This window comes from Ostrea edulis, chromosome 9, assembly GCF_947568905.1.
Source record: "Ostrea edulis chromosome 9, xbOstEdul1.1, whole genome shotgun sequence".
Taxonomy (NCBI): domain Eukaryota; kingdom Metazoa; phylum Mollusca; class Bivalvia; order Ostreida; family Ostreidae; genus Ostrea; species Ostrea edulis.
The window spans coordinates 7,773,046-7,845,134 of NC_079172.1; the positions used below are offsets into that span (position 1 = coordinate 7,773,046).

The window sequence follows — 72,089 nt, forward strand, 5'->3', positions numbered from 1 at the left end:
GTCAAACCCCTATTGGCAGTTCTTCTCTTCGTAAAATCCTCATGTCAACCAACACCCCACCTCCAGCCGAGTCTTCTCTACAAAAAACAAGCAACACCATTATGCAAGTAATCACCTTAAACAAGTCTGATATGAAAAAAAGATGTAAGAAATTAGTTGATATTAATAAATTGAGGGGGGCCAAAAGTCCAAAAACCATAGGAATTCAGTGCGACGGGATGTATAATAACGCCCTATATTCTGGGGTAGGGGAAACCCCCTTCCAGCCAGCTATTCAAAACCACCATCTAAATATGCTAAATGAAATGGAATTTACATGTAAAATACATATAATTACATAAAATGCACCAGGGCATGTGTGACTTGCTGCACACCCCCTGCAACTGGCAGTGAATTCTCTCCTGGTTGATAGAGTGGGACTCCACTACCAAATGCTGGGGGTTCACACACAGCTTGGTATGGCAGAGGTGGCTACTTTCTACATTGTCACGTGGAAACTGACTCCGAGTCAGTTTCCACTCTGCCATAAGGGCAACTCTGTGGGCCTTTTCCACCTTTCTTCCCTCCTCTGGCCAGTAGACAGTTTGTAGCCCATAGCCAGAGGGGGAAATCCTACCCCTCCAAATGATGCAGGTGCCCCCTTGGGGGCCCCGTACACTTTTACGATTTACTTTTTCTTTCAAATTATCAAAAAATGCATCCATTTTATTGTAAAAATGACAAATGGCGCTAAAAATGCACTACTTTCTTACACTTACCTCATAAACTGGTTCTCGCTACCTCAGTATAGGACAAACACCACCAAATGTTTTCCCATAGACTTCCATACAAATTCCAATCACTGTCAATTATTTATTAAGCCAATTTTCAAAAAATCAGTCACTATTCAGCAAAGTTCATCATCTCCCCTTCAAAATTCCACCAAAAAATATATGGCTTGCCGTTGCGTTTTTCCTTCAAATTTTGGCCTGTTTACAACTAGTGTAGATCCGCACTGAATGAAATTGTCCATCCAAATATCACCTTTCCACTCAGATCTTCCCTTATAACTTCTGTATCTTTCTACATATTCTGTTATGTCACCTGTCATTTTTATCACTTATATTTCACTATTAAATTCCATCACAAAGATTTTCTGTTAATGACCAATCAGATCTCCTGTCAACTTTTCTTCTCCGCACAACTTTGGGTGTCCACAATGGCGGCGCCCTGTAGCTAGGCAATTCTGGTGTTTTTCCATATGTGCAGGTCTGTTTTTACAATTGGAGATCATCGATGACTCCCATCCATTATACAGACAGCAATGGAAATAATCATTATTATTATAGTAGATATTCAATTGTCTTTGGATTTTATGGCAAACTTTTAAGGTGCCGCCTTATTTTTCTATTTTATTATGTTTGTATTTAACTAGATTTATAAAAATGAGGGAGAACCCAATGTCATTCTTGTTTAGGTTGTCTGATACTCGGGAATCTCCCTATTATAGGGGTTGTAAATAAGTTTTCAACTTCTTCAATCGTCATTAATAAATGGCAATTTTCAACCAACAATATGTATTCTATTGTTAATTGTCAAGAAAATAACAAAACTGAGGGATATGAGAAAACCGGTTTCTTCGAATAGTATTTTATATTCTGATAAAAATGGAGAGCATAAATAGTAGATCTGCTGTCTTTTCGGGCTTTGAAAAACTACATGAACTCCTAAACAGTTATTTTTCATCTATCACCACTTTCAATTATAGAAACCAAGAGCTACCAAACACACATGCAAGAAAACAATTTTTTACCCAAACATAAACATACATGTACATGTACAAGAGCCCGGGATTACTTATATCATATATTTTGCACTCGTCACAAAATGCTACAATTCTGTAAAGACACATTGTTTTGAATTCGCTTTATTTACATATGTATTTTTATTTATTTCGCTTTTTTACATATTATTCAACAAATAGCTATCATTAAAACCCTTTCCAGAGTTTTGGAAATTAATTCAGGATATTTCATTATTTCACAAAAGAAGCGTTTGAAAAGATTTTGTCTGATAAGAACACTAAAACACATCAGCTAATACAGGTACACATTTCGTGTCAACGGGAATTCCAACAGACTTTTGGACGACTTGATTACAATACAAACTACATGTATGTAGATATTGCACAGGCACTCGTTTCTGTAAATAACTTACGACCTCTGTATACTAATAATAACATACAGAGGTCGTACATTTAAGTTATTTACAGACACAAGTGCCTGTGAGATATTGGCAGCGATGAACTCCAGCATCTTCTTGATATCAACTTTTGCAAAGAATCAGAGAATTCTTTAACAAAGTAAGTTTTAGCAATTGCAATTTTTAGGTATCAGCGTGCGACGTGCGTCATGCGTTAACAATTGAATATTTTTATTTTCTTCTTGATAACTACCATTCGAATTCTTTTCAAATTTGGTACAAAGCATCTTTAAGACAAGGGGAACATAAATTGTAAATTTCAGAATTCCTGGGGCCTAATGAGCGGGGCAAAAACTGCCAAAAATTTACCAATTTTCAAAAATCTTCACGGTCAGTTATTAAATGTGTGAAAAATAGAGTATTTTAACTTTTTGATAACCACCATCCAATTCCTTTCAAATTTGGTATGAAGCATCTTTGGGAAAGGTGTACATGAATTGTAAATTTTAGGACACCTGATCCCCATGGGCCATAGGGGGGGGGGGGGCAAAAACTTCTCAAAATTGACAATTTTTCAAAAATCTTCTTTACAACCGCACATGTCTAAAAAAAAAAAAAAAAACAACAAAAAAACTAAATGCACAGTAATGTTAAGCAAGAAGGCCTCTACCAAAATTGTAAACTTCATGATCCCCAGGGTATGGGTTTTGACCCCAGGGTGGGGCCAAACTTAGTATATAGCGTTTATGTGTAAAATACTTAAATGACATCTTCTTTAGTGCTATTGATACTAAATTGAAACTAAATGGACTTTTAGAAAGAGCAGATAGTTCCTTTCCAGAATTGTGATTTTGATGATCAAGGAGTAGGCGTTTTGGTATCAGGGTGAGGCCAAAATGGTCAATTTGTAAATGTGAGAACAATATATCAAATTTTTAACTTTGTCTTGATAACTACCATTCCAATATCATTACATGCACGAAAATACAACGATGTAATATGTGTTTTCCTAACAATGGTGTTTTCTTTTCAAGATGGGTTTTTAATAAACAAAGACATATCTTGGAATATGGCCTCCGCACCAGCGGTTATAAATGCCCAGTCTGATTAAAACTACCCTTTCTCCTTACACTCGTCAGGTAAAGTGAAAGGGGGTGAATGAATTCCAGGCCTGCGCGGATCGCTTAATTGATATCAAATATGTTCAGTTCTTAATCAACAATGGGGTGTTATATACTTGGTTTCGATGCCATACAATATGAATATTTTCTTTCGTGAAACGATAAATTATGGCATCAAATCATGAATTTTTCACATGGCAAAACCACAAACGACTTTTCGTGCTCGTTTTTTCTATTCGACCTATGTGGCTACTTCAACTTACATGTTCGTTTATACTGAAGACAGGGGCCTCCGTGGTCGAGTGGTTAGAGCATCGCGCTCAAAATCACACGGCCTCTCACCTCTGGTCGGCGCGGGTTCGAATCCCGCTCGCGCCGGTAAGTGAGAAAGTTTCCCAGTTTACTTTCGGAAGGTCGGTGGTCTCTTCCCATGTACATTGTATCTGGGTTCTCTCTTCCACCAATAAAAACTGGGCGCCACCAGATATAACTGAAAAATTGTTGAGTGTGGCGGAAAACACCAATCAATCAATCAATATACTGAAGGCAGGATCGTTTGGGTCATCATCAAATGTAACCTGCAACAGGAGTTCCAGGGCATCTTCATCTGACGATATCATGTATTAGGTCGTTTTCAAGATGCAAATACAAACACTAGCTGGGTTGTTTAACGTCCCTCTCGAGAATCTTTCACTCATATGGAGACGTCACCAAGATCTGTGAAGGGCTTCAAATTTAAGCCTATGCTCGGGGCTTACGGCTATTGAGTAGAAAGGGTTCTTTTGCGTGCAACATCTGCTGTGACACGGGCCATCTATTTTTAAGGTCATCTCCGAGGACCCGTAACACTTACACCCGATGCCGAGCGTTTGGCTATGAAACTGTCACTACCTGTTTTAACAACTTAGGTCTGTCTCGCCGAGATTCGAACCCCGACCTTCGGTATGCGGGACGAACGATCAACCCCAAAACCACCACAGCAGACACATTTTGTCGATTCGAGATATTCCTGTGAGCTCGAGATAAAATACACCACAGAGTTCTCCACATCTGCTTATTTTATTGAAAATGAATATTAATGGAAAACTAGTTTGGAAGTACTAGAAGACAATTCATTCTGTGTCATAGAACAATCTGTTTTAATTCCAAGGTCGGGAGCTCGTATTATTCATCTCTCAAATAATCAGCACTATGAGCTATTAGGGTGTCCGTGTTGTGGTCATAGTTTTGTAGATGTTAATATTTTGGTACGGTTTGGATCTTTCATGCAATTGAAGGTATATAAGTGGACTGCCTCATCAGGCATGTCCATTCTTTGGTCCAAAGTTCGGGTATTATTTTACGGATTTTTCTCGACATTATTTCACCGCATAGATAATTGTATATGCATATTTGTGTTGAAGGTAGCTTGTGTACATAGCTGTTTTAAATCTTGACGAACATTTTCAAAAGTATACCGGTAGGTATATACAATTATTTCAATGTCGGATATTATAAAATATTCCGCTGCAAGTATAACTATATGCGTATACCGATTATTTTAATTTACCTTTGGACATTCTTAATTTAAATATTAGCTATATGTTTAAATATGGCGATAATCATACTTGAGAATTATGCCATACAAGGCTATTCTGTCTCCTCTTATGTAAGTCTTATGCAATTTGCCTTCACTTTGGAGATATCTGTTGCAGTGCTTGTGTATTCGGTGGACATCTACATTACATTTAGTCTTAATCAAACACATCCTGAGAAATGAACTCTTTTTATTAAAATTAAAATCCAGAGGATTTTCTCCACATTTTTCTATGCTTGCTATCTCAAAACGTAGTATCCCTGAATGTTTTAACTATAAATATAAAGAATACATTCTTACTCAAGTTTCGAACAGCAGCTGAAAGGAAAGCAATTGCTTTGAAAATGTCTTTGTTGCTTCATGAAAAAAATCCATACACTAATTGTCATGTCCCCATTGCATATATATTTTAAAGAAAATTGTAATCATGTGGTCTAATTCTACAGACTCTGAGGTCGTTTTTGGCACATTGATTTTGACTACGGATTACTCCGTTTACCTGATCAAGATATAGGGCTCACGGCGCATGTGTTGATTGAGGAAGATGAAACGTAAAATATTCGTTCAATGAAAGGTGAAAATAACGAACTATTAATTTCATAACTCCTATAAGCAATACAAAATTGAGTTTCTCAAACACGGACCCCTGCATATACCAGAGGTGTGATCAGGTGCCTAGGAGGAGTAACCATCCCCTGTCAACCCGTCACACCCGCCATGCACCCAGGACTATATCTTGATCAGGCATACGGAGTTATCCGTAGTCAAAATCAGTGTATATCTTACAATATTTCTTAGGCTCCTTGTAAAGTATTTCAAGATTAGATAGATGCTTATGCCTTCTCGGTGTAAATGTAACTTTATGTTTTTTCATCTATATAAATACCTAGTGCAATATTTTGGTCCATGCTCATGCATAGTGTGTAGATGGAATCCTCAGATGAACGAGTTAAGACAACGAGCTTAGCTGCAGAACTGTAGCTCTCTGAAAGAAATATAAGGATAGATCAGAGAGCTGCAGATCCACCCCTTATGAAAAACCTTGGATTTACGGCGCACAAAAATGGGCATAATTGAGGCCTTATATTGCTAGATTCTTGCATCGCCGTCTCATGAATTTCATTTAAAAATCCCTAGCGTATTTTCCTACTATACTTGTGTCCAAACATACCTTCAAATATTCATTAAAGTCACATACAACCCTAAAACTCACAGCTTTCAATGATTTCGTTCATTGACGTAGCCATGCTAGGTATCCAGTCAATTCCAATCTCGGTTCACTTCCATACTTACACAATGACGCCGAGATGTGAACTAATATCCCCACAAATATTTTAGTTAAATATTATTCAAATAGGTAAACTAACGGCAACGCGGCAGCTTTCATTAGTCTAGTACGGTAGCTCCCTGACCTATATTTAATCAGAATGCTGCAGGTCTGCAACTTCAACGAACAGTGATCAATTTAATCAATTCTATAAAAAATACAAAATGAAGAGATCAAACACGTACCCTTGGGTATACTAGATTTGGAATCAGATGCCGAGGAAGAGAAAGCATACCCTGTTGACCAAATTCTCGAAAGCATTGAAACTCCTAACATAGTTTCATGCATCCTTCCATTGTTAAAATTATATTCATTTATTTATTCGGTATAGCAGCTGAGATTGGTCCATGTTCGCTATTTTCACCTTTTCATTATCTGTGAATGAGAGGATATCAAACAGCTTAACTTGTCTGAGAAAGATCAGAACAGTAGAATGCCGACAGAATCTTAAAATGCAATGCTACAAGGTACCAATAGATCTTATCAAATGTTTGTAACTGAAGAAAGTTGATAGAAAAATACTAATTACAGTATATGTGAGTTACAGACAACATTCTGTGGACATGTTGATACTGATAAAATCTGTATGTCCATTTTACTAATATATCCTCTTGACCTCATCTTTTTTTCTAAACAAAACTATCACTACTCGAAGTAGTGGAAATAGAGCGTGTTACGGGATGCCCTACTCCAATACCTGTGTTTGAACATTGTTAAAACAAGATAAATCCCATTTAGGAGTTAATACTTCTTTTCTTTCTTGTGGACTACAGAGGATCTGTCTTAGTTTAAACAACAATTAGGAATGCTCTAGATCCTCTAATTAAGTCGTCAAATTTCACACCTTTATTCACACGTATCGGTACTTTGATTCTTTTAAAACATACACGATACTTCATCAATACAAACACAACTTCCATCATTTTGAATACAAATCAGTTTTTGTAAACATTATTTATATTCAATTAATTTTTGTCATACCTACATGTATATTGTTAACAAAATCATGAATGTACATTGATTTTCTAGTTACAATCTATACCGATTAATTTCTAAATAAACTCTACGTTATCGTGATCAGGCGCGTAGCTACGTTTACGTCAAAACGCCCGGGCGTACACATAAAAAAAAAACAACCTATTAAATGCTACAAACATAGGTGAAAAATAAGTGTATATTGAATTGCTGTTATAAAATTTAGAAATTCATTTCAAAATTAAGGATTATCTCCCTCGTGCATAGCTCTTATCCTTGGACGAATTTGGCTCCACTATTTTGGCACGCTGTTTGAAATGTTTGAAATCCGAAATAACTATGAAGTTTTAGAGCTAAATATAGCCAAAAACAGCGTGCCAAAAAAAAAAAGGTGGAGCCAAATTCGTCTAAGGATAAGAGCTATGCATGAGAGAGATAATCCTTGATTTTGAAATGAATTTCTAGATTTTATAACAGCAATTAAATATACATCCGTATTTTCAAGCTAGTAACGAAGTACTTAGCTACGGGGCTGTAGAGACCCTCGGGGACTAACAATATCCCTTTATCACCTGCATATGGTGTTTATATATCTCAACTGATTCGATATGCAAGAACTTCAGCTGCTCATACCTTTTTATCCAACTGATTAACATATCAATATTTTCGGTTAGGCCAGTAGCTATGGATACCCTCTTTAAATCGTAGTAAAAAATCTAGAATCTAATTACATTCAGTAATGTTTTGACGATTTTTGTTGAAAACTATATCAAAAAAAGATATTTTTTAGAGGCGCTGAGGAAATTCGGACTGGATTTAGGGTATTTTGTTTTTGATACGTGGGAAATATTTCACATCATAGTGTCTGCACATAGACTGTTAGTATGATGACCATTAATACATTCATATTACTACCTGTTCATTTGTTGTACATATCTTTGGATCTACAACTGCCAAATTTTAGCTTTGTGTATTTTTTCAACATTGTTAGGGGTTGTTTCCATGGAAACGAACCCAATAACATATATATACAAATTATCATTTTTAAAACAGGAGAGGCCTCATTTCCATGATGAAATGATTTTAAGAAGAATCTAATTACTTTCATCTCAGCATCATATCCCCTTAATACCGAATATTAGGTCGTTCTTGGCACACTGATTTTGACTACGGATAACTCCGTTTACCTGGTCAAAATATAGGACTCATGGGCAGCTGAGACCGGTAAACAGGGTATGCTTCCTCCTCTTAGGCACCTGATTCCACTTCTGATATGTTCAAGGGTCCGCGTTTGCCCAACTCTCTATTTTGTATTGCTTTTAGAAATTCTGAGATTGATCACTGTTCGTCATCTCCACTTTTATAAATATAAAGGGTATTACCAAAGAGCAATCACTACCTATTTTAACGTCTTAGGCTATGGTACGAGCAGGGTTTGAACTCACGATCCCATTGGTACGAACCGAACGCTCTACTACTGACCTACCGTGACCAGTCGGATGGTTAGAAATCATAACTACAGATTAACAGACCAAACAGTAAGAATGCGTTTCCGGAAGGCAGGTTTTACGTCCAAGGCGTGTAAAGGTTGGATATATAATGATATATCGCTTAATCTGGAAAGGTATTCAGTGGCAACGTATTTTTTTTTTAGTGATGAATGAATCACAATTTCTACTTCCTCGTAGCGACGATTGGAAAAGAACATATCTACGATGAAAAGAACGACACGCTGGCGTTCAAGAAGAAATGTTTTCTAAAGGGAACAACATGAACTGAATGGGAATTTCCAATTGCGACCTGCATAATTTAAGATAATTGGTTGGAATCAGAAAGGTGTTCCTTTACGTCATGAGATAATACCCTCTATAGCACAGACATTCGATTTCATGTAGAACTTGTGAGTAGGCAATTTCTTGAGCAAAGATCTGTATGATGAGATTGATGTACAATACTCAAATACTCAAACACCCCAGAAACAACAGAACAGTTGCGTGCTGATTTCCAAAGGGATTGAAATAACATCCCACGAAAATACTTCTAGTATCTACTGCCTTTATCAACCACATGTTAAGAGGTGTTATAAATGCATTCTCGCTAATAGAAAATGTGATTGCAGGCGCTCTGTTCTTCTCAAGGAATTTATCACTATCTATATTTCAACCGTTTCCCGAGTTTTGCATTGTGACATCACTCTATTGTTTGTAACGTAATAAATTAACGACATCATAATGTTACTAGTAGAACGAACAATGATCAATCTATTAAGTCTTATAAGAAAAAAAAATCCAAAGTAAGTTTTCCAAAGGAAATGGCTGCAACGCGAGGTGAAGAGGAAGAAACATTGTAATACATTTACTGTCAGCACTACACAGATCCATACCATGGTTTTGTCTGTGTTTTGGTAATTAGATTTCTATACAGAAGAGTAGAGCCATATTCTGGTGAAAGTTAGTAACTGTCATAGAATTGCTAAGATAAAGATGTCTGTAATAGACGTATAAATTGAAGTGTAATGCCTTTAGGTCCAATGTCTTATAATAAACAACCACTGCAATGTGTAATCAGTTTCCACTGTACTAAAGCATCCATACTGCGTCATAACACAATCTAAAAGTTTAATCGCAAGGTCGGAAGTTCGTATTATCTATCTTCCACACCATTACGCGTTGTTCTAACCATCATGTTACGGTCACTGTTTTAGTATATGCTGACATTTTGTTAAGATCTGAATATTTCAGATGTTATGTAAATAAAGGTATATACGTAGCATGCTATCTGCAATAGGCATGCCCATCCTTTGGTCAAATGCTCAGGTAAGTACAATACTTTAAGGGAAAATGCTACACATCGCTATTTCCAACTTTAAAGAAACTCTGAAATATTTAATTTAAAGATGGTCAAAATGACATTTGAGAATCATACCATACACATTATTAATCTCTTACTCCTTCCTTTTATAAAAATTGCATTTCTTTCGTTTTAGATATATTTGTGGCAATGAATATACAGTTGGTACAATTCTCCAAAGGAATTGAATTGAATATTGTTTAACGTCCCTCTCCAGAATGTTTCACTCATGTGGAGACGTCACCATTGCCGATGAAGGGCTGCAAAATTTAGGCGTATGCTCGGCGCTTATGGCCATTGAGCAGGGAGATATCTTTATCGTGCCACACCTGCTGTGACACGGGACCTCGGTTTTATGCGATCTCATTCGAAATATCGTCCCATTTAGTCGCTTCTTACGACAAAATATCTAAACGATATTTTGCACATCTTTGCATGTTTGGCTTTTTTACACCTTAATATCCTTGAATTTATTAACCATTTAGATGATGAAGACGTCTTTACACAAGTTTGAAACGATAAGTTGGCGAAAATAAAAGGTCTTTGAAAATATCTATGAAAGAGTAAAGATACATTGTAACGAACAGTGATCAATAATTCATAGAAAGAGGAAATGGAGAGTGGGGCAAATCCTCGACATAACAGACGTTCGATTCGGTGCCAAGGAGTAAACATCCCCGTTAGACCGGTAACACTCACCGTGAGCTAATGTGTAATGAAATAGAATTTCAGATTCTGAGCATGTTATTTTATCTCTCGTTTAGATTTTAGAGACAATCCTAATTATATGGCATAATTCCAGAGTGTCAATACACGTACAAGGAGCTGTTTGGTTTTTGTAGAATTCTACATGAAATGAAAAAAAATGAAGATTTTGAATGCAATTGTTAAATGTGATTGTGAAACAAAATAAATGTACTTCTGGATAAACTTTCTAAAGGTTTTCTACGATTTTTAATATCCAATTGTCGTCCGACTTGGTAGACTACCACAGACTACAATGAACTACCTTCAGTTGTTGTTACTTCTTGTTCTGGCGGTACTTACCATTTCTGTGCCGAGTTCGTTCCCATGGAGATGGTACAGAGAGTGGTTATCTGACTCCGGAGACTGGAGTTGGGGCCGCTAGAGGAGTAAGAATTCTCCAATCTTCGGAAGATTAAAACAAATTCTATGAAATATATAGAAAACTATGAGGCACCACTCATTACCGGCAGGAGAAGCATTAACATTAAGCCGTTCTTGGCACACTGATTTTGACTGCGGATAACTCCGTTTACCTGATCAGGATATGTGGCTCACGGCGGGTGTGACCGGTCAACAGGGGATGCTTACTCCTCCTAGGCACCTGATACCACCTCTGGTGTGTCCAGGGGTCCGTGTTTGCCCAACTATCAATTTTGTATTGCTTGTAGGAGTTATGAGATTGATCACTGTTCGTTATCTTCACCTTGCATTAATACATTTTCAACAAACGCCTTCTTACAGGAGACAATGTGTTTAATTTAGAATAATACAGAGTAAAAAATAAGACCAGTATACGTTTGTCAACGATTTAATTCTTAGCACCAATCACTTAATGCCGGATTTATGTCTTACACATAATGAGCAAAATGATCCCCACATCAATTAAATATTCATCAGCTTTTTCTTTTTCCCCCAGATTGATCGTAGAGGAAAAATTATTACATGCTTTGTAATCATTACCCCCTTGACAGATTATATAATGTATGTGTAACTGAAAGTAATATTTATAGAACCCGGTATGCGATCAATGTGCATTTGTGTTTTATATGTGTTATGTTTTAAAATGATGAAACAATATTTGTTATAAGTTGTTATCAATGTTTTATACAGTCTGAGATGAAATGAAATATAAATCAAGTATTTATTGTCTATATGTCTATGAATACCTATTGGGACATTCGCGTCCTTTAGCAGTCTACTCATAGAATGGTGCGATCAAATTCTGTAAGGCGTTCGGAGACAGTCTCTTGTATCTTTCCATTGATGAATATATATCATATATGTTTTAGAGGACACCAATCAGCTACACCGGCGTAAAAAGACAAGAAAGTGACAACAGTACCATTGTTAATGACAGAGCTCAATATTCTTTGATATCAGACATCTACAGTTCATTCGTACTGTCTGTGATTTTTATAAAACATAATTAATTAATGCATATATCGGTTGGAGACTGGGGAGTATAAACATATTAACACTGATAACACGTATACGTAAGATTTACGAACGTTTCTGCTTTAGTGTGTTCAAAGTGTTTTGTTATCAATATCGATGGAAGAGATATAGAATTGGCGACCAACTAATACTATTTCTTAAAACAATATCAAAAACATTAAGAATAAAAAGTGAATTAATTATCAGTAGATTTCACATCCTTCATAAAAATTGATCTGGCATATCCCCACTCAATTTTGAATAAAATACTGTCAATACCCACATCTGTGGCTATAGAGGTTATGAGGTACAAACCATCACTTCCATGTGTTGAACACTTTAAAAACAAGATAGATACTATTTTAGAGTTGATACCTCATTCCTCACTAGAAGAACCATCCTGACACAAACATTGATTTAAAATGCTCTGGATTACAGAATTCAATTTACTGATCTTTACACTTTCATCGATATGTATATGAAAGGTGAAGAAAACAAACAGTGGTCAATCTCATAACTCCTATGAGCAATGCAAAATAGAGAGTTGGACAAACATGGACCCTTGCATATAGAAAAAGGTGGGATCAGGTGCCTAGGCTTCATGAAAAGAAAAGACAAAAAATCAGGATATAGGGTGTGAAGCGGTCAGAAGTGGCGCTTATTCTTGCTAGGTACATGATCCCAACTTTTGTCCAGGGGTCCGTGTTTGCTCAGCTCTTAATTTTGTATTCCTTTTAGGAGTGACTTGTACGGGATTGATTCGGTGCCTTCACCTTTATAAAACTGTATATATATATATATATATATATATATATATATATATATATAGGTAAAAACTAAAAATGAAACACGAAGACGTTTAGTAAAGCTTTAGCGCTTTCATTTCAAATTTGAAATTAAGAAAGCTTTACTAAACGCCTTCGTGTTTCATTTTTATTTTTTGCCTATACTTTTACCGATCATTGCGAAAAGTAACTATTATCTCTCTCTCTCTCTCTCTCTCTCTCTCTCTCTCTCTCTCTCTCTCTCTCTCTATTATATATATATATATATATATATATATATATATATATAGAGAGAGAGAGAGAGAGAGAGAGAGAGAGAGAGAGAGAGAGATAATAGTTACTTTTCGCAATGATCGGTAAAAGTATAGGCAAAAAATAAAAATGAAACACGAAGACGTTTAGTAAAGCTTTAGCGCTTTCATTTCAAATTTGAAATGAAAGCGCTAAAGCTTTACTAAACGTCTTCGTGTTTCATTTTTAGTTTTTACCTATATATATATATATATATATATATATATATATATATATATACAGTTTTATAAAGGTACTCAGGATTAGTCCTCTATACATTGAATGCCACCTCTAGTCTTTCCAGGTCAAACCTTTTCTTTACTTTATGCTCTTTATGAGACATTTTAGATTGATCTTTCTTCGTTGTTGTCACCTTTTTCATATGTACTATTGCATTATTAGGTTATTGTCTAATTTATATAGATTATCGATTTTGGTTACTAAGATCACCGTCGCTTCAAGATATTGGTTGATCGAAAAACTTTGTACAAAACAATTTATGAAATTTATTCGATCATTGCATCTGTAGTGCCTTCTTCAAAAATCAAATACGTGGAAAAAGAAAAGACAGAGGCTCAAAATCAAAAGATAAGTCAGAGGCTCAAAATCAAAAGATAAGACAGAGGCTCAAAATCATTACAAGAGAGCTTCAAATCCTTTATAACTCCAGGGTGTTGTTTAACTCTTGGGATTGAACAGGACAAAGTGAATTTTTGAGCACATTTCACGAAGACAGTACCAAGGCTTTATTCAGAAAACATTTGAAAGTAATTTAGGTACAAACAATTATTGCAATGTCCTCAACATAAATACATTTACAGTCCTACAATCCTAGCTCCATCGTGTGTTAAAAAGTAGAAGATAAATGAATTAAAAAAGTACATCATTTCACGTACGAAATAAATTGAAAGACCATAAATTGCAATGTCATGTTTATGAAATTCAAATTCACCTATAAATTAATTGTTTTAATGTAATGCAAGTCCTTGCTGAATGAATTATTTTTTATGTTTAGGCAAAGACATGCTCTTAATAAACCAATGCTTCTTTATGCCCTAATTGTACTAATTGTTATGAAATTAACAGGGATAATCTATTGTGGCAAAATTGTCGGTTTACCATTTTGTATTTACATACAGTGGTATTTTCAAGTGAAACAAATTTAAAGGAAATATGAAATAAACCAGAATGATGTCATCTAATGAATTTAAATTGATGAAAAAAATTCATCGTTCATTGATATTTTTACTTACAAATCCGATATTGATATCTGTGACTTTTTCAGTTTTGTTCGATGTTGTATGTGCATATAAATTATACAATATGTAGAAGAGTCATTTTTGGTTTTAAAAAAATACTGACTTCGACAATTTCGCTTTACAAGTACATCGAACATGGAATATATTTGTGGTATTTCCAAACTATTTAAATCGTTGGATATCCCATAGTTGGTGAAAAGAGCGTTATATAACATATCTCACTGTTAAGAATGTCGTTATCGTGATAAAGCTGATATCATTGTCTGTGGAAAATTATCTATCCCTGATATGATGATGATGAGTTTACCTTCCTTTCAAACGTTTTATGTAATTCACTAAACGTGTTGCACTTTCATCTCTGAATGACAAATTTAAGATAATGTAATGAAGCACGTTAGACAACATTCAGCTTTATGAAAGATTGCATTTGAAATGATATTTAAAAACTTATCATAAACAGATTAAGATATAAACACCAAAAGCAGATGATAATGGAATAGTGCTACATAAATATGGGAAGTTAAAGATAGAGAAAATAAAATCATTCAGTTTGTCATAATGTTGAGTCGTTTGTTTGCCGTTAATGTCTACTTTCAATAAAATAGTTAAGTATGAAGCAGAAGTGGACGACTCCGAGGTGTCTTTTATTGTTAGTTTGGCATTGATGTTTATTTTCAGTAAAATATCTAAGCACGAAGAAGACTGGAGACTTCTGTGTAATAATATAGTTTGCTATAACACACCAAAGAACTGCAAATTTCTTGTACTGAATTAAATTTCAAGGCTTGCAATACAGCTGTAGTGATATGAATTTCTCTGATGTCTTATCGATACAATTTTGATTCTTCCAGGTCTCTTAAAAATTATAAGAAAACCCCCAGATTCATTGCAATGCATAATGAGTTTGGATGCACTAAAGTACCACTCATACTTCGTCATAATACAATCTGAAAGTTTAATTCCAAGGTCGGAAACTCGTATTAATTATCTTCCAAATTATCATCACGTGCTTTTAGGACGGCCATGCTACGGTCACAATTTGTATACGTTAACATTTTCGTAGGGTTTGAATATGTCAGATGTCATGTAATTGAAGTTATACAAATAGACACGTTACCTTCAACACACATATCCATTATCTGGTCAAAAGCTCAGGTAAGCAGGGCATTTTAGAGGAAAATTCTACATAGCATTTCAATGTACAGGGATTTCAACAGTCTCGATTGAAGTCAGCATTTCGCAAATTCTATGGTCGTTATACGTTATAACTATCTAGTTCGTCAATACAACCTCGCATTGGGTCAAATGCTGTCTGACGTGTTTCATACCGATTGTTAAGCCGTTCTTGGCACACTGATTTTGACTGCGGATAACTCCGTTTACCTGATCAGGATATGGGGCTCACGGCGGGTGTGACCGGTCAACAGGGGATGCTTACTCCTCCTAGGCACCTGATCGCACCTCTGGTGTGTCCAGGGGTCCGTGTTTGCCCAACTATCTATTTTGTATTGCTTGTAGGAGTTATGAGATTGATCACTGTTCGTTATATTCACCTTGCATAGCTAAATGGCTGCTTTTAGTTTACTTGTTTTAAATTAGTATATTAAAATTTGACGAAAATTAAAAGTGTTTAGGCACCTACAATATTCAAAATCAAATTTGAAAATTATGCTACAAAACTCTATTCGTTTTCTCTCAGTATACAAAATCACACTTCATTGATTTTGTTGCAGTGATTATACAGTTGGTACAATTTTCCTAATTTATTTAGTGGCATTGTGATATATCTGAGAAAATAAATATCTTAAGCTCGTTAGTAAAACCAAGAGGATGATCTGTAGTATCTTCCATCCTTGTCTTTCTCAAAATGTTGTATTTTTGTATTTTGTAACCATCAAAGTAAAAAAGATTTTTTTTTCTACAATTTTGAGCGGCAATTTTTGAGAAATATTTTATTCAAGATGTTAATGTTTTCTGGTGAAAGAAAATTCACACTGAATTTTTTTTATCTTCCATTTACATTTTAGAGATAATGATATGGTAAATTTTAAGAGCATCAAAAGTCATGAAAGGAACACTTATGACTTTCGTGAAAAAAAAATATATTTACGTGAATGCTCATTACTATTACATCACGGCAAACTGTAGATATTTTGCTTTCAAACTCCAGTCGTCTTTAGACTTGGTAGACTACCACAGACTACAATGAACTACCTTCAGTTGTTGTTACTTCTTGTTCTGGTGGTACTGACCATTTATGTGTCGGGTTCGTTCGCATCCCCCCGCAGATGGTACAGACGATGGTCGTCCGAATCTGACTCCGGATCCTGGAGCTGGGGCCGTTAAAGGGTGCTGAAATATGTGCTGGGTATGCATTTTTACCAAATGTCCTCTAATACGAGAAAATGGGTTAGGTTTCAAAATACACAATGTAAAAATAGAGGCCAAGATCACAATTTCCTTGTGATCAAATTACAAGTATAAAATATCAATCGTTTCACATCGGTATCATGTCTTGCAAAGTTAATGAGCAAAATCATCTCTACATCAAATTAATATTCCCCAATTCTTTATTTTTTAGATTGATCTCAGAGGAAATAAGATGGTTTCCTTTGTTATTGTTACCTCTTTGATGTGTGATAGCCTGTGTATGTATGTGAAATTAATAATTTTAAAACACGGTGTGCGATGAAGTGTCAAATTGTGTTATATGCGTGTGATATTTTTCAAAAATAAAGATTCCTATAATTGGTTTGCGATGTGTTCAATGTTATACAAGGTTCGAAATAAAAATAAGAATTTATGTAACTCACGTGTTTATTTTGTTGATATGAATACTTAATAAAGCATTGATTTCCTTTTGTAGGCTCTTCTTTTAATCGAGAGATGAAATCCTCTAAAGCATTAAATCTTTTAAGTGAACGTCCAGTATCCTGAAAAAATGAAAATATCTCGCCATCATGAATTTGAATGTTCAGGGATATTCAGTGATAGTTTATTCAGTCTTCAAAGATATTAACACCTGTGTTGCTTTGATACTAATGTTGTAAATAAATCGTTAATCGGTACTCTGAAAATTTGATTAAATGTAGTTATAGTTATCAGTTAGCAGATACTGAACAAAGTGTGTAAATTCATCTCCATTTTTCTCTTTTATACATTATTGTGACTCTCACGCATTTTCGTAAGTAGATAGATTCGTTATTACTAAGCCCTTTGCTGTTATGCATTGGTGGTTTTATTATTTGATACCTTGGTGTTTTAGGTACTATTTTCATATTTACAGTTTTACATTTTTAGCCAAAATTCAAGACTTTGAACTATTAATATCATGCATTTACCATAGAGCATGAAAACACAGTCTCAAGCAGCAAAAAATATGTACAAAGACAACACAGTTACCTAGTTCAAGAAAAAAAACTAAGACATATCAGCTGACAAGGGTTAAGATAACAAAAATTGATCAATTGTATGGGAAAAAAACCCAACAAGATAACTGTGGAATATAACATAAACGCCATGATAATTCAAAATTTAGAGCAGGGTAAACACGGACTCCTTGACATATCAGAGGTAGAATTATGTGCCCAGAAGGAGATAGCACCCCCGGTTGATCGGTCACACCTGTCCCGATCCTGTACTTTGATACGTTAAACAAAGCAATCCTTAATCAAAGTAAGTTTTTAAGGAACGGCATAACAGCTTGTATGAAACACACACGTCAGACAGCATTCGAACTAAGCCAACTTGTATTTACAAATAAGTTAATTATAACGACAGTAGAATTGATATATCAAACTACTTAAATCCTAGAAGAATTGGGCGAACACGAAAGCCTGGTCATACCAGCGGTGGGATCAGGTGCCTAAGAGGAGAACATATCCCCTGTCGTCCTATGTCACCTGCCATGAACCCTATGTCTTGATCAGGTAAATGTAGCAATCCGTAGTCAAAATCAGTGTGTAAAGAATGTACCTAACAATGGATATTAAACCCTCCAGACAGTATTTAACCATATGATAGGTTGCATTAGGAAAGTAGATCATGATAATGATCATATAATTGGCAAAATGCTGATTTTAAACGAGACTGTTCAAACCTCTGTAACATGAAATTGTTTGTCAGTAGCGTGAATTGATTTAATAATTGATCATTTGCAGAACACGCTCTAGCGCATCGAATCAATTGATTGAGATAACCATTATATACAGGTGATAATGGAATAATGTGAGAAATTGACAATATAGAAGCTAAAATAATCCCGTTTGCTTTAAAGTTAAGTTGTTAGTTTGCCGTTGATATTTAACATCAATCACATAACATCAATAACGAAGCTTTAAGGATATATGGGGGACTATTTTTATCCCAAGTTCACAGGAAGATATCTAATCGACATATGAATGAAAATGATGTCCTTTATGTCCGATATAAAAAAAAAGTCGATGACCAAAACATACTGTACCTTAAATAAATTATATCAAACTGTTGATACACAATGTTACAATGTAAGCTTAAAGAGGTTCGCACCTGAGATTTGGAGCAATGCCATTTTTGGGAAGTGTCTAAACCTGACCTTTTTGCTCTTGAGATTCATTCAATTTAACTTAATTTGTCTGCTATTGTCAACAAAACATAAGCAACAAAAAGCAATGGATAAGTAAAATAGATATATACATGTACAGTAAAACTCTGATATAGCGAATTTCTGCGGACACTCTCTAAAAATTCGCTATAAGCGTAATTCGCTATACGTTTATACCGAATTCATAATTAAAATATAACGAATTCGTTATAAAACTGATTTGTTCTACATGTATATCAGTTGCATAAGAAAACAGCAATCGATATACTTGAGTTTGTACTGTCTCTTAAGAAAAATTAAGCTTATGTATTTTCGAGACGAAATATTTTTGTACAAGATATATACACACTGACTTATATATGATAATTTATCTTTAGGGATTGTTAAGTCACGCAAGAACATGTCAAAAGAAAAATATCAACAAAATTATGTGTAATACATACAAACAGTCTATCGCAGTTTTCATTTACTTGTTGCTTTACGCAAATAAACGAGTGTACGATATAATAAATGCAATCAACCTTCAAATTTAATTAACGAGAATAGTAAACAATACCGACAATATATTTGCTAAATGTATGTGTAAGTATTGTTTTGCGTTAACAAACTCTGTTGAAAAAAACACAAAAATAAATTTCGTAATAAGCGATTGTTAAAATTCACGAGTTTAAAATGAAAAAAAAAAAATCCTTATAAAGGGTGATTTTTACGTTCATTTTTAATTCAAGGGGGATAAGAATTTACTTCGTTATATCCGTAAATTCGCTATATCCGTGTTCGTTATAAACGCAGATTTTTATATAGAATATATAAAGAATTTGCCGGGGAAATCGATTTCACTTCGCTATAGCCGTAAGTTCGCTATATCCGTGTTCGCTATATTCGAGTTTTACTGTAATCATGTCTTCTAACAAGACAGATTAAAAAGTCTAATACAAGTACATGTAATTGAAATAAATAATGACGTTTTTGCACTTGATCTACGAATTACATCATGATATCAACTTTGAGAGTTAAAAATGATATATTTGGAGTAATGTCAATTTTTAAAATTTCAAATAATTTCTATAGTCTTGTCTTAAGATTCAAAATGGAACTAAAAAAGTGGAGTTAAATGATCCAATTTTTAAAATTATTGTTGCATACCGAATCTTTATACATAATTTCGAGTACATATTCTAAACTTTTATAAAGAATCGATGTTCTGTTTGGAAAAATATATCAATACGATAAATGAATTACAACATTTGAACTAGTTCCAAGTCTGAACTACCTGTATCATAAATTATAAAATTTAAATACACGTATAGCAGTAGAAAAATATAAGATATATAGTTTGAAACAGAAACTGTAATACCATGCAAGTTTTTATTAATAAATGCGTCCGCCACAAAATATAGTCCTTGCCAAACCCTGTGAAAATTTTAATTAACTTTTTCAACTGGATAGATAAAAGGTGAAGATAACAAACTGATTTATCTCATAACCTCTATAAGCAATAGAAAATATTTAGTTAGGCAAACACGGACCGCTGGACACAACAGAGGTGGGATCAGTTTTCTAGGAGAATTAAACATCCGCTGTCGAACGGTCACACCCCCTTGAACCCTATATCTTGATCAAGTAAACAACGTTATCCGTAGTCAAAATCAGTGTGCTAAGAACGGCCTCACAATCGGTATGAAACATGTCAGACAGCATTTGACCCAATGATAAGTTGCATTGGCAAACTAAATTGTTATAACAACCATATAATTTGCAAATTGCTGACGTTTAACGAGACTGTTGAATCCCCTGCACTATCAACTTCTTCGTCAATAGCTTCCCTCCGTATTAAATCAGTTGAGAAATATAAACACCATATACAATTGATAATGGAATATTGCAACATAAATATGGGAAGTTAACAATGAAGAAGCGAAAATCATCCCATTTGTTATGAAATTAAGTTGTTAGTTTGTCATTAATATCTACTTTCAATAAAACATCTAAGTGTGAAGCAGAAATGGATGACTCTGTGATGTCTTTTATTTCGAGTTCACAGGGATATATCGATTCGACATATGAATGAAAATTATTATTGTTAATAGATAAAACGTCGTCGATATATCTAAATATCGAAATGAAAGCCGCAGCAAGAATTTTTTTCTTCTCACGTAGAAGTGTTTGAAGAGATGATCACCAAAACGAAGATATTGTCAGTGAGGAATTACCGCATGTTTTTTTATTTCAACTTCACAGTATGAGTGAGTGGAATCATAGTGGTGTTTAATAAAGTGATTTTTGGATGACTGATCACTACATATGAATATTTCTATTTTTCGTTTTTTCTGAAGAAGCAACTGTTTATGATGTCAAAAGTCTCGTCTTTAATTTTGCGTGAGATGTGGTCGGGGAAAGTGTTGAAAAGTCATACGTTTTGATGTTATTGATTTGGGAAAAGTTTTGCATATTGACCAAACGCTCTTTAGAATTTTTAAGAATCCACATTTGGGTTGTTTGGATGCTATATGTATATACATCGTATTACATGTGATATACACATAACCACTATCTGATGGAAACAGAAATAATAAGCTTGAGCTACCCCGCTTTTTAAAACTAGTAATACTTTCCATGTTGACAATTATAAATCTCTTTGTTTTACCTCTTGTTACAAACATTATCCAATGTTTGGGTTAGTGTTAGGGTTATCCATGTTTTTGATGCAAGGTGAAGATAATGAACAGTGGTCAATCTCATAACTCCTATAAGCAATACAAAATAGATAGTTGGGCAAACACGGACCCCTGGACATACCGTAGGTGGGATCAGGTGCCTAGGAGGGGTAAGCATCCCCTGTTAACCGGTCACACCCGCCGTGAGCCCTATATCCTGATCAGGTAAATGGAGTTATCCGCAGTCAAAATCAGTGTGCCAAGAACGGCTAAACAGTCGGTATGAAACACGTCAGATAGCATTTGACCCAATGCGAGGTTGTACTGACGAACTAGATCGTTATAACGACGATACCTCTTACTATCATTTGAATACGAATACGCTTCATATAGCATGAATCAGACTTCAATCCAAAACATATATGCAAATTGTTTGACAAATTGCTTGAACACATTGAAAAGGAAAAACTTTCGATGTACTTTTTATAGATATCAGGAAAGACTTTAACACATTCATTCATTATGGGCTCACGGCAGATGTGACCGGTCGACAACGTATGCTGACTCCTTCTAGACACATTATCCCACCTCTGGAATTTCCAAGCGTGCAGTTTCGCCCAACACTTTATTTTGTATTCCTTGTGGAAGTTATGAAAATTCCTGTTCGTTATCTTGGCCTTTCATTGACCAATGTTCGTTATCTTCAACTTTCACTTATCATTGTTCGTTATTTTCACCTTGCATTTTCATGCACAAACCTGTAACTGTCGGTATATATGAAAAGTCTGTACGAAAGATCACAATGTATCAAATAGAAAAGTTCACATCAATGAGATTGATCACTGTTCGTTACCTTCACCTTTCATCAATATACAGGATTTGACTGTCAAATCCCACAGGGTTTATTTAGTCCCAATTTCTTAAATGTTTTTGTCATTGAATACTTACGTGTGGGACGTTTGAAACGATATGCAGTTAATACCTGTGCAGGTAATATCACGTGAGATGTTTCTGATAAATCTTTAAGTGTAATAGAGGACATTTACAGGAAATACCAAACAGTAATAAATCTCAAAGATCGTATGAAGAACAAACATCAACAATACAGCAAAAACTGGCCCATAGACACACTTGGGGGGGGGGGGGGGGGTCATGGCTAGGAGGAATAAACATTTAATATTTAATTAACAAATCCGTAGTAAATCCTGTTTCGTAACCTGGTAAATGGATTAATTTGTAAGTAAAAAACGGCCCAACGTTTGGTATGAATCAATTCATATAGTCTTCCACATATTGACAGGTTGTTGCTGTATAAATATATAATAAAGACATTTATTGAACCCCTATTTGCCAATAAGTTATAAAGACCTAAACGTTTTTGATACACATATTTCTATTTTATTCCGGATAAATGCACTTTACATGAATTTAAATATGGTTATTTGATTTAATCTTATTATGAAATAGGCGATATATCAGACACCGAATTTGTAAATTACTCAGGATTGGTCAGCTTGACTCCTCTATTCACCGGATGCCACCTGTAGTGTTTCCGGGTCTACTCTCTTTAGTTTGTGTTTTTATGAAATATTGCAGATTGATCACTCTTTGTTGTCGTCACATTTTTCACATGTATTATTGCATGAATCATTTCAATCAAAATTTGATTTAATAAGAATTCTAATAAGGTTCTCCTTCTAAAATTTATATAGACAATCGAATTTGATTATCAATTCCTAAGTCATTTCAGGATATTGGTTGATCGACAAACTTCGTACAAAACATTGCACATTTGTCGAAATGCGCATCTGGTGCATCAAAATTGGTACCGTATAAGTTTTACATCTAATGGATCGTTAAATCTGTTTTTGAGAAATATCAAAAATGAAAAATGAAAAATCAAGTATTTGGAAAAAGAGACAAAAGAGGCTCAAAATCAATACAGGATTGCTTCAAATTCTTTATAACTCTAGAGTGGTTTTTAACTCTTGGGATTGAATGGGACAAAGTGATTTTTTTAACATATTTAACGAGGTCAGTACTAATGCTTTATTCAGAAAACATTTGAAAGTAATTTAGGTACAAACAATGATATCAATGTCCTCAACATAATTACATTTCAATCCTAAAATCCTAGCTCCATCATGTGTGAAAATGAAAACATAAATAAATTAAAATAGTACATCATTTCATATATGAAATAAATTGAAAGACCACCAAATGCAATGTCATGTTTATGAAATCAACATCACCTAGAAATTAACCGTTTTAATGTTATGCACCTCCTTGGTGAATGAATTATTTTGTATGTTTAAACAAGGATATGCTCTTAGTAAACCAATGTTTCTTTATGCCCTAATAGTACTAATTGTTATGGAAGTTACAGGAATAATCTATTGGAGCAAAAGTCTTTGATTTACTATTTCGTGTTTACATACATTGGTATTTTCAAGTGAAACAAATACAAAGGAAATATGAAATATACCAGAGTGATATAATTTAATGCATTTAATTTCTTCAAATTTGTTCGATGTTGTAAGTGCATATTAATTGTACAATATGAAGTAGAGGCGGTTTTAGATTGACAAATACTGACTCTGACATTTTCGCTTGACAAGTACATCGAGCATGCAGTGCATTTGGAGCTTTTCCAAACTATGTATATCGCTTGTTATTATACTTCAGAATGTTTTTGCTATATAAATGTTAAGTGAATGAATTTACTATTTCTTCTGGGTAACGGTAGCCGTGGAATAATTATGAACTATCTACCCTAGGGACATAGTCTCGAAACTATTTACCAGGTGCTATATTTTCCCGCGTTTTCCTTTCTGTGACGTCAAAGTCTGATAACTATAATTAGTTTACTTCACTTTGGTATGTCTGACACAAGTAAAATCTACTTTGGTATAATAGAACACCTATTTACTGACTATTCGGATAAAAGCAAGTTTATTGTCCTTATAGCCAATAAATAAGTGTATACTATCCTATAAATGGTAAAAATAGCGTTGTTTGGTGATATAACATGTCTCACTGTAAAAGATTATCTATCCCCAATATGATGCTGAGTTTACCTACCTTTCCAGTAGTTCATGCTATGTACTGAACTCGTTGCACTTTCATGCCTCAATGACAAATTGAAGATAATGAACACTGATCACTGATATACGGTGCCTAGGAAGAGAACGCATCCCCTTTTGCCCGGTCCGACCCATCATGAGTTTAAAATCTCGTTAATGTAAACGGATTATTAATCAAGATCACTACCTAAATAAAGCCTGAAAATTGTATTGAATCACGTTGAACAACACTTTGTGTAATGCAAGGTTACATTTGAAATGATATTTAAAAACTGGGTATAAGCAGAATAAAATTTAAACGCCAAATGTAGGTGATAATGGAACATTACTACATATATATGGAAAGCTGAAGACGGAGAAGCTGAAATCATCCCGTTTTCAATAACGTTGAGTTGTTACTTTGTCGTTCAAGTTTGTTTTCAATGAAATACATATGTACGAAGCCGATGGAGAGACCTTTGGGTAATAATATAGTTTTGTATAACACAGTAAGAAACTAGAAATTTGTTATACTCACTTAAACTTCAAGGCTTGCAAGAGAAATGCAGTGATATATATTTATCTGATGGTTTATCGATGAAATTTTGATTCTTCAATGCCTAATTCATCAAAATACAGATTCATTGCTACGCATAATCAGTTTGGTGGACTAAAGCACAATTGATATTGCGTCGCATAATACAATCTGAAAGTTTAATTCCAAGGTCGGAAAGTTGTATAATTTATTTTCCAAATTATCATTACGTGTTTTAGGACAACCATGTTAAGATCACAATTTGTATATGTTAACATTTTCGTAGGGTTTGAATACGTCAGATGTCATGCAATTGGGTATATAAGTACACACTTTACCTGCAACATACATATCCATTATATGGTCAATAGCTCAGGTAAGCACGATACTTTTAAGGTAAATGCTACATAGCATATCAATGCATAGCTAAATAGCTGTTTTCAGTTTACATGTGTAGATTGATATATTAGAATTTGAGGAAAATGCAAAGTGTTTAGATAAGTACAATTCAAAGATGATCTAGGTCATATTTGAAAATTATGCAATCAATCTCTTTCCGTCTCTCTCAGTATACAGCAATTACACTTCATTCATTCTGTTGCAGTGATTATACAGTTGGTACAATTTTCCAAACTTACTTACCGGTAGTGTCATTGTGATATATCTAAAAATAAAATAAAAAATAAACCTATTAAGCTCGTTGGTAAAACCAAGAGGATGATCTGTAGAATTGTCCATTCTTGTCTTTCTCAAAATGTTGTATTTCTGAATTTCGTGATCATCAAAGTAATGAAGATTTGTTTACTAAAATTTCGAGCGGCAATTTCTAAGAAATAAATATTATTCAAGATGTTACTGTTTCCTGGTGAAATAAAATTGATACTCATACTTATCTTCCATTTATATTTTCGAGATAATCATATGATATAATTCCAGAGTATCGATACACATGAAAGGAACCCTTATGGTTTTTTGGGAGAAAAAAACTTTCAAAATATATGCATGTTCATTAATGCCACTTCACGAGAAATTCTGTAGATGCTTTGTTTTCAAACTCCAGTTGTCTTCAGACTTGGTAGACTACCACAGACTACAATGAACTACCTTCAGTTGTTGTTACTTCTTGTTCTGGTGGTACTGACCATTTATGTGTCGGGTTCGTTCGCCTCCCCCAGCAGGTGGTACAGACGATGGTCGTCCGAATCTGACTCTGGATCCTGGAGTTGGGGCCGTTAAAGGGTAAGAATTTTCGAAATCTTTTGAAAATTATGAGGAATCATATGCTGAAACATGTGTTGAGTATGCATTTGTACCAAACGTCCTCTAACACGAGAAAATGAATTAGGATCGAAAATACAGAAAGTAAAAATAGATGCCAAAATCACACTTTTTGTAATCAAAATATAAAATATCAATCGCTTTCCACAGGAATTATGTTCTGCAAAGTTAATAAGCAATATAATCGTTCACATCAAATTAACATTCCCAATTTCTTTATTTTTCAGATTGATCTCAGAGGAAATAAGATGGTTTCTTTCGTTATTGTTAGCTCTTTGTTATGTGATAGCCTGTATATATATGTGAAATTAATAGTTATAAAACACAGTGTGCGATAAAATGTACAATTGTGTTCTATGTTTTTGATATTTTTCAAAAAGAAATTGTAAATTTAATTACAATGTTGTCCATTTTATAGACGGTTCGAAATAAAAATTTATATAACTCATGTGTTTATTTTTTTTTATATGAATACCTAATGAAGCATTGATGTCCTTATGTAGTCTCTTAGAATCGTAAGATTAAATTCCCTAAAGCATTGGAGTTTAAGAGAGCGTCCAGAATATTGAATAAGTGAAAATATCTCGCCATCATGAATGAAAGTAAAGTAAATATCCAGGAGTGAGGTTTCAAGATTATAAATCTAAATAAGCCTAAACAACAGCCAAATTACATTATACATAACCTCGTTTTATAACCATGTTTGTGTTAAAATATCTATATATTTGTAGCAAACAGTTCTTAAATTCATATTCACTTTGCAAATACAGTATCATCATTACATGAATTTCGGTCAATGTCTGGTCTGTTTACAATTTGATTTCCTTAACATTTCCAAAATGAAACACATTTCTGCTAAATGAAAGACGAAGATAACAAACAGCGGTCAATCTCATAACTCCTATAATGTAAAACTTATACGGTACCAATTTTTATGTACCAGATGCGCATTTCGACAAATAATGTCTCTTCAGTGATGCTCAACCGAAATGTTTGAAATCCGAAATAACTATGAAGTTTTAGAGCTAAATATAGCCAAAAACAGCGTGCCAAAAAAGTGGAGCCAAATTCGTCCAAGGATAAGAGCTATGCATGAGGGAGATAATCCTTAATTTTGAAATGAATTTCTAAATTTTATAACAGCAATTAAATATACATCCGTATTTTCAAGCTAGTAACGAAGTACTTAACTACTGGGCTGTAGAGATCCTCGTGGACTAACAGTCCACCAGCAGAGGCCTCGACCCAGGGGTCATAATGTAAAACTTATACGGTACCAATGTTGATGCACCAGATGCGTATTTCGACAAATAATGTCTCTTCAGTGATGCTCAACCGAAATGTTTGAAATCCGAAATAACTATGAAGTTTTAGAGCTAAATATAGCCAAAAACAGCGTGCCAAAAAAAAGTGGAGCCAAATTCGTCCAAGGATAAGAGCTATGCATGAGGGAGATAATCCTTAATTTTGAAATGAATTTCTAAATTTTATAACAGCAATTAAATATACATCCGTATTTTAAGCTAGTAAAGAAGTACTTAGCTACTGGGCTGTAGCAATACAAAATAGATAGTTGGGCAAACACAGATCACTGGATACACCAGAGGTGGGATCAGGTGCCTAGGAGGAGTAAGCATCCCCTGTTGACCGGTCTTACCCCCTTGAACCTTATATCCTGATCAAGTAAACGAAGTTATCCGTAGTCTAAATAAGTGTGTCAAGAACAGCTTAACAATCGATATGAAAAACGTGAGACAGTATTTGAACCAATGATGGGTTGTATTGACGAACTAAATCGTTATAACATCCATACAATTTGTGAAATGCTTACTTCAATCGAGACTGTTGAAACCTCTGTAGCATCAGCTTGTTTGTCAGTAGCTTGCCTCGATTTAAAAACTGACAATACGCAGAAGCTCTTGTATATCGAATCAGTTGAGATATATAAACACCATATGCGGGTGATAATGGAATATTGCTACATATAAATGGGAAATTGTCGATGGAGAAGCTGATATCATCCCGTTTGCCATACAGTTGAGTTGTCAGTTTGCCGTTAATGTCTACTTTCAATAATTAAATATAGATTAATATTTATTTAATGTCGTGCATATGTAAGGAATTAATATAGGAATGTTTAGGAGATTGTCGATTTTTCTTATGTACATACATGTCTTTTCAAACAGAAATCTGCACAGTTTAAGTAGATGAAGTTTATTACAAACTATATACATTATTGACATAAAATCGTTTTTATGATCACTGATTATGTAATTTCTATGAATGAAGGATATCATAATTATAGTTTGACACTATTTTGTATTCCTTATAGGACTTACATGATTGATCAATGTTCGTTGTCTTCACTGTCTCAGCTACCTTGTACATTGAATATTGAAAGAAAATATTTGCAACTTCTTCACTAAATATATTTAATGAATGAAGATCAATATCATCAATCCTATAAAGAATACAAAATTATGAGAAGGCCAAATATTGACCCTTGGACATACGAGATGCTGGATGAAGTGCCTAGAAGGAGTAAGAATCCTGCCACACCTGCTGTGAGTCCTATATCTGGATCAATCTATCATAATTTTTCAAATTTCATTCTAGTTAAAAATTTCTATATGGTTAATGGAAATCAATGGCAGATTTTTGTATGAAAACTCTCGTCTGTACAGTATAAGGGTGAGTATTCAGGTACAGAGCTACTCTCCTGATTTCACTGGTATTAAACTGATGATAATAACGATTGTTACGATCATCCCAAGATGGCGGAAGGAAATTCCGAAAAGACCATGTTTACTTATTATATCTATTTGTATTGTTTATTTGCGAATGATATGTAGGTAAGAAATATCATACACTAGCAACAATTACGACCAGGTGTTATTTTATCTTTTATACGGCTCATATGAACGGAAAATTCGTCGTTGAAAAAACAGCGAGGATGATAGTAAAGAAAGTTCTTACGTTACTATCATCATTCATTTCCATGAATGTCATCCTCACTGATTTTTCAACGCCGAATTTTCTGAAAGATGTTTCATTAACTATACACAAGGGAAGATAAAACAAGCATGCAAAACGGAGGGTCAAGGCTGTCCCCTATCTGTGTCAACACGGCAGAAGTTTCTAAAAAGCACCCGCCCTCATAAAGACACGGATCCGGATGGTGACAAGGAAGAATGCTTCAAGAATATTCAGACTTCATACATGTAACAAACCTCCTGTGAAGACATTCCAGCTCTCTTTGGATTCAGGCTCTATACCAGATGACTGGCGATATTGACAGATGACCAAAAAAGGGTACGAGTAGAAACCGCTAAGCAATTGCTCAAAATATTTCCCAAATTCAATCAAAGACAATTTGCAAACATTGTTACTGGTGACGAAACATGGGTTCACTATTTCGAACCAGTAAGAAAAATTGGAAACAAAATATGGCTAACTAAACACGGTGGAAGGCCTGTCATTGCCAAAAGAACCATAAGCATAAAGAAGGTTCTTTATTGCATATTCTTCTTATGTGATGGTATAGCCGTACAAATTCCGGTGCAGAAGGGCAAACATGTTAAGTTCGGTATTACCGTGATGTTATACTAAAAAAGTTCAAGAAATATTATCATAAACGACGCCCTGTGTCAGGATTTAAGCATGTTTGTCTACTTCATGATAATAATCCATCACATACATATTTCGGATTTCAAACATTTCGGTTGAGCATCACTGAAGAGACATTATTTGTCGAAATGCGCATCTGGTGCAACAAAATTGGTACCGTATAAGTTTTACATACACCTGAGCTTGTGAAGCATTTTTCGAAGTTGGAGAAGGTTACCGTCCTGCCACACCTACCATACTCTCTAGATCTAACCCCATTCGTCTTTTTACTTTTTCCTAAACTTAAAAAGTTCTTATCTGGTCGTCGTTACAAGTCCCGACAAGCCATTGGCTCAGCCATCAGTTAGTGCCTCAGAGGTCTACCTAAATCAGCATACCTTGACGCATTTCAGGAATGGATTCAGAGATTGAAATTATGTATTTCAAACCGCGGAGGATACTTTGAACGGATGTAATGTTCTTTTGACTATTTAAGTCGAACGTTTTCGAGATATCGTACAATACACTTTACCTATCGAACAGCCCTAGTAGATACATAGTCATGTATTATAACAATACAGATAAAAAAAGCCTAATACAAGTAATGGAAATGCATAGTGACATTTTTGCGGTTGATATGCAAAAAAAGTCATGATATCAAATTTGCGAGTTTAAAAGCACATATTAGGAGTAATGTCATTTTGTGAAATTTCACATATTCATATAGCAATATTCCATTATCACCTGCAAATGGTGTTCGTATATCTCAACTGATTCGATATGCAAGAGCTTGTTCTGCGTATAGTCGGTTTTAAATCGCGCTAAGCTACTACCAAACAAGTTGATGGTACAGGAGTTTCAGCAGTCTCGATTGAAGTCAACATTTCAAAAATTCTATGGCCATTATAACTGTCTAGTTCGTCAATACAACCTATCATTGGGTCAAATGCTGTCTGACGTGTTTCATACAGATTGTTAAGCTGTTCTTGGAACACTGATTTTGACTGCATATAACTCCGTTTACCTGATCAGGATATGGGGATCACGGTGGGTGTGACCGGTCAACAGGGGATGCTTACTCCTCCTAGACACCTGATCCCACCTCTGGTGTGTCCAGGTATCCGTGTTTGTCCAATTATCTATTTTGTATTGTTTATAGGAGTTATGAGATTGATCATTGTTCGTTATCTTCACCTTTCATTTGTGATATTCTGATGTTTGTTACTTCATATATTTGCGACAATTTAACCTGAATTGTTCAAAAGTGTATATCATGGTATAAAAAACTGAATAGAAATGAAAACATATTTCCTAAAAGGAAATGGTTGCAATGTCATTTGAAGATGAAGGGACATTAGAATACTTAAAGTGCTGAAAATTTCCTTTTGATGGTCTGCCTTGTGTCTCTGTAGTTAGACTTCCATACACAAGAGGGCAGCCATATTCACGAGCTATTCAGCGATTGTCATTGAATTGATATCATATAGATTTTTATGATATATGTATCAACTGAAGTTCATTTCTTGCTTTTGCGTCATTTGTATCACATGAAACAACCACTGCAATGATTAATCAATTTCCATTCACCAAAGCGATTCATACTGCGTCATAATACAATCTAAAAGTTTAATTCCAAGGTTTGAAGCTCACTTTATTTAGGTTGGAAATCATTATTACGCATTATTACAACCATCATAGTATGGTCAGCTTTGTATACGTTGACATTTTGTTAAAATCTGAATATTTCAAATGTTACGTAATAAAGGTATATAATTATCATGCTACCTGCAACAGAAATATCCATTCCTTGGTAAAAAGCTCAGGTAAGTACAATACTTTAAGGGAATAAGCTACACAGTATTTCAATGTAAATGAATATCTACATTATTTGCATTAGTTTGCTTGTGTGTATTGCAATTTTAAACTTTGAGACAACTCTTAAATACTTAAATATATACAACTTAGATATGGTGAAAACGATAGTTTAAGATTGTTCCATGAAAATGCGAAGATTACGAACAGTGATACTCCTATAACGAATTCAGCATTAAGAGCTTGGAAAACACGAAATTCCTGGATAAACTTACTAAATATTTCTTCTTTCTGAATATCCAGTTGCCTTCAGACTTGGTAGACTAACACAGACTACAATGAACTACCTTCAGTTGTTGTTACTTCTTGTTCTGGTGGTACTGACCATTTATGTGTCGGGTTCGTTCGCCTCCCCCAGCAGATGGTACAGACGATGGTCGTCCGAATCTGACTCCGGATCCTCGAGCTGGGGCCGCTAGAGGGGTAATGATTTTAAAATCTTGAAAACGACTTTTTTGCAATGAATGAAAATATATAAAGCATCATTCATTATCTACAGGATAAGCCTGGTGTTATATATCACATTAATATATTCTCAATGAAATGCCTTCTAACATGAAACAATGGGTTTCATGTAAAACAATACAGAGTAAAAAAAATAAGGTCAGAATAAGTATTTCTACGATTTGATTATGAAGTACCAATCGCTTGATGCTGGACTTACGTGTTACAAACTTAATGAGCAAAATATTCTTCACATCAATTGAATATTCACCACATTTTTTTTCCAGATTCATTTTGGAGGAAAAAATGATTACATTATTTGTTATTGTTACCTCCTTGACATATCATATAATGTGTATGTAACTGAAAGTTACATTAATAGAACACGGTGTGCGATAAAATGTGTATTTGTTATTTATACATGTTATGTTTTGAAATAAAAAACCGATATCAATATAAGTTGTTTGCAATGTTTTTTACAGTCTGAGATAAAAATAAATGTAAATTAAATGTTTATTTTTATGAAAATACCTATTGAGGCATTCATGTCCTTTAGTAGTCTACTTATGGAATGGTGCCATCAATTAATGTAAAGCGTTGTGTGTTCTAAGGCAGTCTCTTTTATCCTTCTATTAATGAATATATATCATACGTGATTTAGAGGACACCAATCAGCTAAATCGGGCGTGAAACGATTAGAACAAGAAAGTGCCAACTGTACCATTTTTAATGACAGAGATTCAAAATTCTGCAGTTTAATACATCTATAGTTCATTCGAACTGTCTCTGATTTTCATAGAAAATAATTAATTAATACATAGATCAGTTACAGACTGAAGAGTGTAAACATATTAACACTGGTAACATGTACACGTAAGTTTTACCAACGTTTCTGCTTTAGTGTGTTCGAAGTGTTTTGTTATGAATGTTGGTGGAAGATAGCGACAGGTGGCCAAAAACTAATGCTATTTCTTAAACAATACAAATTATTTTCCTTACAAAATAAATCAGATTATTATAGCAATGAAAAACTCAATCGCACTTGAACCCGATAAAACTCTGGGAGAATTACTCTATGTTTGGGCATTGTGTCGTCATACTTTGACTTTCATTACGTCAAGTTTAGTACAACGGTTGTAAATATACTTCACAAATCAGCTGGGCGTAAAGACTGTTTATTAGAAAAACGATTTGAATTTTGAAGCTATTAAATAAAACAACCCAGCTTTATTGGTAAAATGCAGCTCCGGTAATCTTCGCATTCTACTGAACCTCGACCTTTGAAGGAAAAAAGGAAATTTACAGGGAAATCACGTTTGCCAGGAAAAAAGCCGAAAGTTCAATCTACACCCACTGTTGTAGCCAACAGAGTTGTAAGCATCGAGGAAGTGGCCTCATCAGTATCTGAATTAATTTTACCCGAGTTAAAGCAGGCGATCCAAACCATTATTACTCAAAAACAAGACAGCGTCCTTTCATCCTCAAGAAACGAACCAGAAACATCAGAAAAATCTGGACCTTCAAGCAGCGTATCGACCGCAAGTCCCGATGCAGAACAAAGGATATATGTTTTAATCAATCCAAAACAGCCTGTTCCAAATGAAGGTACTAGTATTGTTCCTTTAAGCGTGGAATCAAACAATTTAGAGCAATGTTTAGAAATGAAAACTGCAATTTTAAGCGTGGACGATGATATAGGTGCGCACGTACCTCAAGCTTCTGTCTGAATCGAGGGTCATATGCTGTCTGACGTGTTTCATACCGATTGTTAAGCCGTTCTTGGCACACTGATTTTGACTGCGGATAACTCCGTTTACCTGATCAGGATATGGGGCTCACGGCGGGTGTGACCGGTCAACAGGGGATACGTACTCCTCCTAGGCACTTGATCCCACCTCTGTTATGTCCAGGGGTCCGTGTTTGCCCAACGATCTATTTTGTATTGCTTGTAGGAGTTATGAGATTGATCACTGTTCGTTATCTTTACCTCGCATATAATATCTGCTATTACTTTCTCAGAATTAGTTCCAATAGTTCTAGCAGTTCTGTTATTCAAAAACCATTTCCAAAATAAGAAAATAATGTTTCATACCGACAACATTGCTTTAGTATCGATTCTGAATAAAAAGATATCAAAATCTAAAAGAGTTATGGAATTAGTGCGCCCTCTAGTGCTTCATTCAATGGTTAATAATATGTATTTTAAAGCAAAACATATTTGTGGTTGCATTAATTCAATCACTGATTCTATTTCTCGAAAACAGTGGGAAAGATTCCGGTCTCTTTCACCAGAAGCGGACCAAGATCCTATACTGATCCCAGAAGATTTTACGAAGATGATATTAAAGCTGAAATAGAGCTTTTAACACTTGAATTTATTGCCCTAAACACAAAACTACTGTATTCTAATAGTTTAAAGTTATTTTCTAGTTTCAGGAAGGACTACGGATTAGAGGAAATTTGGGGACCTCCCCTCTCTTACTTGTGTATATTCATCGCTCACTTCATCGCAATTTAGCGTACAGCACTATATCATCTTATTCACCTGGTATAAGTTTTAAGTGCAAACTCATAGGCACCAACGACTATACACAATGTTTCATGGTTAGAAAACTACTAGAGGGTATAAAACGTTCCCGCAAAACAATTGACCGTCGTTTGCCTATTACTGAAACTATTTTGAAAAACCTCACGTCAAGTCCAAGTTTAGTGTGTTCCTCTAATTTTGAAACATATTTATTTTGCTCGGCCTTTTCCTTAGCATACCATGTTTTTTGAGAGCCGGTGAATTTACATGCAGTAAAAGACGCGACATTCGCCATGTTATTGGCATTAACCACATACAAATCTTATTTGACCAGTCACTAAATAAAAAAATTATTAAAGATAACAGTTCCATATTCCAAAACTGACCAATCAGGAAAGGGCTCGTCAATTCAGTTGAACGAGTCAGATATTACAGTTATTTGCCCTCTTTTTCATTTATAAAGATATTTGTCTGTCAGACCAAAAATTAATGTTCAACTTTTTGTTCACGTAAACGGCAGTCCACTTACCCGTTATCAATTTACATCAGTCCTTAATAAAGCAATTAATAATTTAGGTCTTTCAAATTCACGTTACACTTCTCACTCTTTCCGAATTGGAGTTGCATCGGACAGTTGTTCACAAGGGCATTCTGAATCCGAGGTAATGAAAAAAGGTAGATGGATTTCAAATGGTTATAAAACTTATATTAGAACTTAGTAGAATATATTTAATCACATAGGTCAAGAAAAAAGTATATGGATAGTTGGTTCATCCATTATCAAGCGGGCATTCCAACGAGCAAACCTCTCAACTGAAAAATCACATCTGGGACTTAGACGTCTAAATTATCACATCCTTTGGCAGGGCAAGGGTGGTCTAACTTGGAAAAAATTGTTCCCTCGCATTCAGTTACTAAGGAGGTATGAATCATTGCCTGAAATTTTAATAATTCACTGAGGGGGTAATGATATTGGTAATGTGCCTTTACTCGAACTTCGATTGAGGATGAAAGAAACATTTCAAAGGATTCGGTCTGAGCTTCCTTGGTTGGTCTCATATTCTTCCAAGATTTTCCTGGCGTTACAGTAAAAATGTTAAATCTCAAAATATTGCAGTCAAAAGAAGTAACAGTTTTATGAGCAAATTGTTCGTTGTGAACAATGGTTTCTATATCAGCTACCCCGAGATATCTTGGGATTCTAGCGGATATTTTGTTAACGATGGAGTTCATCTATCTGAACTTGGCAATGACTTACTATTATACAATTTACAAAGTAAACTGCAACAAGTCTGCTCTTTCAATGGCGAACGTAGGTCCCGGTCAATGTAAGCGTCGCTCATCCTCCAATTTTACTGGCAGTGGTTGTTCTCACATTTGCCTGAACAACCATGTGGCGATATTTCGCGATGCTTTTGGCTTTTATAGATTTGATAGCATTATGATACTGCGTACCTGTTCCCAGTACCAGTATAATTTTGTATATCTTTCTCAATCATAAAGCCAATAATGATAATGCGTAATGTCTTAATGTTTAATGCTATAAAGATATAATGCCATGATGTATAATGATACAATGCATATTGTATGCATAATGTATAATGTTGGAATGCATCACGTATGCATAATGAATAATGTATAATGTTGGAATGCATCATGTATGCATAATGAATAATGTATAATGATGGAATGAATGATATCTTTGAGGGCTCTACATTGGACAGTGGTTGAAGTCGTTCCAAACAATGTTTTGACTATTAAGCCCTCAAATGATAATATGGCATAATGATAATGTAATGTATAAAATTTAGGGCTAGCCATTTATCATCCGGCAGCCCTACGGCCCTGGTCTCGTTCGCCAACAACAAAATAAATCTTATTTAACTTTACATTTGCCTTCATTGTCTATAATAATATCAAAACATAAAGAATAAAAAGTCAATTAATTATCAGTTGTTTTCACATACTTTATCAAGAAAAAATGATCTGGTATATCTTTTATAACATTTTAAAAACAAGATAGATAGATACTATTTTCGAGTTGATACCCCATTCCTCTCTATAGGCCATAGACAACCCATCTTGACACAAACAATGATTTAAATGCTCTGTATAGCTGGTGAATTGTAGATTACATAACTCGATTCACTGACCTTGACACCTTCATCCATTGGTATATATGCTTCATTAAAAAATAAGAAAATATGATATGGGGCTGACGTAAGTTGTAAATCGGTCAACCTAGGATGCTTATTCCTCCTAGGTACATGATTCCACCTCTTATACAGAGGTCTGTGTTTGCCCAACTCTTGTATTCATTTTAGGAGTTGCATGTATGAGATTAATCCTTGTTCGTTGTCTTTACCTTCATAAATAAATGAAAACTACATGCCATATTGTATGTTAGCGTTGAGCAAGTAGTGTGATCTCCATAATTTTAAATATACACAACCCTCACCTGTAACCCCAACTGATGATTTGTATAATATTTGTTTAATTATCATGTCGTGCAAGACATATATATATATTACCTTAACGTCTACCTAACACTAACAAATACTTCATATTTAAATGACAACTTTCTTAAGTACTAAATAGCATTTACGAGTGAAACACATTTCTCTTCAATATGAAAAAGAAGTTTATACTTGAGGCATGCGAGGCATACGAATAAATCCGTTTACCTAATCAAGATATAGGGCTCACGGCGGGTGTGACCGCTCGTCAGAGATTGCTTACTCCTCATAGGCTCCTGATCCCACCTCTGGTAAATCCAACGGTCCGTGTTTGCCAAACTCTCTATTTTGTATTGCCTATAGGGGTTATCAGATTGACCACTGTTCATTATCTTCACCTTTCATTGGATCGTACATCTGCAGTCCCTTCTTCACAAATCTAGTATTTGAAAACAGATACGAAAGAGGCTCAAAATTAATACAATAGAGCTTCAAATCTTTTATGACTCTAGAGTGGTGTTTAACTCTTGGGATTGAACAGGACAAAGTTATTTTATGAGCAAATTTAACGAAGCCAGAACTGATGCTTTATTCAGAAAACATTTGAAAGTAATGTCAGTACAAACAACACTATAATTGTCCGGAACATAATTACATTTACAATCTTGCAATCCTAGCTTGATTGTGTGTTTAAAGTAAAAGATAAATAAATCAAAAGAGTACATTATTTCACATAGGAAATACATTGCAAGACCATCAAGTGCAATGTAATGTTTATGAAATCACATTTACCTAGAAATTAACCGTTACATGTATAATGTTATGCACGTCCTTGCTGAATGAATTATTTTGAATAGCTAGACAAGGACATGTTCTTATTAAACGAATGACTCTTTATGCCCTAATAGTACTAATTGTTATGCAATTTACAGTGATAATCTATAGTGGCAAAAGTCTTCAGTTTACCATTTCATATTTACATACACTGGTATTTTTAATTGAAGCATATCCAAAAGAAATACAAAATAAACCAGAATGATATCATTTAATTGATTTAAATGGGTTAAAATACATCGTTCATTGATATTATTACTTTTACAAATCCGATATTAAAAAAAAAAGTTAGGTATTCTTAGAAATTTAGAATTTTTTATAGGCTAGCATCGTCGTTAAACCCCTCCCACAAATCCTGTCGAATTATGAATCAAACAATATAGAAAACCATATGTTTTATTTCCTAGTTCAAAACATGTAGCACCCCACCCCCTTATTTCTGACAACATACGTTTACTGTTATTTTTACATGCAAAGTCTGACACCCCCCTTCCCCGCTTTTTCATATCATAGCACCAGTGATTGGTAGTTGAAATGTAAGCTTGAACTGAACCCGTATATTTTACTGATAAAGGATGAAACCGACCCCCTCCCCCATCACGCAACTTAGGAGTTTAGGTTCGGCCCGTACATAACAACTCATTTCAGGGGGAAGGGGGGGGTGTATAAATTATTTTGTTTTGGCTTGTCAAGTATTTTCAGACAATTTTGAAGTCACCTTGTTTGACTCCCTATATAAACCCCCACTTTGATAAACTATGTAATGAGCCTGCTTTCTACAACATAAGCACCGTTTTTCTCAACTAGGCTTCTAAAGGCCTAGTATATATCATTATATCTAATACCTCTATGATTATTCAAATTGAATAGGCTAATAAATGTATCTTTACAAGTATAAGTGCATGGCTACAGTCACTGTCATGTATTCGAAACAAAACAATACATGAACATTTCATCAGCTATCTCCCACAAACAAAACTTTTATTTACTCCTGCATTCTTATTGTTTACATAGGAAGTACATGTGCATTATGGGTAATCAAATGATTAGCAAGTGGTTAACTCGGTTAACAGAGTGTTAACTAACCAATGTGTTAAATTGCTTTCCAAAAACAGAATTTAACCATTGTGTTAGCTAATCACTTGGTTAGGAGTTAACACTGCGTTAAACTTAACCACTGTGTTAAAGTTAACCAGCTTTCGAAAAACCGGGCCCATAATGATATCATTTAATGCATCTGAATGGATTAAAATACATCGTTCATTGATATTGTTACTTTTACAAATCCGATATTGATATATTTCATTTCTTCAGATCTGTTTGATATCTTAAGTGCATAGATGTTGTACAATATGCATTAGAGGCGTTTATGGAGTGAAAAATACTGAATTTGACATTTTCACTTTACAAGTACATCGAACATGCAGTACATTTGTGGCTTTTCTAAACTACGTTAATCGATTGATATCCCATAGATTGTAGAAATAGCGTTTTGTGGGTTATATAACATATCTCACTGTACAGAATATCGTTATCATGATGGAGTATATATTGCTTTCTGTTGAACATTATCTGGCTCTAATATGATGATGAGTTCACCTACCTTTCCAGTGTTTCAGGATATTTACTAAACGCGTTTCACTTTCATGCCTCAATGAATAATTGAACATAATGGACCCTGATCAATCTCATAAATCCAATATTGACTATAAAAGTTAGAGTGGGAAGAACTAATATGCCAGAGGAGGGTAAGGATACCGAAGAAAACAACACCCCCTTTTTGACCGGTCCAACCCATCATGAGTCTAAAATCTCGATAACACAAACGAAATACTCCGTAATCAAGATCAGTTTGTAAATAGGAGACAAAAAATTGTATTGAAACACATTAAACAACTTTCTGCTTAATAAACGGTTGCATTTGAAATTATACTTAAAAATTGGTAAAAGCAGAATAAGATGTAGATAGCAAAAGCAGGGAATATTGGAATATTGCTATATAAATATGGGAATTTGAAGATGGAGAAGCTGAAATCATACCGTTTATAACAAAGTTACGCTGTTAGTTTGCAGTCAATTCTTAGTTTCGATAATTTACGAAACATTTGGAGACCTGTGTGTAGCAATGTAGTTTGGTATAACACAGTAAGAAACTGAAGGTTTGTTATACGTACTTAATTTTCAAGGCTTGCAATAGAACTGCAGTGATATAAATGTCTCTGATAGTTGATTGATGACATTTTGATTCTTCTAAGTCTATTTTATCAAAATATAGATTCATTGCAATACATACATGTAATCAGTTTGGATGCACTAAAGCACAATTCATACTGCGTCATAACACAATCTGAAGTTTAATTCCAAGGTCGGAAACTCGTATTATTTATCTTCCAAATTATCATTACGTCCTTTTAGGACGGCCATGTTACGGTCACAATTTGTATATATTCACATTTTCTTAGTGTTTGAATACGTTGAATGATATGCAATTGAAGGTATATAAGTAGACATGTTACCTGCAACACACATATCCATTAACTGGTCAAAAGCTCAGGTGAGCACGATACTTTGAAGATAAATACTACATAGGAATGAATAGTTAAATGGTTGCTTTTAGTTTACTTGTGTAAATTGGTATATTTGAGGAAAATGCAAAGTGTTTAGCCAGGTACAATTTAAAGATTCGTTCTCTCTCAGTATACAAAACCCAGTTCATTGATTTTTTTACAGTGATTATACAATTGGTACAATTTTTAAAATTTACTTCGTGCCATTGTCATTTATCTGAGAAAATAAATATCTCAAGCTCGTTAGCAAAACTTAGGAGATGATCTGCACAATATTTCAGTCTTGTCTTTCTCAAAATGTAGTATTTCTGAATTTAATCACTATCAAACTAAAAAAAAGTTGATTAAAGTTTTGAGCGGCAATTTTTGAAAAAGTTTTGTTCAAGATGTTAATGTTTTCTGCTGAAGTAAAATTCCATACTCATCTTATACACTGTATCTTCCATCTACATTTAGTGATAATGATATGGTACATTTCCCTAGTATGAATACACATGAAAGTAGCCCTTATCACTTTTGTTAAAAAAAACATTAAAAATTAATGCATTTGAATATTCATTAAAACCACTTCACGAGAAAATCTGTAAATATTTTGTTTTCAAACTCTAGTTGTCTTCAGACTTGGTAGACTACCACAGACTACAATGAACAACCTTCAGTAGTTGTTACTTCTTGTTCTGGTGGTACTGACCATTTATGTGTCGGGTTCGTTCGCGTCCCCCCGGAGATGGTACAGACGATAGTCGTCCGAATCTGACTCCGGATCCTGGAGCTGGGGCCGTTAAAGGGGTAAGAATTTTCCAAATCTTTTGAAAATTATAAGGAACCATATGCTGAAACATATGTTGAGTATGCATTTGTACCAAAATGTCCTCTATCACGAGAAAATGAAATAGGATAGAAAATACAGAAAGTAAAAATAGAGGCCAAAATCACACTTTTTTGGTAATCAAAATATAAAATATAAATCGCTTTCCACAGGAATTATGTTCTACAAAGTTAATAAGCAATATAATCGTTTACATCAAATTAACATTCCCAATTTCTTTATTTTTCAGATTGATCTCAGAGGAAATAAGACGGTTTCTTTCGTTATTGTTAGCTCTTTGATATGTGATAGTCTGTTTTTGCATGTGAAATTAATAGTTATAGAACACAGTGTGCGATAAAATGTACAGTTGTGTTCTATGTTTTTGATATTTTTCAAAAATAAAGAAATTGTATATTTAATTACAATGTTGTCCATTTTATAGACGGTTGGAAATAAAAATTTATATAACTCACGTGTTTATTTTTTGATATGAATACTTAATGAAGCATTGATGTCCTTATGTAGTCTGTTCTTGGAATGATAAGATTAAATTCTCTAAAGACTTGGAGTTTTAAGAGAGCGTCCAGTATCTTGCATAAGTGAAAATATCTTGCCATCATGAATGAAAGTAAAGTAAATATCCAGGAGTGAGGTTTCATGATTATAAATCTGAATAAGCCTATAGAACAGCCAATTTACATTATACATAACCTCCATTTATACACGGTGTTCTCGTTAAAATATCTATATATTTGTAGCAAAGAATTCTTAAATTCATATCCACTTTGCAAATACAGTATCATCATTACTTGAATATCGGTGCATTTCTGGTCTGTTTACAATTTGCTTTCATTAACATTTCCAAAATGAAACTCATTTCTGCTAAATGAAAGGTGAAGATAAGAAGGAGTAAGCATCCTGCCACACCTGCTGTGAGTTCTATATCTAGATCAATCTATCATAATCTTTCAAATTTCATTCTTGTTGAAAATTTCTCTATGGTTAATGGAAATCAATGGCAGATTTTTGTATGAAAACTCTCGTCTGTACATTATAAGGGTATGTATTCAGGTAGAGTTACTCTCCTGATTTCACTGATATTAAACTGATGATGATAACAATCGTTACTATCATCCCAAGATGGCGGAAGGAAATTCCGAAAAGACCACGTTTACTTATTATATATATCTAGGGCTTTCCACCTTCCTGTGGAAAGTCCTATAGATATTGTTCTCTTTATTATTTTCTTCCTTCTTTTCTTTCCGCCAATAAATAATTTGACATCTTTAGACTTATCGAAAATTTTTACAGCCCATCATCTTCAACTTCTCGAAACATGATCACATGTGACCCTGCGTAATTGACCTTTGACCTTTTACGGAGTTATTGGACTTTACGTAAAAATCCTTGTTATCGCTACTCCTCTTCAATCGTAAAAGATAGGAGCATGAAACCTTTGCTGAAACATAGAAGAGACTTAGATGGATTTAAATGGGCATTAATCAAAAGGGTTCAAAGACCCTTGAGGAGAGTTATTGCCCCTTAGGTTTTATGATTTATTCGTAAATAATGTCCAACATGAGAACGGTTTATTGTAGAGACACAGGACCAACTGGAATGGAATTGTTGACCTTCGACCTTGAAAATTAGTCAAGATCAAAGGTCAAGGTCATCCAAAACGCCAGAAAATAGCACTTTTTATACCCCCTTTTCCTGCTTAAGTTAGCATTGAAATATTATATCAGTAAGTATTGACTTCATGATTGGTTCAGATATTATGCATGATAACTTTGAACTTTGACCCTTCTGTGAATTTCGAAGACTCGCATTGAAAAGCTTCTTATCGCTACTCCTACTAAAGTGAAAGTCATAGAGACATGAAACCTTCGCTAATGACTTCAGAGTAAAACCCCCTTGCACTGAGAAATTAATGGAAGGGATACGAAAACCCTTAAGGATAGTCATTGCCCTGAAAGTCTCCAATATCATTATCTAAGCCTATAACTTTTATATTAATTTAAAATTTATTTGAATTTATTTAAATTTTATATTAATTTAGTTAGAGACATGGGATCACTTGCATTAAGACCGACGACATTTTACCTTCAAAATGAGGTCAAGGTCAAAGGTCAAGGTCATCATAAAAATTATTTTTTCCCATTTGCAAGGTCTTTCAAAGTTTTTTTTATAGTATTTTGAAGCTAACCGAAAGTAACCGAAAACAAATTATTGCCCCTGAATGTCTTGATTAACATTTTAAAGCTTGTAGCTTTTACATTAATATAGATAAAGAAATGGGATCACTTGCATTAAGACCGATGACCTTTGACCTTCAAAATGAGGTCAAGGTCATCGTGAAGATTATTATTTTTATTTTCAAGGTTTTTTTTTCCAGTTCCTAACATCATCTTAAATATCTCTTTTTAAATCATTGTATGTGGAAAGCCCTCTAATTGTTCGCGAACAATTAGGATTACTAGTTGTATTGTTTATTTGCGAATGATATGTAGGAAAGAAATATCATACACTAGCAACAATTACGATCGGGTGTTATTTTATCTTTATACGGCTCATGTGAGCAGAAATTTCGTCGTTGAAAAAACAGCGAGGATGATAGTAAAGAAAGTTCTTTACGTTACTATCATCATTCATTTCCGTTAATATCATCCTCGCTGTTTTTTCAACGACAAATTTTCTGAATGATGTCATATACACAAGGGATGATAAAACAAGCATGCAAAACGGAGGGTCAAGGCTGTCCCTTGTCTGTGTCAACACTGCCGGGGTTTTTAAAAAGCACCCGCCATCTTAATATTGACAGATGACCAAAAAGGGTACGAGTACAAACCGCTAAGGAATTGCTCAAAATGTTTCCCAAATTCAATCAAAGACAATTTGCAAAAATTGTTACTGGTGACGAAACATGGGTTCACTATTTCGAACCAGTAAGAAAAATTGGAAACAAAATATGGCTAACTAAAGACGGTGGAAGGCCTGTAATTGCGAAAAGAATCATAAGCACAAAGAAGGTTCTTCATTGCATATTCTTCTTATGTGATGGTATAGCCGTACAAATTCCGGTGCCGAAGGGCAAAAATGTTAATGTCGGTATTACCGAGATGTTATACTAAAAACGTTCAAGAAATATTATCATAAACGACTCCCTCTGTCAGGATCTAGGCATGTTCGTCGACTTCATGATAATGATCCATCACATACATCTGAGCTTGTGAAGCAATTTTTGAAGTCGGAAAAGGTTACCGTCCTGCCACACCTACCATACTCTCTAGATCTAGCCTCATGCGACTTTTCCCTTTTTCCTAAACTTATAAAGTTCTTATCTGTTCGTCGTTACAAGTCCCGACAAGCCATTAGCTCAGCCATCAGTCAGTGCCTCAGAGGTCTACCTAAATCAGCATACGTTGACGCATAAAAGGAATGAAAACGGAAATACTCATATCTAGTGGTCAGTCATTCAAAAACTTACTTTGTTAAACACCACTCTGATTCCACGCACAAGTACTCTGAAGTTGAAATAAAAAATATGCTAGAGTTCCTCATTGACAATATCTTCGTGGTCTTTGGTGATCAGGTCTTCCAACAGTCTGTTGGAATTCCCATGGGTACGAATTGTGCTCCTTTGTTAGCTGACCTGTTTTTATATTCATCTGAAGCAGACTTTATTCAAAAACTTCTACGTGAGAAGAAAAAATCTCTCGCTGTGACATTCAATTCGACTTTTAGATATATCGATGACGTTTTGTCTCTTAACAATGATAGCTTTCATTCATATGTCGATTTGATATATCCCTGTGAGCTCGAAATAAAGGACACCACAGAGTCGTCCACTTCTGCTTCATAATTAGATATTTTATTGAAAGTCGACATTAGCGGCAAACTGACAACTCAACTGTATGACAAACGGGATGATTTCAGCTTCTCCATCGTCAACTTCCCACATTTATGTAGCAATATTCCATTATCACCTGCATATGGTGTTTATATATCTCAACTGATTCGATATGCAAGAGCTTGCTCTGGGTATAGTCAGTTTTTAAATCGAGGTAAGCTACTGACAAACAAGTTGATGGTACAGGGATTTCAACAGTCTCGATTGAAGTCAACATTTCGCAAATTGTTTGGTCGTTATAACGATCTAATTCGTCATTACGACCTCGCATTGGGTCAAATGCTGTCTGACGTGTTTCATACCGATTGTTAAGCCGTTCGTGGCACACTGATTTTGACTGCGGATAACTCCGTTTATCTGATCAGGATATGGGGCTCACGGCGGGTGTGACCGGTCAACAGGGGATGTTTACTCCTCCTAGGCACCTGATTCCACCTCTGGTGTGTTCAGGGGTCCGTCTTTGCCCAACTATCTATTTTGTATTGCTTGTAGGAGTTATGAGATTGATCACTGTTTGTTATCTTCACCTTGCATTCAGAGATTGAAGTTATGTATTTCAAACCGCGGAGAATACTTTGAAGGGATGTAATGTTCATTTGACTATTTAAGTCGAATGCTTTTGATATATCGTTCAATACACATCACCTATCGAACAGCCCTCGTAGGTACATAGTCATGTATTATAATACAAATAAAAAAAGCCTAATAGAAGCAATGAAAATGTATAATGAGATTATTGCGTTTGATATGCAAAAAAAGTAAGGATATCAAATCTGAGGGTTTAAAAGCACATATTAGGAGTAATGTAATTTTGTGAAATGTCACATATCCATATAGTAATATTCCATTATCACCTGCATATGGTGTTCATATACCTCAACTGATTCGATATGCAAGAGCTTGTTCTGCGTATAGTCGGTTCTTAAATCGAATTAAGCTATTAGCAAAAAAAATGGTGGTACAGGGGTTTCAACAGTCTCAATTGAAGTCAGCATTTCACAAATTCTATGGCCGTTATAACTATCTAGTTCGTCAATACAACCTATCATTGGTTCAAATACTGTCTGACGTGTTTCATACCGATTGTTAAGCCGTTCTTGGCACACTGATTTTGACTGGGGATAAATCCGTTTACCTGATCAGGATATGGGGCTCACGACGGGTGTGAACGGTCGACAGGGGATGCTTACTCCTCCTAGACACCTGATCCCACCTCTGGTGTCCAGGGGTCCGTGTTTGCCCAACTATTTATTTTGTATTCCTTATAGGAGTTATTTGATTGATCACTGTTCGTTGTCTTCCTCTTCCATTTGTGATATCCTTCGGATGTTTGTTACTTCATATATTTGCGACGTTTTAAGGTGACTTGTTTTAAAGTGTATATTATGGTATAAAAAACTGAATAGAAATGAATACATATTTCCTAAAACGAAATGGTTGCAATGTCATTTGAAGATGAAGGAACATTAGATAACTTCGAGTGGTGGAAAGTTCCTTTTGATGGTCTGCCTTGTATCTCGGTAGTTAGACTTCCATACACAAGAGGGCATCCATATTCACGAGCTATTCAGCGATTGTCATTGAATGATATCATATAGATTTTTATGATATATGTATCAACTGAAGTTCATTTATTGCTTTTGCGTCATTCGTATCACATGAAACAACCACTGCAATGATTAATCAATTTCCTTTCACCAAAGCGATTCATACTGCGTCATAATACAATCTAAAAGTTTAATTCCAAGGTTGGAAGCTCACTTTATTTAGGTTGGAAATCATTATTACGCATTATTACAACCATCATAGTATGGTCAGTTTTGTATATGTTGACATTTTGTTAAAATCTGAATATTTCAAATGTTATGTAATAAAGGTATATAAGTATCATGCTACCTGCAACAGACATATCCATTCCTTGGTAAAAAGCTCAGGTAAGTACAATACTTTAAGAGAATAAGCTACACAGTACATGTATTTCAATGTAAATGAATACCTACATTATTTGCATTAGTTTGCTTGTGTGTATTGCAATTTTAAACTTTGAGACAACTCTGAAGTACTTAAATATATACAACTTAGATATGGTGAAAACGATAGTTTAGGATTGTTGTATGAAAATGCGAAGATTACGAACAGTGATCAATCCCACAACTCCTAAAAGGAATCCACAATTAAGAGCATGGAAAACACGGAACTCCTGGATAATCTTACTAAATATTTCTTCTTTCTGAATATCCAGTTGTCTTCAGACTTGGTAGACTACCACAGACTACAATGAACTACCTTCAGTTGTTGTTACTTCTTGTTCTGGTGGTACTGACCATTTATGTGTCGGGTTCGTTCGCCTCCCCCAGCAGATGGTACAGACGATGGTCGTCCGAATCTGACTCCGGATCCTCGAGCTGGGGCCGCTAGAGGGGTAATTATTTAAAAATCTTCAGAAGATCAAAACGACTTTTATGCAATGAATGAAAATATATAAAGCATCATTCATTATCTACAGGATAAGCCTTGTGTAAGATATCACATTAAAATATTTTCAATGAAATGCCTTCTAACATCACACAATGGGTTTCATTTAAAACAATACAGAGTAAAAGAATAAGGTCAGGAGAAGTATTTCTACGATTTGATTATGAAGTACCAATCGCTTGATGGCAGACGTATGTGTTCTAAACTTAATGAGCAAAATATTCTTCACATCAATTGAATATTCACCAGCTTTTTCTTTTTTTTTCAGATTGATCTTGGAGGGAAAATGAATACATTATTTGTTATTGTTACCTCCTTGACATATCATATAATGTGTATGTAACTGAAAGTTACATTAATAGAACACGGTGTGCGGTAAAATATGCATTTGTGTTTTATACATGTTATGTTTTGAAATAAAAAAAAACCAATATTGATATAAGTTGTTTTCAATGTTTTTTACAGTCTAAGATAAAAATAAATGTAACTTAAGTGTTTATTTTTATGAAAATACCTATTGGGACATTCACGTCCTTTAGTAGTCTACTTATCGAATGGTGCCATCAATTAATGTAAGGCGTTGTGTGTTATAAGGCAGTCTCTTGTATCCTTCTATTGATGAACATATATTATACGTGATTCAGAGGATACCAATCAGTAAAACCGGGCGTGAAACGATTAGAACAAGAAAGTGCCAACTGTACCATTTTTAATGAGAGAGATTCAAAATTCTGCAGTTTAATACATCTATAGTTCATTTGAACTGTCTGTGATTTTCATAGAAAATAATTAATTAACGCATAGATCAGTTGCAGTCTGGGGAATGTAAACATATTGACACAGATAACATGTACACGTAAGTTTTAACGACATTTTGCTATTGTGCGTTCGAAGTGTTTCGTTATCAATACCGATGGAAGAGTTGGCGAAAAACTAATGCTATATTTCTTCAAACAATATCAAAAGATAAAGAATAAAAAGTGAATTAATTATTAGTAGTTTTCACATACTTTATCAAGAAACAATGATCTGGTATATCTTGTTAACCCCATTCTATATTGAAGCGAAAACTATCTATACCCGCAGTTGTAGATATAGATGGGGTTATAAGGTACAAAACATCACCTCCTTTGGTTGAAAATTTTACAAACAAGATATATACTATTTTCGAGTTGATACCCCATTCCTCTTTATAGGCTATAGACAAACCATTTTGACCCAAACAATTATTTAAATGCTCTGTATACGCCCGTGATATGTAGATTACATAACTAACTTCGCTGATCTTGACACTTTATTCGTTGGTATATATGCTTCATTAAAACAAAAGTAAATATCATGATATGTGGCTAACGTAAGGTGTGAAGCGGTCAGCAGGGGATGCTTATTACTCATAGGTACCTGATTCCACCTTTTATAAAGGGGTCCTTGTTTGCCCAACTCTTAATTTTGTATTCAAATTAGAAGTTGCATGTATGAGATTGATGATTGTTCGTTGTCTTCACCTTCATAAATAAACGAAAACTACATGCCATATTGTATGTTAGCGTTGATTAAAGAGCAAGTCGTGTGATTTCTATGATTGTAAATATACACAACCCTAAGCTGTATCCAATTGATGATATGTATAATCTTTGTTTAACGATCATATCGTATAAGTCCTATATAATTATATTATTTTCACGCCCACCTAACACTAACAAATACTTCATATTTAAATGACTTTAGTACTAATTACCATTCACGAGTGAAACATATTTCTCTTCAATATGAAAAAGAAGTTTATACTTGAGGTATACGAATAACTCCTTTTACCTAATCAAGATATAGGACTCACGGCGGGTGTGACCGGTCGACAGAGGATGCTTACTCCTCATAGGCACCTGGTCCCACCTCTGGTATATCCAAGGGTCCGTGTTTGCCAAACTCTCTATTATGTATTGCTTATAGGGGTTATCAGATTGACCACTGCTCATTATCTTCACCTTTCATTGGATAGTACATCCGTAGTCCCTTCTTAAAAAATCTAGTATTTGAAAAAAGATACGAAAGAGGCTCAAAATTAATACAAGAGTGTTTCAAATCCTTTATGACTCTAGAGTGGTGTTTAACTCTTGGGATTGAGCAGGACAAAGTGATTTTTTGAGCAAATTTAACGAAGCCAGAACTGATGCTTTATGCAGAAAACATTTGAAAGTAATTTAAGTACAAAGAATAATATTGATGTCCTCAACATAATTACATTTAAAATTCTACAATCCTAGCTTGATTGTGTAATTAAAGTAAAAGATAAATAAATCAAAAGAGTACATTATTTCACATATGAAATAAATTGAAAGACCATAAAGTGCAATGTAATGTTTATGAAATCATATTCACCTAGAAATTAACCGTTGTAATATTATGCACGTCCTTGCTGAATGAATTATTTTGAATAGCTAGACAAGGACATGCTCTTATTAAACGAATGACTCTTTATGCCCTAATAGTACTAATTGTTATGCAATTTACAGTGATAATCTATTGTGGCAAAAGTCTTTGGTTTACCATTTCATATTTACATACACTGGTATTTCTAAGTGAAGCATATCCAAAAGAAATACAAAATAAAAGAGAATAATATCATTTAATGCATCTGAATGGATTAAAATACATCGTTCATTGATATTGTTACTTTTACAAATCCGATATTGATATATTTCACTTTTTCAGATCTGTTTGATATTTAAGTGCATATAGGTTGTACAATATGCATTAGAGGCGTTTATGGAGTGAAAAATACTGAATTTGACATTTTCGCTTGACAAGTACATCGAACATGCAGTACATTTGTGGCTTTTCTAAACTACGTTAATCGATTGATATCCCATAGATTGTAGAAATAGCGTTTTGTGGGTTATATAACATATCTCACTGTAAAGAATATCGTTATCATGATGGAGTATATATTGCTTTCTGTTGAACATTATCTGTCTCTAATATGATGATGAGTTCACGTACCTTTCCAGTGTTTCAGGATATTTACTAAACGCGTTTCACTTTCATGCCCCAATGAATAATTGAAGATAATGAACTCTGATCAATCTCATAAATCCTATATTGATTATAAAAGTTAGAGTGGGAAAAACTAATATACCAGAGGAGGGTAAGGATACCGCAGAAAACAACGTATCCCCTTTTGACCGGTTCAACCCATCATGAATCTAAAATTTCGATAACGCAAACGAAATATTACATAATCAAGATCAGTTTGTAAATAGGAGACAAAAAATTGTATTGAAACACATTAAACAACTTTCTGCTTAATAAATGGTTGCATTTGAAATTATACTTAAAAATTGGTAAATGCAGAATGAGATGTAAACAACAAAAGCAGGGAATAATGGAATATTCCTATATATATATATATGGGAATTTGAAGATGGAGAAGCTGAAATCATACCATTTATAATAAAGTTAAGTTGTTAGTTAGGGGCCTCCGTGGCCGATTGGTTAGAGCATTGCGCTCAAAATCACACGGCCTCTCACCTCTGTCGGCGCGGGTTCCAATCCCGCTTGCGCCGGTAAGTAAGAACGTTTCCCAGTTTACTTTCGGAAGGTCGGTGGTCTCTTCCCAGGTACATTGTATCTGGGTTCTCTTTTCCACTAATAAAAACTGTGCGCCACTATATAACTGAAAAATTGTTGAGTGTGGCAGAAAACATCGAAACAAGCAAACAAACAAACAGACAAGTTGTTAGTTTGCAGTCAATTCTTATTTTCGATAATTTACGAAACAGATCTGGAGATCTGTGTGTAGCAATGTAATTCGTTATAACACAGTAGGAAACTGAAGGTTTGTTATACGCACTTAATTTTCAAGGCTTGCAATAGAACTGCAGTGATATGAATTTCTCTGATAGTTGATGGATGACATTTTGATTCTTCTAAGTCTATTTTATCAAAATACAGATTCATTGCAATACATACATGTAATCAGTTTAGATGCACTAAAGCACAATTCATACTGCGTCATAATACAATTTGAAGTTTAATTCCAAGGTCGGAAACTTGTATTATTTATCTTCCAAATTATCATTACGTGCTTTTAGGACGACCATGTTACGGTCACAATTTGTATATATTCACATTTTCGTAGAGTTTGAATACGTCAACTGATATGCAATTGAAGGTATATAAGTAGACATGCTACCTGCAACACACATATCCATTAACTGGTCAAAAGCTCAGGTAAGCACGATACTTTGAAGATAAATACTACATAGCATTACAATGAATAGTTAAATGGCTGCTTTTAGTTTACCTGTGTAAATTGGTACATTAGAATTTGAGGAAAATGCAAAGTGTTTAGACATGTACAATTTAAAGATTCGTTCTCTCTCAGTATAGAAACATCACAGTTCATTGATTTTGTTGCAGTGATTATACAATTGGTACAATTTTTCAAATTTACTTAGTGTCATTGTGGTATATCTGAGAAAATGAATATCTCAAGCTTGTTGGTAAAACTTAGAGGATATCCCGATCCGCACAATATTTCAGTCTTGTCTTTCTCAAAATGTAGTATTTCTGAATTTAGTAACTATCAAACTCAAGAAGATGTGTTTGTTTAAAAGGTTTTGTTCAAGATGTTAATGTTTTTTGCTGAAATAAAATTCCATACTCATCTTATACACTGTATTTTCCATTTAAAATTAGTGATAATGATATAGTACATTTCCCGAGTATCAATACACCTGTAAGGAACCCTAATGAATTTCGTTAAAAAAAACTGTAAAACTTAATGCATGTGAATATTCATTAATACTACTTCACGACAAACTCTGTAAATATTTTGTTTTCAAACTCCAGGTTTCTTCAGACTTGGTAAACTACCACAGACTACAATGAACTACCTTCAGTTGTTGTTACTTCTTGTTCTGGTGGTACTGACCATTTATGTGTCGGGTTCGTTCGCGTCCCCCCGGAGATGGTACAGACGATGGTCGTCCGAATCTGACTCCGGATCCTGGAGCTGGGGCCGTTAAAGGGTGCTGAAATAAGTGTTGGGTATGCATATTTACCAAATGTCCTCAAATACGAGAAAATGAGTAAAGTCTCAAAATACACAACGTAAAAATAGAGGCCAAGATCACAATTTCCATGTGATCAAATTACAAGTATAAAATATCAATCATTTTACATTGGTATTATGTCTTGCCAAGTTAATGAGGAAAACCATCTCTACATCAAATTAATATTCCCCATTTCTTTATTTTTCAGATTGATCTCAGAGGAAATAAGATGGTTTCCTTCGTTATTGTTACCTCTTTAATATGTAATAGCCTGTGTATGTATGTGTAGTTAATATTTTTAGAACACAGTGTGTGATGAAGTGTACAATTGTGTTCTATGCGTATGATATTTTTCAAAAATAAGGAAATTTCTATAATTGGTTTGCGATGTTTTCAATGTTATACAAGGTTAGAAATGAAAATGTATGTAATTCACGTGTTTATTTTGTTGATATAAATACTTAAGAAAACATTGATTTCCTTTTGTAGTCTCTTCTTGGAATCGTGAGATTAAATTCTCTAAAGCATTGAATGTTTTAAGAGAACGCCCAGTATCCTGAAAAAAAAATGAAAATATCACGCCATAATAAATTTGAATGTTCAGAGATATTCAGTGTTCAAAGGTATTAACACCTGTGTTGCTTTGATACTAATGTTATAGATAAATCGTTTATGGGTACTCTGAAAATTTGATTAAATATAGTTATAGTTATTAGTTAGCAGATACTGAGAAAAAGTGTGGAAATTCATCTCCACTTTTCTCTTTTATACACCATTGTGACTTTCACGCATTTTCGTAAGTAGATATATTCGTTATTACTAAGTCCTTTGCTGTTATGCATTCGTGGATTTATTATTATATACCTTGGCGTTTTAGGTACTATTTTTATATTTACAATTTTAGATTTTTAGACGAAATTCAAAACTTTGAACTATTAATACCATGCATTTACCAATGACCACGAAGCAGCAGTACAAAGACAACACATTTACCTAGTTAGAACAAAAACTAAGAAATATAGACTGACAAGGGTTAAGATAGCGAAAATTTATCAATTGCATGAAAAAAAACCAACAACATAACTGTGAAATATAACATAAACGCCGTGATAATTCAAAATTTAGAGCAGGGCAAACACGGACTCCTTGACATATCAGAGGTAGAATTATATTCCCAGAAGGAGATAGCACCCCCGGTTGATCTGTCACACCTGTCCCGTTCCTCTACTTTGATACTTTAAACAAAGTAATCCTTAATCAAAATAAGTTTTTAAGGAACGGCATAACAGCTTGTATGAAACACACACGTCAGACAGCATTCAAACTAAGCCAACTTGTATTTACAAATAAGTTAATTATAACGACAGTAGAATTCGTCTATTAAACTACATAAATCCTAAAAGAATCCTGCAAGCACGAAAGCCTGGTCATACCAGCGGTGGGATCCGGTGCCTAAGACGAGAAAATATCCCCTGTCGACCTATCACACCCGCCATGAACTCTATGTCTTGTTCATGCAAACGGAGCAATTCGTAGTCAAAACCATTGTTTAAAAAATGTACCTAACAATCGATATTAAACACATCAGTCAGCATTTAACAAGATTAGGATATAGGGCTCACGGCGGGTGTGACCGGTCAACAGGGGATGCTTACTCCTCCTAGGCACCTGATCCCACCTCTGGTGTGTCCAGGGGTCCGTGTTTGCCCAACTATCTATTTTGTATTGCTTAAAGGAGTTATGAGATTGATCACTGTTCGTTATCTTAACCTTGCATGATAAGTTACATTAGCAAAGTAGATCGTTATAACAATCATAGAATTGGCGAAATGCTGATCTTAAACGAGACTGTTCAAACATCTGTAACATGAAATTGTTTGTCAGTAGCCTACCTCGATTTGATAATTGATCATTTGCAGAACAAGCTCTAGCGCATCGAATCAATTGAGAGAGATAACCACTATATACAGGGGATAATTTAATAATGTGAGAAATTGACAATGTAGAAGCTAAAATCATCCCATTTGCTTTAAAATTGAGTTGTTAATTTGTCTTTGATATTTATCATCAATAACATATCTAAGTACGAAGCTTTAAGCAGACATGGGGGACTACTTTCATTCCGAGTTCACAGGAATATATCGAATCGACATATGAATGGAAATGATGTGTTTTATGTCCGAAACGAAAAAAGTTGATGACCAAAAGATATTGCACCTCAAATGAATTATATCAATTGCAGATACACAATATTATAATTTAAGCTTAAAGGGGTTAGCACCTGAGATTTGCAGCAATGTCATTTTTTGGGAAGTGTCTAAACATGACCTTTTTGCTCTTGAGATTGACTCAAGATTCATTCAATTTAGCCTAATCTGTCTGTTAGTGTCAACACACCATAAGCAACACAAATCAATGGATAATTAAAATAGATGCATGTACATACATGTAATCATGTCTTCTAACAAGACCTCTGGTGTGTTCAGGGGTCCGTGTTTGCCCAACTATCTATTTTGTATTGCTTGTAGGAGTTATGAGATTGATCACTGTTCGTTATCTTTACCTTGCATTAAAAAGTCTAATACAAGTAATTGAAATAAATAATGACGTTTTTGCAGTTGATCTACGAATTACATCATAATATCAACTTTGAGAGTTAAAAAGGACATATTAGGAGTAATCTCAATTTTTAAAATTTCACATAATTTCTATAGTCTTGTCTTAAGATTCAAAATGGAACTAAAAAAGTGGGGTTAAATGGTCAATTTTTTTTTAAATTTTTGCTGAATATACTGAATCTTTATATAAAATTTCGAGTAAATTATCTAAACTTTTATAAAGAATCGATTTTCTGTTTGGAAAAATATATCAACAAAATGAATGAATTACAACATTTAAATTAGTTGCAAGTCTGCACTACCTGTATCATAACTTATAAAACTGAAATACACGTAAAGCAGTAGAAAAATATAAGATATATAGTTTGAAACAAAAACTGTAATATCGTGCAGATTTCAGTATATTGGTGGGTCGACAAACTTCGTACAAAACATTGCATGAAATCTAATGGATCGTTACATCTGTTTTTGAGGAAAATCAAAAATGAAAAATCAAGTATTTGGAATTAGAGACAAACGAGGCTCAAAATCAATACAGGATAGCTTCAAATTCTGTATGACTCTAGAGTGGGGTTGACTCTTGGGATCGAAAAGGAGAAAGTGATTTTTAACCAAATTTAACGAAGCCAGTACTAATGCTTTATTCAGAAAACATTTGAAAGTAATTTATGTACAAACAATAATCTCAATGTCCTCAACATAAGTACATTTACAATCCTAAAATCCTAGCTCCATCATGTGTTAAAACGAAAACATGAATGAATTAAAATAGTACATCATTTCAAATATGAAATAAATTGAAAGACCATCAAATGCAATGTCATGTTTATAAAATCAACTTCACCTAGAAATTAACCGTTTTAATGTTATGCACCTTCTTGGTGAATGGATTATTTTGTATGTTTAAACAAGGACATGCTCTCAGTAAACCAATGTTTCTTTTTGCCCTAATAGTACTAATTGTTATGGAATTTACAGTGATAATCTATTGGGGCACAAGCCTTCGGTTTACCATTTCGTGTTTACATACATTGGTATTTTCACGTGAAACACATTCAACGGAAATAAAAGATAAACCAGAATGATATCATTTAATGCATTTAATTTCTTCAAATTTGTTCGATGTTGTAAGTGCATATTAATTGTACAATATGAAGTAGAGGCATTTTTAGATTGACAAATACTGACTCTGACATTTTCGCTTGACAAGTACATCGAACATGCAGTACATTTGTGGCTTTTCCATACTTTGTATATCGTTTATTTTCACATTTCAGAATGCTTTGCTATATAACTGTTAAGTGAATGAATTTGCTATTTCTTCTGGTTAACGGTAGCCGTGGAATAGTTTTTGAACTATCTTCCTTAGGGAAATAGTCTCGAAACTATTTACCGGATGCTATATTTTCCTGCATTTTCGTTTCTGTGACGTCAAAGTCTGATAACTATAATTAGTTTACTTCACTTTGGTATGTCTGACACAAGGAAAATCTACTTTGGTAGGATAAAACACATATTTACTGACTATTCGGACATTAGCAGGTTTATTGTCCTTATAGCCAGTAAATAAGTGTATAATATCCTATAAATGGTAAAAATAGCGTTGTTTGGTGATATAACATGTCTCACTGTAAAAAATTATCTATCCCTAATATGATGCTGAGTTTACCCACCTTTCCAGTGTTTCATGTTATTTACTGAACTCGTTGCACTTTCATGCCTCAATGACAAAATTGAAGATAATGAACACTGATCAATCTCATAAATCCTATAAAGATTACAAAAGTAAAAGTAGGAAAATGGACTACTGATATACCAGAGGAGGAATCCGGTGCCTAGGAAGAGAACGCATCCCCTTTTGCCGGTACGACCCATCATGAGTTTAAAACTCGTTGATGTAAACGGATTAATAATCAAGATCACTACGTAAATGCAAGGTGAAGATAACGAACAGTGATCAATCTCATAACTCCTACAAGCAACACAAAATAGATAGTTGGGCAAACACGGACCCCTGGACACACCAGAGGTGGGATCAGGTGCCTAGGAGGAGTAAGCATCCCCTGAAAAGACTGAAAATTGTATTGAAACACATTGAACAACACTTTGTGTAATGCAAGGTTACATTTGAAATTATATTTGAAAACTGGGTATAAGCAGAAGAAAATTTAAACACCAAATGTAGGTGATGATGGAATATTACTACATATCTATTCAAAGTTGAAGATGGAGACGCTGAAATCATCCCGTTTTCAATAACGTTGAGTTGTTACTTTGTCGTTCAAGTTTGTTTTCAATAAAATACATATGTACGAAGCCGATGGAGAGACCTCTGGGTAATAATATAATAACTAGAAATTTGTTATACTCACTTAAACTTGAGGCTTGCAAGAGAAATGCAGTGATATATATTTATCTGATGGTTGATCGATGAAAGTTTGATTGTTCAATGCCTAATGTATCAAAAAAATAGATTCATTGCAATGCATAATCAGTTTGATGGACTAAAGCACAATTGATGTTGCGTCACATAATACAATCTGAAAGTTTAATTCCAAGGTCGGAAACTTCTGTTATTTATTTTCCAAATTATCATTACGTGTTTTAGGACAACCATGTTACGGTCATAATTTGTATATGTTAACATTTTCGAAAGGTTTGAATACGTCAGATGTCATGCAATTGGGTATATAAGTACACACTTTACCTGCAACATACATATCCATTATCTGGTCAATAGCTCAGGTAAGCACGATACTTTTAAGGTAAATGCTACATAGCATATCAATGCATAGCTAAATAGCTGTTTTCAGTTTACATGTGTAGATTGATATATTAGAATTTGAGGAAAATGCAAAGTGTTTAGATAAGTACAATTCAAAGATGATCTAGGTCATATTTGAAAATTATGCAATCAATCTCTTTCCGTCTCTCTCAGTATACAGCAATTCCTCTTCATTGATTTTGTTACAGTGATTATTCGTTTGATACAATTTTCCAAACTTACTTAGTGTCATTGTGATATATTTCAGAAAATAAACATATTAAGCTCGTTGGTAAAACCAAGAGGATGATCTGCAGAATTTTCAATTCTTGTCTTTCTCAAAATGTTGTATTTCTGAATTTCGTGACCATCAAAGTAAAGAAGATTTGTTTACTAAAATTTCGAGCTGCAATTTTTAAGAAATATGTATTATTCAAGATGTTACTGTTTCCTGGTGAAATAAAATTCATACTCATACTTATCTTCCATTTATATTTTAGAGATAATGATATGGTATAATTCCAGAGTATCGATACACATGAAAGGAACCCTTATGGTTTTTTGGAGAAAAAACTTTCAAATTATATGCATGTTCCTTAATGCCATTTCACGAGAAACTTTGTACATACTTTGTTTTCAAACTCCAGTTGTCTTCAGACTTGGTAGACTACCACAGACTACAATGAACTACCTTCAGTTGTTGTTACTTCTTGTTCTGGTGGTACTGACCATTTATGTGTCGGGTTCGTTCGCCTCCCCCAGCAGGTGGTACAGACGATGGTCGTCCGAATCTGACTCCGGATCCTGGAGCTGGGGCCGTTAAAGGGTAAGAATTTTCCAAATCTTTTGACAATTATAAGGAACCATATGCTGAAACATATGTTGAGTATGCATTTGTACCAAAATATCCTCTAACACGAGAAAATGAAATAGGATAGGAAATACAGAAAGTAAAAATAGAGGCCAAAATCACACTTTTTTGGTAATCAAAATATAAAATACCCATCGCTTTCCACAGGAATTATGTTCTGCAAAGTTAATAAGCAATATAATCGTTTACATCAAATTAACATTCCCAATTTCTTTATTTTTCAGATTGATCTCAGAGGAAATAAGACGGTTTCGTTCGTTATTGTTAGCTCTTTGATATGTGATAGTCTGTGTATGAATGTGAAATTAATAGTCACAGTGTGCGATAAAATGTACAGTTGTGTTCTATGTTTTTGATATTTTTCAAAAATAAAGAAATTGTATATTTAATTACAATGTTGTCCATTTTATAGACGGTTCGAAATAAAAATTTATATAACTCAAGTGTTTATTTTTTTTTTATATGAATACTTAATGAAGCATTGATGTCCTTATGTAGTCTGTTCTTGGAATGATAAGATTAAATTCTTTAAAGCCTTGGAGTTTTAAGAGAGCGTCCAGTATCTTGAATAAGTGAAAATATCTCGCCATCATGAATGAAAGTAAAGTAAATATCCAGGAGTGAGGTTTCATGATTATAAATCTGAATAAGCCTAAACAACAGCCAATTTACATTATACATAACCTCGTTTTATGCTCGGTGTTCTTGTTAAAATATATATATATTTGTAGCAAATAATTCTTAAATTCATATTCACTTTGTAAATACAGTATCATCATTACTTGAATATCGGTGCATTTCTGGTCTGTTTACAATTTGCTTTCATTAACATTTCCAAAATGAAACACATTTCTGCTAAATGAAAGGTGAAGATAACGAACAGTGATCAATCTAATAATTTCCTATAAGCAATACAAAATAGATAGTTGGACAAACACAGATCACTGGATATACCAGAGGTGAGATCAGGCGCCTAGGAGGAGTAAGCATCCCCTGTCGACTGGTCACATCCCCTTGAGCCTTATATGCTGATCAGGTAACGAAGTTATCCGTAGTCTAAATCAGTGTTTCAAGAACAGCTTAACAATCGGTATGAAACACGTGAGACAGCGTTTGAACCAATGGTAGCTTGTTCGTTGTCTTCACTGTCCCAGGTACCTTGTACATTGAATATTGAAAGAAAATATTTGCAGCTCCTTCACCAAACGTATTTAATGAATGAAGATGAATATCAGCAATCCTATAAAGAATACAAAAATATGAGAAGGCCAAATATTGTCCCCTGGACATACCAGATGCGGGATGAAGAGCCTAGAAGGAGTAAGCATCCTACCACACCTGCTGTGAGTCCTATATCTAAATCAATCTATCATAATCTTTCAAATGTCATTCTTGTTGAAAATTTCTCTATGGTTAATGGAAATCAATGGCAGATTTTTGTATGAAAACTCTCGTCTGTACATTATAAGGGTGTGTATTCAGGTAGAGTTACTCTCCTTATTTCACTGGTATTAAACTGATGATAATAACAATCGTTACTATCATCCCAAAATGGCGGAAGGAAATTCCGAAAAGACCACGTTTACTTATTATATATATCTAGGGCTTTCCACCTTCCTGTGGAAAGTCCTATAGATATTGTTCTCTTTATTATTTTCTTCCTTCTTTTCTTTCCACCAATAAATAATTTGACATCTTTAGACTTATCGAAAATTTTTACAGCCCATCATATTCAACTTCTCGAAACATGATCACATGTGACCCTGCGTAATTGACCTTTGACCTTTTACGGAGTTATTGGACTTTACGTAAAAATCCTTGTTATCGCTACTCCTTTTTAATCGTAAAAGATAGGAGCATGAAACCTTTGCTGAAACATAGAAGAGACTTAGATGGATTTAGATGGGCATTAATCAAAAGGGTTCAAAGACCCTTGAGGGGAGTTATTGCCCCTTAGGTTTTATGATTTATTCGTAAATAATGTCCAACATGAGAACAGTTTATTGTAGAGACACAGGACCAACTGGAATGGAATTGTTGACCTTTGACCTTGAAAATTAGGTCAAGATGAAAGGTCAAGGTCATCCAAAACGCCAGAAAATAGCACTTTGTATACCCCCTTTTCCTGCTTAAGTTAGCATTGAAATATTATATCGGTAAGTATTGACTTCATGATTGGTTCAGATATTATGCATGATAACTTTGAACTTTGACCCTTCTGTGAATTTCGAAGACTCGCATTGAAAAGCTTCTTATCGCTACTCCTACTAAAGCGAAAGTCATAGAGACATGAAAACTTCGCTAATGACTTCAGAGTAAAAACCCCTTGCACTGAGAAATTAATGGAAGGGATACGAAAACCCTTAAGCATAGTCATTGCCCTGAAAGTCTCCAATATCATTATCTAAGCCTATAACTTTTATATTAATTTAGTTAGAGACATGGGATCACTTGCATTAAGACCGATGATATTTTACCTTCAAAATGAGGTCAAGGTCAAAGGTCAAGGTCATCATAAAAATTATTTTTTCCCATTTGCAAGGTCTTTCAAAGTTTTTTTTATAGTATTTTGAAGCTAACCGAAAGTAACCGAAAACAAATTATTGCCCCTGAATGTCTTGATTAACATTTTAAAGCTTGTAGCTTTTACATTAATATAGATAAAGAAATGGGATCACTTGCATTAAGACCGATGACCTTTGACCTTCAAAATGAGGTCAAGGTCATCGTGAAGATTATTATTTTTTATTTTCAAGGGTTTTTTTCCAGTTCCTAACATCATCTTAAATATCTCTTTTTAAATCATTGTAGGTGGAAAGCCCTCTAATTGTTCGCGAACAATTAGGATTACTAGTTGTATTGTTTATTTGCGAATGATATGTAGGAAAGAAATATCATACACTAGCAACAATTACGATCGGGTGTTATTTTATCTTTTATACGGCTCATGTGAGCAGAAATTTCGTCGTTGAAAAAACAGCGAGGATGATAGTAAAGAAAGTTCTTACGTTACTATCATCATTCATTTCCGTTAATATCATCCTCGCTGTTTTTTCAACGACAAATTTTCTGAATGATGTCATATACACAAGGGATGATAAAACAAGCATGCAAAACGAAGGGTCAAGGCTGTCCCCTGTCTGTGTCAACACTGCCGGGGTTTCTAAAAAGCACCCGCCCTCTTAATATTGACAGATGACCAAAAAGGGTACGAGTACAAACCGCTAAGGAATTGCTCAAAATGTTTCTCAAATTCAATCAAAGACAATTTGCAAAAATTGTTACTGGTGACGAAACATGGGTTCACTATTTCGAACCAGTAAGAAAAATTGGAAACAAAATATGGCTAACTAAAGACGGTGGAAGGCCTGTAATTGCGAAAAGAATCATAAGCACAAAGAAGGTTCTTCATTGCATATTCTTCTTATGTGATGGTATAGCCGTACAAATTCCGGTGCCGAAGGGCAAAAATGTTAATGTCGGTATTACCGAGATGTTATACTAAAAACGTTCAAGAAATATTATCATAAACGACTCCCTCTGTCAGGATCTAGGCATGTTCGTCGACTTCATGATAATGATCCATCACATACATCTGAGCTTGTGAAGTAATTTTTGAAGTCGGGAAAGGTTACCGTCCTGCCACACCTACCATACTATCTAGATCTAGCCTCATGCGACTTTTCCCTTTTTCCTAAACTTATAAAGTTCTTATCTGGTCGTCCTTACAAGTCCCGACAAGCCATTAGCTCAGTCATCAGTCAATGCCTCAGAGGTCTACCTAAATCAGCATACCTTGACGCATAAAAGGAATGAAAACGGAAATACTCATATCTAGTGGTCAGTCATTCAAAAACTTACTTTGTTAAACACCACTCTGATTCCACGCACAAGTACTCTGAAGTTGAAATAAAAAATATGCTAGAGTTCCTCATTGACAATATTTTCGTGGTCTTTGGTGATCAGGTCTTCCAACAGTCTGTTGGAATTCCCATGGGTACGAATTGTGCTCCTCTGTTAGCTGATCTGTTTTTATATTCATCTGAAGCAGACTTTATTCAAAAACTTCTACGTGAGAAGAAAAAATCTCTCGCTGTGACATTCAATTCGACTTTTAGATATATCGATGACGTTTTGTCTCTTAACAATGATAGCTTTCATTCATATGTCGATCTGATATATCCCTGTGAGCTCGAAATAAAGGACACCACAGAGTTGTCCACTTCTGCTTCATAATTAGATATTTTATTGAAAGTAGACATTAGCGGCAAACTGACAACTCAACTGTATGACAAACGGGATGATTTCAGCTTCTCCATCGTCAACTTCCCACATTTATGTAGCAATATTCCATTATCACCTGCATATGGTGTTTATATATCTCAACTGATTCGATATGCAAGAGCTTGCTCTGGGTATAGTCAGTTTTTAAATGGAGGTAAGCTACTGACAAACAAGTTGATGGTACAGGGATTTCAACAGTCTCGATTGAAGTCAACATTTCGCAAATTTTATGGTCGTTATAACGATCTAATTCGTCAATACGACCTCGCATTGGGTCAAATGCTGTCTGACGTGTTTCATACCGATTGTTAAGCCGTTCTTGGCACACTGATTTTGACTGCGGATAACTCCGTTTATCTGATCAGGATATGGGGCTCACGGCGGGTGTGACCGGTCAACAAGGGATGTTTACTCCTCCTAGGCACCTGATCCCACCTCTGGTGTGTCCAGGGGTCCGTCTTTGCCCAACTATCTATTTTGTATTGCTTGTAGGAGTTATGAGATTGATCACTGTTTGCTATCTTCACCTTGCGTTCAGAGATTGAAGTTATGTATTTCAAACCGCGGAGAATACTTTGAAGGGATGTAATGTTCATTTGACTATTTAAGTCGAATGCTTTTGAGATATCGTTCAATACACATCACCTATCGAACAGCCCTCGTAGATACATAGTCATGTATTATAATACAAATAAAAAAAGCCTAATACAAGCAATGAATATGCATAATGAGATTATTGCGTTTGATATGCAAAAAAAGTAATGATATCAAATCTGAGGGTTTAAAAGCACATATTAGAAGTAATGTAATTTTGTGAAATTTCACATATTCATATAGTAATATTCCATTATCACCTGCATATGGTGTTCATATATCTCAACTGATTTGATATGCAAGAGCTTGTTCTGCGTATAGTCGGTTCTTAAATCGAAGTAAGCTATTAGCAAAAAAAAAAAATGGTGGTACAGGGGTTTCAACAGTCTCAATTGAAGTCAGTATTTCACAAATTGTATGGCCGTTATAACTGTAACGTCACCGGAACACTAACGCACTGGATTATCACTCCTTGAAATAATGTAAATAATTACTAAAGAACGAAAACACACAAGTCTTGTATTTTAAACGAATAACAAGTTTATTCTGAACACAGATTTATTCAGTTTTATAAAAGTTTAATGAATAAAAGATAATTACGAGTTTACATTCTTGTCTTACATGTATGTATTCTGACCCGGTAATATTTTAACCAGTAATTTAGCGACTGGTAAACTCAACCGGTAATGAATTCAAGAAACATTAATTAAATCCAAGAAAACTGGTAAATCTAACCAGTAGTTCAAGCAACTGGTAAACTCAACCAGTAATACCCAAGAAATATTAATTAAATCCAAGGAGACTGGGCAACCTAACCATTAATGAACGACACTGGTAAATATTTAACCAGTAACGATAATTAAATATCTGACGTGGTATTGACTGGCAATCCCAACCAGTAATATAAAACACTTAGCACTCGCTGCTAAAACTCAACGCTAAATATTAACAAATCACAACCCTCCGTGAATGCTAATTAGCGATAAACCTAACTTTCCTACTTGAACTTAGAAAGTATCAAACAGAGTAAACCCTCTCGGCACTCTGTAAACTGGTTAGCTGCTACTAATACTAAAACTGGTAATCTCAACCAGTAATGTAAAACACTTAGCACTCGCTGCTAAAACTAATCAGCCTATATTAACAAACCACGACTCCTTTCATGAATGTTAAATAGCAAAACTTAAGTTTCCCCCTACTTGGAACTTAGAAAATATCTAACAGAGCAATACACACCCTCTTGGTACTCTGTAAATGTAGCAACTCCGTATAGTCTGCAAGTACTCGGATATTTACGTTGCATATCATGACATCATGAAACGCGACCAATCAAAAGCGTCGCGTACAAAACTACCGATTATCGATACCTCCCCCTTTTCCACACTAAATATTCCCACACGATAAAAATAATTAAATAAATTAATCAAGCGCAATAATTAACAATCATTGCCTATAAAACAATTGACTGTAATACTATTTTAAATAAATATTGCAATTAAATTCGGTAATAATACTTGTGCACAAATTATGCGCAATGCATTATGGGAAAAGACCGTCAACAATAAACAAAGCACTCGGGAACACTCGAGGTAAGGTTAGGCTAACAAAATACAACTAACTACGGCATCAGAAATAATGCCACGCTCAAAGCATATTTACAACAAGTAAATTAAATAGTTTAACTATCGAACATTCACACATTCGATGTATAATCATGTTATTTATAAGTTCTGTACATGAAAGAAAATACCGCGCTATCGAAACTCATTCGGGGACGATGTCACAACACAAAAAAAAACGTATGCACACAAAAAATGAGGCTGGCGCGTCTTGACATCTTACATAACTATCTAGTTCGTCAATACAACCTATCATTGGTTCAAATACTGTCTGACGTGTTTCATACCGATTGTTAAGCCGTTCTTGGCACACTGATTTTGACTGGGGATAAATCCGTTTACCTGATCAGGATATGGGGCTCACGACGGGTGTGAACGGTCGACAGGGGATGCTTACTCCTCCTAGACACCTGATCCCACCTCTGGTGTCCAGGGGTCCGTGTTTGCCCAACTATCTATTTTGTATTCTTTATAGGAGTTATTTGATTGATGACTGTTCGTTGTCTTCCTCTTCCATTTGTGATATCCTTCGGATGTTTGTTACTTCATATATTTGCGACGTTTTAAGGTGACTTGTTTTAAAGTGTATATTATGGTATAAAAAACTGAATAGAAATGAATACATATTTCCTAAAACGAAATGGTTGCAATGTCATTTGAAGATGAAGGAACATTAGATAACTTCGAGTGCTGGACAGTTCCATTTGATGGTCTGCCTTGTATCTCGGTAGTTAGACTTCCATACACAAGAGGGCAGCCATATTCACGAGCTATTCAGCGATTGTCATTGAATTGATATCATATAGATTTTTATGATATATGTATCAACTGAAGTTCATTTATTGCTTTTGCGTCATTTGTATCACATGAAACAACCACTGCAATGATTAATCAATTTCCTTTCACCAAAGCGATTCATACTGCGTCATAATACAATCTAAAAGTTTAATTCCAAGGTTGGAAGCTCACTTTATTTAGGTTGGAAATCATTATTACGCATTATTACAACCATCATAGTATGGTCAGTTTTGTATATGTTGACATTTTGTTAAAATCTGAATATTTCAAATGTTACGTAATAAAGGTATATAAGTATCATGCTACCTGCAACAGACATATCCATTCCTTGGTAAAAAGCTCAGGTAAGTACAATACTTTAAGAGAATAAGGTACACAGTACATGTATTTCAATGTAAATGAATATCTACATTATTTGCATTAGTTTGCTTGTGTGTATTGCAATTTTAAACTTTGAGACAACTCTGAAGTACTTAAATATATACAACTTAGATATGGTGAAAACGATAGTTTAGGATTGTTGTATGAAAATGCGAAGATTACGAACAGTGATCAATCCCACAACTCCTAAAAGGAATCCACAATTAAGAGCATGGAAAACACGGAACTCCTGGATAATCTTACTAAATATTTCTTCTTTCTGAATATCCAGTTGTCTTCAGACTTGGTAGACTACCACAGACTACAATGAACTACCTTCAGTTTTTGTTACTTCTTGTTCTGGTGGTACTGACCATTTATGTGTCGGGTTCGTTCGCCTCCCCCAGCAGATGGTACAGACGATGGTCGTCCGAATCTGACTCCGGATCCTCGAGCTGGGGCCGCTAGAGGGGTAATGATTTTAAAATCTTCAGAAGATCAAAACGACTTTTATGCAATGAATGAAAATATACAAAGCATCATTCATTATCTACAGGATAAGCCTTGTGTAAAATATCACATTAATATATTTTCAATGAAATGCCTTCTAACATCACACAATGGGCTTCATTTAAAACAATACAGAGTAAAAGAATAAGGTCAGGATAAGTATTTCTACGATTTGATTATGAAGTACCAATCGCTTGATGGCAGACGTATGTGTTACAAACTTAATGAGCAAAATATTCTTCACATCAATTGAATATTCACCACCTTTTTCTTTTTTTCAGATTGATCTTGGAGGGAAAATGAATACATTATTTGTTATTGTTACCTCCTTGACATATCATATAATGTGTATGTAACTGAAAGTTCCATTAATAGAACACGGTGTGCGGTAACATATGCATTTGTGTTTTATACATGTTATGTTTTGAAATAAAAAAAACAACAATATTGATATAAGTTGTTTTCAATGTTTTTTACAGTCTGAGATAAAAATAAATGTAACTTAAGTGTTTATTTTTATGAAAATACCTATTGGGACATTCACGTCCTTTAGTAGTCTACTTATCGAATGGTGCCATCAATTAATGTAAGGCGTTGTGTGTTATAAGGCAGTCTCTTGTATCCTTCTATTGATGAACATATATTATACGTGATTCAGAGGATACCAATCAGTAAAACCGGGCGTGAAACGATTAGAACAAGAAAGTGCCAACTGTACCATTTTTAATGAGAGAGATTCAAAATTCTGCAGTTTAATACATCTATAGTTCATTTGAACTGTCTGTGATTTTCATAGAAAATAATTAATTAACGCATAGATCAGTTGCAGACTGGGGAATGTAAACATATTGACACAGATAACATGTACACGTAAGTTTAACGACATTTTGCTATTGTGCGTTCGAAGTGTTTCGTTATCAATACCGATGGAAGAGATCTACAGTTGGCGAAAAACTAATGCTATATTTCTTCAAACAATATCAAAACATAAAGAATAAAAAGTGAATTAATTATTAGTAGTTTTCACATACTTTATCAAGAAACAATGATCTGGTATATCTTGTTAACCCCATTCTATATTGAAGCGAAAACTATCTATACCCGCAGTTGTAGATATAGATGGGGTTATAAGGTACAAAACATCACCTCCTTTGGTTGAAAATTTTACAAACAAGATATATACTATTTTCGAGTTGATACCCCATTCCTCTTTATAGGCTATAGACAAACCATTTTGACCCAAACAATTATTTAAATGCTCTGTATACGCCCGTGATATGTAGATTACATAACTCACTTCGCTGATCTTGACACTTTATTCGTAGGTATATATGCTTCATTAAAACAAAAGTAAATATGATATGTGGTTAACGTAAGGTGTGAAGCGGTCAGCAGGGGATGTTTATTACTCATAAGTACCTGATTCCACCTTTAATAAAGGGGTCCTTGTTTGCCCAAATCTTAATGTTGTATTCAAATTAGAAGTTGCATGTATGAGATTGATGATTGTTCGTTGTCTTCACCTTCATAAATAAACGAAAACTACATGCCATATTGTATGTTAGCGTTGATTAAAGAGCAAGTCGTGTGATTTCTATGATTGTAAATATACACAACACTAAGCTGTACCCAATTGATGATATGAATAATCTTTGTTTAATGATCATATCGTATAAGACCTATATAATTATATTATTTTCACTCCCACCTAACACTAACAAATACTTCATATTTAAATGAGTTTAGTACTAATTACCATTCACGAGTGAAACACATTTCTCTTCAATATGAAAAAGAAGTTTATACTTGAGGCATACAAATAACCCCTTTTACCTAATCAAGATATAGGGCTCACGGCGGGTGTGACTGGTCGACAGAGGATGCTTACTACTCATAGGCACCTGATCCCGCCTCTGGTATATCCAAGGGTCCGTGTTTGCCAAACTCTTTATTATGTATTGCTTATAGGGGTTTTCAGATTGACCATTGCTCATTATCCTCACCTTTCATTGGATAGTACATCTGTAGTCCCTTCTTTAAAAATCTAGTATTTGAAAACAGATACGAAAGAGGCTCAAAATTAATACAAGAGAGCTTCAAATCCTTTATGACTTTAGAGTGGTGTTTAACTCTTGGGATTGAACAGGACAAAGTGATTATTTGAGGAAATTTAACGAAGCCAGAACTGATGCCTTATGCAGAAAACATTTGAAAGTAATTTAAGTACAAAGAATAATATTGATGTCCTCAACATAATTACATTTAAAATTCTACAATCCTAGCTTGATTGTGTAATTAAAGTAAAAGATAAATAAATCAAAAGAGTACATTATTTCACATATGAAATAAATTGAAAGACCATAAAGTGCAATGTAATGTTTATGAAATCATATTCACCTAGAAATTAACCGTTGTAATATTATGCACGTCCTTGCTGAATGAATTATTTTGAATAGCTAGACAAGGACATGCTCTTATTAAACGAATGACTCTTTATGCCCTAATAGTGCTAATTGTTATGCAATTTACGGTGATAATCTATTGTGGCAAAAGTCTTCGGTTTACTATTTCATATTTAGATACACTGGTATTTCTAAGTGAAGCACATCCAAAAGAAATACACCAGAATGATATCATTTAATGCATCTGAATGGATTAAAATACACCGTTCATTGATATTGTTACTTTTACAAATCCGATATTGATAAATTTCACTTCTTCAGATCTGTTTGATATTTAAGTGCATATAGGTTGTACAAAGCAAGGTGAAGATAACGAACAGTGATCAATCTCATAACTCCTACAAGCAATACAAAATAGATAGTTGGGCAAACACGGACCCCATGGACAAACCAGAGATGGGATCAGGTGCCTAGGAAGAGTAAGCATCCCCTGTTGACCGGTCACATCCGCCGTGAGCCCCATATCCTGATCAGGTAAACGGAGTTATCCACAGTCAAATCAGTGTGTCAAGAACGGCTTAACAATCGGTATGAAACACGTCAGACAGCATTTGACCCAATGCGAGGTTGTATTGACGAACTAGATCGTTATAACGACCATAGAATTTGCGAAATGCTGACTTCAATCGAGACTGTTGAAATCCCTGTACCATCAACTTGTTTGTCAGTAGCTTACCTCGATTTAAAAACTGACTATACGCAGAACAAGCTCTTGCATATCGAATCAGTTGAGATATATAAACACCATATGCAGGTGATAATGGAATATTGTTACATAAATGTGGGAAGTTGACGATGGAGAAGCTGAATATGCATTAGAGGCGTTAATGGAGTAAAATATATTGAATTTGACATTTTCGCTTGACAAGTACATCGAACATGCAGTACATTTGTGGCTTTTCTAAACTACGTTAATCGATTGTTATCCCATAAATTGTAGAAATAGCGTTTTGTGGGTTATATAACATATCTCACTGTAATGAATATCGTTATCATAAGGGAGTATATATTGCTTTCTTTTGAACATTATCTGTCTCTAATATGATGATGAGTTCACCTACTTTTCCAGTGTTTCATGATATTTACTAAACACGTTTCACTTTCATGCCTCAATGAATAATTGGAGATAATGAAATCTGATCAATCTCATAAATCCTATATTGATAATAAAAGTTAGAGTGGGAAAAACTAATATACCAGAGGAGGGAAAGGATACCGAAGAAAACAACACACCCTCTTTTGACCGGTCCAACCCATCATGAGTCTAAAATCTCGTTAACGCAAACGAAATATTACGTGATCAAGATCAGTTTGTACATAAAAGACAAAACAATGTATTGAAACACGTTAAACAACTTTCTGCTTAATAAATGGTTGCATTTGAAATTATACTTAAAAATTGGTAAAAGCAGAATAAGATGTAAACAACAAAAGCAGGGAATAATGGAATATTGCTATATAAATATGGGAATTTGAATATGGAGAAGCTGAAATCATACCATTTATAAAAGTTAAGTTGTTAGTTTGCAGTCAATTCTTATTTTTGATAATTTACGAAACAGATGTGGAGATATGTGTGTAGCAATGTAGTTCGGTATAACACAGTAGGAAACTGAAGGATTGTTATACGCACTTAATTTTCAAGGCTTGCAATAGAACTGCAGTGATATGAATTTCTCTGATTGTTGATCGATGAAATTTTGATTCTTCTAAGTCTATTTTATCAAAATACAGATTCATTGCAATACATACATGTAATTAGTTTGGATGCACTAAAGCACAATTCATACTGCGTCATAACACAATCTGAAGTTTAATTCCAACGTCGAAAATTCGTATTATTTATCTTCCAAATTATCATTACGTGCTTTTAGGACGATCATGTTACGGTCACAATTTGTAAATGTTCACATTTTCGTAGACTTTGAATACGTTAAATGATATGCAATTGAAGGTATATAAGTAGACATGTTACCTGCAACACACATATCCA

At 34.4% G+C, this 72,089-nt stretch overlaps 1 long non-coding RNA gene and 1 pseudogene across 1 annotated transcript; both read left to right on the forward strand.

Moving 5' to 3' along the window:
• Nucleotides 1–33,820: 33,820 nt before the first annotated feature.
• On the forward strand, nt 33,821–36,441 carry LOC125660183 (uncharacterized; annotated as a pseudogene).
• A 15,876-nt stretch (nt 36,442–52,317) lies between these two features.
• On the forward strand, nt 52,318–53,688 carry LOC130050019 (uncharacterized). Its single transcript, XR_008798400.1, has 3 exons — nt 52,318–52,392; nt 53,014–53,211; nt 53,425–53,688. It is a non-coding gene; the product is annotated as an uncharacterized LOC130050019 (long non-coding RNA).
• The last annotated feature ends 18,401 nt before the right edge of the window (nt 53,689–72,089 follow it).